Source organism: Micromys minutus, assembly GCF_963924665.1.
Source record: "Micromys minutus genome assembly, chromosome: 20".
In the NCBI taxonomy this organism is placed as follows: Eukaryota; Metazoa; Chordata; class Mammalia; order Rodentia; family Muridae; genus Micromys; species Micromys minutus.
Window position 1 is genome coordinate 48,675,390 of NC_137955.1, and position 71,932 is coordinate 48,747,321.

Sequence of the window (71,932 nt, forward strand, 5' to 3'; positions counted from 1 at the left end):
GAAGGGATGTCAGGGAGACAGGAATCTAAAACAGCTGCAGCCAAAAGCAGAGTCAAGGCATGAACATCTTACTTAGCTCAGCTACTCTGTTCTTACACACTCCAGGATACAAACCCAGGAAATGGTGTCACCCAGATGGTCAGGCCTTCCCACCCTAATTAATGCAATCCAGACAATCTCTCATAGACACACTCACAGGCCAAACAGATACAAACAATCCTCCAATGAGATGCTCTTCCTAGATAATTCTAGATAGTGTCAAGTTACCAAATAAAACCATCCAAGTCAGCAGAGATGCCTGTGAAGAGGAAGACAGTGGTAAAGATTGGACCAATGCGGTAGAGCTGGTGGGGGTGTCGGTTGGCAGAGAGCTAAGTCCTGTGCCTTATCCATAGACAATCACAAAGTTTTAGTTGGGATAAAGATATACTAACAAGCACAGCCTTACAAAGAAATCTGATACAGTCGTTTAAATGCAATCCAAGGATCATAGCAATTTGAATATCTACACACAGCTGAAAAGACCACCAATAGCATTCGGATGGGACTCTCTCACCAGACATTTGTAAGAGAAATGGCACAATGTTAATTTTTTACAATATGAAAGTTAAAAAAATCTAAAAATAAAAAAAGTCACCTAATGTTTTAAACGGGCAAAGATGGAGCTGTCAAAACAAAACCCAATTGGGCAAAGATTAGGTCTAAAAAGATGTCCTAATTCTACAACAAGGGAGATTTAAATGAGAATCCTGGGTGTGGGACAGCGGATCTTCCCCAGGACCAGCCTGTGCTGCTACATTGCCAAGGGAAACTATTTTTTTTTTTTTTTACCACTTTATTGACTACAAAGTGGAAAAATACTTGCAGACTTAAAATCTGGAGAGCCCTACTTGATGACCATCACACACTGAAACAACATAATCATTTAAAAGGAATCTCTGAACATCACTCTTAAAGCCTTGTAGTGACTATAGTCATAGGTCAAGTTAGAGCAGCTGGCTGGCGTTTGTTCAAGCCAAAGGTCTAAGCTTTAAACTATACAGAAGTCATTGTTTATATTATTATATATGTCATTATTTCTATCTCTGGGGGGGGTCTGAAAAAGTCCCACTGTTTGGTGACTGAGTTCCGTCAGGTGCAGAATTTGTAGCAGAGCCTGGAAGGTTCTGTGACCCTGACCTCATTTCTGCCCCACCTCTCACAGTCCTGCACTGCTTACAGTTGACAGATGGGCACTGTTCCTTCTAAACGTGGCAGCTCTAAAACCGATGCCATTGGGAGAAAGTGACAACCTCACCTCTCTCCTAGTGTGGCATGTGGGCATGTACACATGCCTGTGTGAACACACACGCATGTGCATGCAGTCATGCAAGCCTGCATCCCCAGAGAGTACACACACAGATATGCACACAGTGCCGCTTTGTGACTCTCTTCCAGCCTCTGCATCCCCTCCCACCTTCAAGGTCACCTCTGCAAAGCCCTCTCTGGCCTCCCTAGAAGGATAAGGTCTACTTCCTGATGGCACATGGTCCCTAGGTCATACCGCTGTCACATTACTTGCTCGAAGCACGGTAGGAGGACCTCTGCAGCAAGCCCTGTTACTTCTATACGGGGAGCCAGTCCAGCACTGTCTGTAGTGTGGTGTCTTAGTCAGGGTTTCTATTCCTGCACAAACATCATGAGCAAGAAGCAAGTTGGAGAAGAAAGGGTTTATTCAGCTTACACTTCCACATTGCTGTTCATCACCAGAGGAAGTCAGGACTGGAACACAAGCAGGTTAAGAAGCAGGAGCTGATGCAGAGGCCATGGAGGGATGTCACTTACTGGCTTGCTTCCCCTGGCTTGCTTATAGAGCCCAGGTTTACCAGCCCAGGGATGGCACCATCTACAATGGGCTGGGTCCTCCCCCTTTGATCACTAGTTGAGAAAATGCCTTACAGCTGGATCTCATGGAGGCATTTCCTCAACTGAGGCTCCTTTCTCTGTGATAACTCCAGCTTGTGTCAAGTTGACACAGAACCAGCCCGCACATGTGGGGTTAATGGCTAAAGCACTGAGGGGGAAATGTAGTGAAGGCATGAGCAGTTGCCCAGAGTCTCTCCGAAAGGCTGGGGTTGTTGTGAACAGAACCACGTCCTCCATTCCCTGGCTCGTGCTGGCCACCCCACCATGGCTACGTTTACTTTTGTCATGAGACAGGAAGAGAAGTAGTGCAGGCTCAGCCCTGACACACATCCAGATACAGACCCTCTCCAGAGACAAACAGGCCAGAGTCTGAGTTCAGCTGCTTAGGTGCCACATCCAGCAAACTCATCTGAAAAATGAAGTTGAAATAGAACCCACTAAATGCCAATGTCCTCCATGACTGTTAGATATCACCATCATCACCATCATCATCATCATCACCATCACCATCAACATCATCATCATCAACATCACCATCAACATCATCATCATCATCACCACCACCACCACAACTACCACCACCACAATCACCATCACCACCACCATCACCACCACCATCATCACCACCATCACCACCATCACCACCATCACAATCACCACCACCACAACCACCATCACCACCACCATCACCACAATCACCATCACCACCATCACCACCACCACAACCACCATCACCACCATCACCACCACCACAACCACCATCACCACCATCACCACCACCACAACCACCATCACCACCACCACAACCACCACCACCACAACCACCATCACCACCACCATCACCACCACCACCACCACAACCACCATCACCACCACCATGACCACCATGACCACCACCTCCATCATTATCATGGCAAACATCAACAGTAGCATTCTTGCCAAGTGAGGAATCCTTGATTCATGTCCCACCTTCATGGGGAGGTGGAGTGTGGTTAATCTTGTAACAGAACCCGTCTATGCCTGGGGCTCCCTGTTCCAGTGTGCTGTTGGCAGATCAGTGACCTTGAGTCCCGCTGTCTTTCAGGGCTTTCAGGAAACTTAGAGGGTCTTGTCCTGAAGGCCAGACACTGGGCATGAGGGCTCTGGGTAGGCTCAGGCCTCATCTTCCCACCCAGTGCCTCTGGGTCTCCACACATAGCACCTGACTCAGGAATATTTGTATAACAGATAAATGCCTTGCTTTTCCCCCTTGCCAGATAAGATCGATTGTTTAGGGAATGTGTTTCCTTCTGGGTGGGAAATGTAGGAAAGTGTGTGCATGCGCGCGCGCGCGCACACACACACACACACACACAGAGGCCAGGGGCTTGTGAGAGGCTGCATGGCAGGGTTGGTTGAGTTCCTGAACAGGAGCTGCCAGCAGAGAAGGTGGTGAGTCAGGGCCAAGCCGGTGGTGGCATGAGACAACCGGTGCAGAGTGGCCAGAGCAAGGCCAGCGTGTCAGGAGGAAGAGGCAGGCTGGCTTCTACTACACCAGACTGCAGCATGTCCGTTACTGCCTGGCTCCGGAGCTGGAGGATTTTGGGAGTTCTCAGTGTGAATTGGGTGATGTTGACGGGGACCGAAATGAAAGCTGGAACGGGCTCGTGGGTCTTTGAGAACAAACTTTGTATGCCTTCACTGATTTCACAAGAAAGAGGAAGGAGCCAGGCTAGTGGAGAGAGGGGGACATGTCCTGTCCAGAGAGAAAGAGACGATATAATCCATGGATAAGAGACTGGGAGGGGGAGGGGCTGTCAGGCTGGCAAGGAGTAACCAGCTGGGCTTCCGAGGACCCTCTGAAGAGGTGACCCTGGTGATAAGGACGATGGCCACCTGAAGCCCCAGAGAGCATGCTCAGGCAGAGCCCAGCCCATGCACAGGTGCTGATGTGGCACGTTAGTGACTCACCAGGAGGTGAGCTGCCTGAAACAAGGAGGTAGTTGAGACTTCCAGCTAGGTGAAAGCCAGGCCAGGGCTGGAGGCAGCATTGTCTTCTGAGGGGCCTGCAGGAGAGTGGGCCACGGGTGACCAGTGCAGTGACCGTGCCAAGTCTACGTGCAAGCAGATCTCAGCGCCCCGTGATGTGGGAAGGTAAAGACCCGTTTTTGCAACTGTCCCCACTCCAAGGCTTTAGACCAGCTTGCTAAGTTTCTGGGCTTGAGATGGAGTCTTCCCTGATGCCGGAGTGTGTCCCAGCCTGCAGATGGTCTGTGGTCCCTCATGGGAGGAGGGAAGTTTCCATTAGAGGCAGCTGTTTGCTTTTGAGATGTAGTCTCCTGTATCTCTGACTCATCTGGAACTTGCTATATAGAGGATGAGCTGAACTTCTCATCTTCCTGTTCTACCTTTCTAAGCTACTTTACAGGTGTGATGGTTTGTATATGCTCTGTCCAGGGAGTGGTAGTATTAGAATGCTGTTGGAGTAAGTGTGGCCTTGTTGGAGTGGGTGTGGCCTTGTTGGAGTAGGTGTAACAGTGTGTGTGTGAGCCTTAAGACCCTCATCTTAGTTGTCTGAAAGCCAGTCTTCTCCTAGCAGCCTTCAGATGAAGATGTAGAACCCTCAGTTCTTCCTGCACCATGCCTGCCTGGATGCTGCCATGTTCCTGTCATGCTGATACTGGACTGAACCTCTGAACCTGTAAGCCAGCCCCAATTAAATGTTGTCCTTATAAGAGTTGTCTTGGTCATGGTGCCTGTTCACAGCAGTAAAACCCTAAGACAAAAGGTGTCCACTCATGCCCGGTTTATGCAGTGCTGGAGACTGAACTTGCCACTTCCTGCATGATAGGAAAGCGCTCTGCTGACTGAGTTACATCTGCAGTAAGACATGGAATTTAACAGCATGGCATTTGTCATAGTGTAAAAGAGATCTCATGACCTTTGGGGGCACTATCTGCAGTCCTCACTTAAAAGCCACCAAGACAAGTGGGGAAATAGTCTTTGGAGTGGTTATGTGAAGCCTCATGGATGAGAGCTTGAGGACATAGAAGGAAACTACCTTTCTTAGGCAGAGACGGCATTTGTCCCCTGAGGCACTTTAGGGGCTTATCAGAGAAGAGAGCAAGTGATCCAAAGAGCTCACCTGTGTGTCATCCATCAGTACTGGGGTAGCACCAGAGAAGCCTAGTGCTTGCTCTGGGGAACAGTAATGTGGCAATGATGTTCAGCAGGAGCTATTTAGGTGCTGTTTTATCTGAGGACAGGGCAGGGGTCCAGGTGTTGGCTGGAGGTGAAAGGCATGCTGGGAAAGAAGGACATTAAGAAGGGGAGGTGTGGAGGCTCTTGCTGAGTCCTATTTGGGTCATGGTGGCTCATGATTGATAGGACATTATTCTGCCTTTTGGAGTTTCTGCAATGGCTGGGGAAGAGGGTGACAGAGTCCTTGATGTCAGAATGGCATGGGGTGTGTGATGGCTGTTCCTGATTGTCAACTTGACTGTATCTGGAATGAACTACAATTCAGAATTGGAGGGCTCACCTGTGATCCAGACCTTGAGGCTGGAAGATACAGTTTCTGACCTGGATTTTGTCGTGGAGATCTTGAGGCACAGTGGCCATGAAAAGCTTAGGCCCAGGCAAGGTAGTGCACGCCTTTAATCCAGGAGACTGAGGCAAGGAGATCTCTGAATTCAAGGTCAGCCTGGGACGAATCAAATCTCAGATTCAGGTGTGGTGGTGCACACCTTTAATCCAGGACACACCTTCTGCTGGAGACCTGCATAAGGACGTTGGATAGAGGAAGATTCGCTTTTCTTTGCCTGCTTGCACTTACTTGCCAGCACATCTGTTGGAATCAACTTCTACAGAAGACCAGCTGAAACAACTAGCCTCATGGGACTGAGCAGCTACTAGGTTCTTGGTCTTCCAATTCATAGCTGACCATTGTTGGGTTAGTTGGATTACAGACTGTAAGTGATCACAATGAATTCCCTCAATATAGAGAGAAATTCCGTGAGTCCTGTGATTCTATGGAGCCCTGACTAATCCAGGGTGGGACAGACTGTTGGGAAGTGATACAGTACTCGGGAAGCACAGCCTCCCAGAGCATATGACACTGGTTGACCTGGCCCTCACCACCGGCGATGGGAAAACTTATGTGGACAATCCAGACCCTCCCTGCTGGTGGGAATATAGCAGATGCCAACAACTTAGAACGTCGTTTCACAACTGCCCAGACAGCTCTTTACAAGCTCATCACCTCACCCCGCCATGCTGCTCCGAGATGCTGGCTCAGGAGAAATGGAAACTGTCCAGGAGTGTTCACAGAAGCATTCTTCACTGTCACCAAATGTGGGGACACTCCAGATGCCCATCCACTACTGGGTGATATATAAACCACCTGCTCCAGAAAGGGGGGACAGGGGTGGGAGGCTCCCTGGAAAACCATTCACAAAGGGGCAGGTGCTATAATTCATTTACAGAGAATGGATTCCCAAATAGGGCTCTCTGTAGGAATCAAAGTAGATTCTAGAACACCAGGGGGACACGGGGATGTTGTTCATGGACTGAGGGACGTGAGAGAAATGGCTGAAGGCACAGGGTTTCCTTTTGGATGCAGTGAAGTGTTCTGAAACTGTCTGCGGGAGCACATTATCTGAACACACAAAAACAACCCCGGAATTATACACTTCCAAAGGGCAGCGAGTTAACAGCTTAATGCAGTTTTCAAAAAGCCATTTCAAAAGCACAAGCCTGGGTGTGGGGGATGGAAAGGAAAGAGAAAGCCACTGGGGTGTTACTGCAGCATTGTGGGTGCAGGAGCCCACGGTTCTGCTCCTGGGTGGGGGTGGGGCACAGCAGGAGGGACACCCTGAGGGCACAGCCAAGGAGGGGGAGGGGCATCTGTGCTGCACTTAAAGACCAGAAGCAGGTTTCTTCTCACCCAGTGCCTTCTCCTGGGGTCTGGCGGATGCTGCTCTCTGAATCTGGGCAGGTTTGTGCTTTGAAAGCCTCAGCACCCTGAGGAACAGAAAGGAAACAGCTCAGCCCAGCCTGTCTGCCTCGGGACAGAAACTCCATCTTCCCCTCACTGCTCTCAACTGCACATCAGAGGTCACCAGCACCATGGGTTCCTTTAGAAAAGATTGTGCTTAGAAAGCAACAACAACAAGAAATGACAGTAAAAATGGTTATGCTTGTCAAGTGTTTGGCAAATGCTGAATGCTGATAAAATGGCCACGCCAAGGTCACAGAGGCTCCTGCCTCGTGAGACACTTTATAGGAGAAGAAAATGGTAACAGAAAACCAACCCCATAAAGAGAACACTTGAAGGAGCAGGTGGGGCCTCCCCTGGTGTTTCCTACATGTCAAGTGATCCTGTGGAGATGAGGTGCTGTCAGTCACATGAGATTTCCTCCTGGCCTAGCTGAGCTGGCTTCAGATCAGAACTGGGCTCTCTCACCCCTTTTATGTTGGGGTAATGATAGGTAGGTGTGTCGGATGCCAATGGTGCCCGGAGAATCTGGAAAACAGCAAAACTGACTTCCTAAGAGCAGAAAGGTGAGCTCTTTTGAGGTTGGGCAGGTGATGTTTGCCCCAGCCTTGCTGCGGGGCACCTTCTATATCCACTTCCAGTGTGACAAGTGACAATAAAGACAGAAACGAGGTATAAAATTCTCCAGTGTAAATTCGGCAAGGGCATCCGGGTTTGCTGGCTTGCTAACATCTGGATGCGCCTAGCTGCAGAGCACAGCACAAATACTGGATGAGTCAGCACTCTGCTGAGTGCTCTGTCATGCTTTCCCGCGGTCTCTGCGAGGCTCTTCTGCCTTCCCAGGGCACCTTGCCCCTTTCCTAGGATGTCTGCACAGGAAAGCAGAGCCCAGGAGTGGAAGCCACAGACCCTTCAGAATAAGAACATCAGACATACAAATGGGAATTTGTAGGGAGCCTGGGAATGAGATTGCGGAACGAAGGAAGCATCAGACATGCAGGTTGATGCCGCAGCAAGAGTGGGCTGAAGTAGCAAGGTTGGACGCACACAAGCTCCCATAGCAGAAACGGTCCTCCGCTTACCGCAGCAGCCATCTTGGCCATCTTCAGGGAGTGAGCGAGGGAAAAGGGCGGGCTCTGGGCTTGGTGGTGGCAGCACTGAGCGCCAGGGTCAGACTGGGTTTCTTTAGCTCCTCCCCTCACTCTTGAGTGGGCCAGCAGACAGAGCCTTGCCTTGGGTAGAGACTGGGCCAGAAAGCCCTGCTCTAGGTGGGCTCATAGCCCCATGAAGAAACAAACAAAAAACACAAATTTGGGCCCGGCTCTCAGTTATCTTCTTCTCGCCACGTGCTGTGCACTGACTCTCGGGAACCAAACCTCAGCCTACGTTTAACGGTGGTTCTTAAATGTTTTAACTTTCCTTCTAGCCCACCACCCACCAGAGGTAGTGGGAAAGAAAGGATACAGGGGAAATGGATCTGATTAGAAATGGTTCTTAGGAATAAATTCCATGTGTGTTGACAGGAAATCGGGAGTTCAGCTCACAGGTCGGCAGCAACAGCCCAATTATCTCGCAAACACATCACGGATACACCTGCAGCTCAGGTCGGTGGAGTCGGGAGAAGCAGTGACTCATCCCAGGGGGGACAGACAGGTCTCAGCCTTGGCACAAGTCAGCAGGAGGGACCAGGACTGACAGGAACACCAGGAGAAGTTCTTGACTGTCTCTCGACAAGGCAAAGATCAGCAAAAACCAAGAAGCTAGCTCTCCAAGCAAGCCCCTGACATTTCCCGTTGAGTCCTATATAAACTCGCTCCAAAAAAAAAAAAAAAAAAAAAAAAAAAAAAGAATCACGTGTCCTCAAAGGGCCCTGTCTACCATCAGCAGAATGACTACAGAAGGTCCACTCAGTATGGGCAGCACAATCTAGTCTTCCTAGTATTCTGGATAAACCAAGAAGGCAGTTACAAATGGCCCAGATACAGAGAGCCACATCTCCTTGACTGAGGAGGAGGCACTGGGTGACAAGGGATCTGTTCCCAGTCTTCAAGTGAAGCACAGATACTCCCTTCCCCCACCTTTTCCTGGCTCTTCCTCTGAGGTCCAGGGATGAAGAGAATCTTCAGCAGGTTGCAATAGCTCATCGACTCCCTGCTGGTTCCTTTCTGCTTGCTGACTGCAGGGCTGCTTCTGACTCTCTGTCTTCATATCTTCCTTGGTTCTGACTCTCACCCCCTCCAAAGCCTGAGAGGACAATAGAGCAGTTGAGAATAAGGCTCTGTCTCAAGGTCCTAGATCTCCACAAACCTGTAAATCTTCCCTTGCCAGCGAGGTGGGATGGCATCTACTAGACCAGCCTCAGGAACACCAGGAAGGTACATGCTGTCAGGTCTCCACATGTGATAGTCACAGTGTACAGGTCTGACCTGTTCATGGTCTCAAGTGGAGCTTGTAGCATACTTTTCCGATTGGTCTTCACCACTAAGTAGTCTGGTCCTTGGTCACCCGGAAATGATACCACTTCCTAGGATCTCTCATCAGTAAATAAATCCTGTGTTAGCTAGGATTTCATGCTTTGAAAAGACACCATGACCACAGCAACTCTTGGTATTGGAGAAAGAGCTGAAAATTCTACATCTTCATCCAAAGGAAACCAGGGACAGACTAAGAATCCTCAGGCAGCTAGGAGAAGTGTCTCCAAGCCCATCCTCAGAGTGACACACTTCCTCCAACAAGGCCACACCTTCTAATAGTGCTACTCCTTAGGCTAAGCATATGCAAACCATCACAGGTTGGCTTACAGTTTCAGAGGTTTAGTCCACTATCATCATGGTGGGAAGCGTCAAGCTACTGAAGAGGTAGCTGAGAGTTCTATATCTTGATCTGTAAGCAGAAGGGAGGAGTTAGTGTTTGGATTTAGCTTGAGCATAGGAGACCTCAAAGTGCACCCTCACAGTGACACACTTCCGACAAGGCCACACCTCCTAATAGTGCCACTATGGGCCAAGCACTCAAACATGTGGGAGTCTATGTGAGCCATACCTGTTCAAACCACCACAGAGCCCCAGCTTGACCCTGAGTCACTGATGTGAGATCTGAAGACTGCTACATACCTTACACCTCACACTTGCAGCCCCTTCAGCCCATCCCAAGAACGTCTGCTTCCTTCCTTTATCCTCAGACCAAGACCAGCCCCTGGAAAGCAGGTCACCCCACCCCTCCAGCTCTTTATTCTCCTGAAGCACCAGCTCTTTTGCTATTTTAAGCCTCCTATCCCCAGTCTCTTGACCACCTCTTTCCTTTTCTTTTCTGTTTTCTCTTTGTCCCCTTCACCTTTTTCTTTTTAAGTAAGTAAAAGAAAAAAATTACAGAAAATATACTGCTTTCCCCCCTACTGAAGTGGGAAGGAAAAAGAACCCACACAAATAAGATGTTAGGAAGCTCAAGTGGACAATTTGAGCTCATTTAGTGTGAACTCTCTTATTTTTGGACGCACACAGCCCACTCCCTGCAAGGGCTTCTTTATTTTAGAGGTCCCTGCTGGGCCCCATGTGAAATGCAGATGCAGGCTGAGCGACCCCAAAGTGGGATCAAAAATCTTTTATCATTCATGTCTTATTTCTGCCTGCTGCTCACAATAAAGAGAAAGAAAGGGAGCTTGGGAGAGACATAAAGAAATAAGAAAGAAAATAAATCACAGGGTGGGCACTAGATGGATATTTTTACTCAAGTCTTGTTTGTGTGGCTAGCCCGGGTTCTGCGTGTGGCTGAGGATTCTGGGTCTTCTATTTGGACCCAAGGCTGGAAGGTACCAGCAGTCTTACATGGTTGTGAAGCCTTGGCACCCAATGACAAATGTCACCTCATCTGGGTCCCCAAGAGGAGTTCCCCAGCAGAAACGTGGGGATAATCTCTCTCAGAAGACAATTGGCAAGCAGCGTTTGATTCTTTCATGTATGACTTGTGTCTCTTGCCTTCGCCCGAAAGAACTTGGGAAACATTGGTCCCTCAAGAGCCCCAAGCATGCTTAGGCAGCCAGAAGCCAATGGCCACAAGGGGGCGGTGTTTGGCTTAGATTCTCGCCCTTGGTGTCTCTCCCAGGTTTCCTTCAGGTTAATTGTCCTCTTGAATTCTGTCTAGCCCTTCAGCAAGCCTTACTGAATCCACCAGTCACGCTAAAGACCAGGCCGGGCTGTGTGCCCGCCAGATTCGAGCGGGCAGATGAGAGAGAAACAATGACCCTGGGGCTGCTCAGCCTCAGGCAAATCCTGTCTGTGCTGCAGACTTAGATGGTAGGTGTTGGGTGAAGTTTTAGCTCCTAGGGTTTGGAACACTTTGGGAGATGGGGATGTTTTCTTCCTGTACTTTCAGAATATCAGTGAGTTTGAGCCAGAGCCAGGGTGAGGCCTCAGGGAAGTGCCTCCCTCCAAGCACAGCAGCACCCCTCAGAGTTTGGGTACACATTCCCATGATCATTTTCGTCTTTGAGAACATTGATCCTTTTGCACCCAAACTAGTTATATTTTTCTTTCCTCTTCTCCTAATGCTATAATCACAACAAGATGCTGTTCCCAGCCAGGAGACTGGGAATGGCCAGATGCGTCAGGGCTCAGGAGCATCTTCAACACTCAGTAGCAGGTCTGGGACCATCAGCTGGTGACTTGGCAAACATTTCATTACTTAGAGCAAACAAGATGGAAGAAAAACCAATTATCAGAGAAAAATGCTCTTTAGTAGCTGGGAACTAGGTTCCCAAAGAGTCAACTAATTTCCTACTGAAATGCTGAGTGTGGGGGAATCCCAGACCAAGAGGCACCATAGTGGTCCCATTTGCTCTTCTTTCTCCCATTAACAAGTCACACTGTGCCTAGTACTCACAGGTTTGGGGACTGGTGGTGGATGCTGTCCCAGGTGTTGCCCAGTACCCCAGCTCTTCCAACACAGGCCTGCTTGTAGGATGGAGCCAGATAGGATCCTGGAGTGCAGGTGGGAGGCTGGTGGAGCACTAAGAATGGGCAGTGCTCCAATGAAAGGATGCTCTGCACATCTCAGAGCATGGGAAAAGGGAGGAGGAAGGGGAAAGGGGAGGAGGATGGGAAGGGGAGGAGGGAGGGGGAGGAGGGAGAGAAAGAGGGGAGGCCTTTGCTCTGCAGGTGAAGCCAGGATGTGGATGTGAGAGCAAATTTCCATGCTGGCAACGATGCCTAGAATGTGCTGGGACTGAGGAAGGTGGGATGGGAGGCTGGTGAGGACTAGGCAGGTGTGGAAGTGATGCAGCCAGAAGCTAGGTGTTCTAGTTTTACTTCTGTTGTTGTGACAAAAATCAGCACAGAGAGGAAAGTCTTTAATTCAAACTTACATCCATCATTGCAGGGAAGTCAAGGCAGGACTAGTCACAGCACACCCAAAGCTGAGAACAAATGAGACCCAAAGAGAGCAAATGCATCCTTACTTTGTGCTTAGCCTGCTCTATCTTCCCTTATATTGCTCAGGACTCTGCTTAGGGAAGGATGCTGCCCACAGTGAGATGAGCTGTCTACATCTGCTTAGGGAAGGATGCTGCCCACAGTGGGATGAGCTGTCTACATCTGCTTAGGGAATGATGCTGTCCACAGTGGGATGAGCTGTCTACATCTGCTTAGGGAAGGATGCTGCGCACAGTGGGATGAGCTGTCTACATCTGCTTAGGGAAGGATGCTGCGCACAGTGGGATGAGCTGTCTACATCTGCTTAGGGAAGGATGCTGCCCACAGTGGGATGAGCTGTCTACATCTGCTTAGGGAAGGATGCTGCCCACAGTGGGATGAGCTGTCTACATCAATTAACAACCAAGACAGTTTCCCACAGACTAACCTGATCTAGATTATTCCTCCCAACACTGAGAGGGGGAAGTCTACTTTATTAATTTCTACCTTATTTTCTGAGACTGGGTATCTTCTTAAACCTGGAGCTCACCCTTCTGATTGGACTGGCTGGCCAGCAAGCTTCAAGATCCTCTTCATCCCTCTACCCCAGTGCTGGGTTTTCAGGTGCCCTGGTATAGACAGCTTTCTACATGGAGAACTTTGTCTTCATGACACTGTAGGGGACACTCTACCTGCTAGGACATCCCCAAGTCCTTAAATGTCTGCCTTTTGGGGGAGGGGGAGAGATATGTTGAGGATTCAAATCAGGTCTTTTCTGTGCCAGGCAAAGCTTGTTTGAGCCACATATCAAGCCATTTCCCATTGTTTGACTTTAACCAGCGAGTGGTGTTTGTTAGAGCATCCCCAGGGAACTAGCACTACACCAAGGGCACGGTGGTAACAATGACTAAGGGACTGTAAGAAAGTCTGTATTTTCCCATTACTAAAATTCCTTTCTGGTAAGGTGGGTCCCTTGATACCCTCTGGCAGTTAGTGCCGAGGGCTGCTATGGGAATTGGCATTATCCGGCAGGATCCTGGTATGAATGACAGTTCTGTAGTGCTGTAGTAAGACACACAGGGAATTCCTCTGGGGCAGGTGAAATTTCTTCCCTTTCTTCCCTCTTCTCCCCCCCTGCCCATTTTAGTCAGGGTTTCTATTTCTGCAGAAAATACAACCAAGAAGCAGGCTGTGGAGGAAAGGGTTTGTTCAGCTTACACTTCCACATTGCTGTTCATCACCAAAGGAAGTCAGGACTAGAACCCAAGCAGATCAGGAAGCAGGAGCTGATGCAGAGGCCATGGAGGGATGTCACTTACTGGCTTGCTTCCCCTGGCTTGCTTAGCCTGCTTTCTTATAGAACCCAGGTCTACCAGCCCAGGGATGGCTCCACCCACAATGGGCTGGGCCAGGGATGGAACCACCCACAATGGGCTGGGCCCTTCCCCCTTGATCACTAGTTGAGAAAATGCCTTACAGCTGGATCTCATGGAGGCATTTTTTCAACTGAGGCTCCTTTCTCTGTGATAACTCCAGCTGTGTCAAGTTGACACAAAACCAGCCAGTATATCCCCTTCCTCTTCTCCCCTCTCCTTCCCCCTTCTTCCCTTCCCTCTCCTCTCCTTCCTCCCCCACTGAGGAAAGAGGCACTTTTCACTATATAAGCACTATGAGAACACATCAGCTTGGGCTTTGCAGGTTAAAATAATGGAGTTTGCTCTCTCAGTGGCAGAAGTCTGAGGTTGAGATGTCATCAGTCCTTCCTGGACACCCGAGGAAGCAGTCATGGCTGCCCCTCTACCAGCCTTTAGTGCTCAGTTACCCTTGCCAGCCTGGGCTTGTGGACTCACCTTTTCAGTGCCCGAATACTTCAAGGGAAGTTTGCTCTGTGTCCACTTTTCATACCTCACCTTGACTCTACCTCCGAAAGACACCGGCCGCTGGACTGTGGGTCCAGCCTGTACCAAGCTTTATCTCATCACGAATTACTTAATGTATCTGTAATGGTGAGTGGCATATTAATACACATGCTGTGAGGGTTAAGGATTGACTTGTCTTCTGTATAATCTATGTATTACCCATGTAATTATGCATGGCATACATATGGATTTTCTTCATGTTCTAAGATCACACCCGCCTTTAGCTGCATCTCCTGTACGTGTTAGCATGGACATTTTCATAATTTACCATGCTGTGACCAGAGTCAACAGGGCCCCATCTCTGCTCCCAGCTTTACAGAGAGGACCCCGGAGTCTGAACTTAACTTTCTGGGTTGTAATGCTCTTCTGATAGCGAGGCCTCGGTTCTGTTTTCCTTGTTGTAGAGTGCCCTTTCCTCAGTAGGAGATATCAGATTCAGTTTCTTTAAAATCTCCCCGAGCCAGGATGGAAATGTGAATAAGCTGGCTGGGAGCAGAGGCCTTAGCATAGAACAGACATAGTAATCAGTGGCCATTGACCAGGCCCATCCCAGTGACCTCTGAGGCTCTTTCTTGTGCTTTCACTTAACACACCACCAACAGGGAGATTAGAAGTCAGATGTTTGCTTTGCTTCCTATGACAGAATGCATTTTGACAAACTTGGTCTCCATTTCTGACATCTGGATATGGAGATGTCTGGCTCGTGGATGCCAAAATGTCCAGGGCTCTGGACACAGGTGGCAGAGGACATAAGATCACCCCCCAGCAGGTGAGTTCTAAGGTCCCCAGAAGGCTCTGTGTCACAGAGAAGGAGAAGGACCAGGAAGCAGGACAGGGAAGTTTGTGTTATGTTGGAAAGTAATATTTTGTGGAAAAGCAACACTATGTAATTCAGAAGCTAAATCCAGAAGGCAGACTATGGAATGGGGGTGGTCCAGACCCATCTAGTTGCTGATGCTATTTGTAAAGGTGTATAACCTTGGAAAGTTTTAGCTTGGCATGTCCCTGAATGTTAGAGTCAGATGTGGCTTCTGGATTGACACAATGTAACATTTTAGTGACAAGGGAAAGTAATTGACCACGTTTAAGTAGAATCGGATTAGAAAAATCAATTTCACTTAATACCTGTTCCTATCTCTAAGCCTGTGTGCTACTGTGACCACAACTCCCTCTCTGCACTTTCTGGGGGTGAGAAAAGATGGGTCTGAGGCAGTAGCAAATACAGGAAAGGAAAACAAAGAAATGCTCACTGGTGCTGCTTGGAATACTTGAGTTTGATGTTTAGAATTATAGGAAGTAATCTCTCCAAATAACTCAAAAAGGCCTTATGTAGTGACCAGAAACAGGTTTCAAAAGTTATTCTTTACCCAGGAGCCCCAGCAGGAGTGAAGACGAAGGGTAGTCGGGGCTACCGCCAGGCAGCCTCAGACAGACTGAGGCCTGTCTCAAAAGTAGACATTGTTTCAGAACTGTCTAGGCTGACACCCTGTGGCCTCTACCCAAACCATGGCTGTATGATACATATGTAACCTGTTCCCCGGAACAAAATAACAGCCACACAGTTCACCTCTACTTGGCAAACAGCTTGAGCTTAGATCTGCCTTGATCTTCCTTCCATTTTCTGTTATTAATATGATGTGATGTGTGCTCTGATGTGAGAACAGACTTCTTTTATATACTACACCAGGGGCAGTCAAGGAAGGCTCTAGAACATTTATATTATATCATTTCCCAGTACTGAAATGATACTAAACACACTTGAAATTGTTATTATGGTCTAGATTCCATACTCTTGCCTCACGAAAATGGTGTCTCTGGACACGGGGAATGCCAGCTGCCAGCAGCCAACTTTCAGATACAAGAATGGCTGGCTTGGCTCTGACCTGTGTGATATCGTGTGCTTACCCCCTGCCCATCCCTCTACCCACTAGGGATCGCGGCCAGCACTTGCTGATGTGAGTCTCTCACGCCTCAGATAAAGACTGGGACTAGCCTGGTTCCAACGGCCATCACGGGCACTTCCTTGGCTGTACCTAGTCCTTTCATGAGTTCCCCTCTTCCCACAGACTGCTGGCTTTGCCACAGCAGTCCTCGTGAAAAGACTGTCATGCCAAATTCCCAGTTTGGAAAGCATGAACCAGAGTGTCAGCGGCTGCGTTCCCCAACATCTGTGCGGGGGAAGGGGAATTCGGGTTGTGTGACTCCACGGCGCATGCCCAGCTGATCCCAAACCCATGCTTTCAGGCTTAAAAGCAAAAAGAGCTCATTATTAGGGGAAAAACAATCTACTATGGATATTGTTAAGGACTGAGAAACCCCCTCCGTTAAAGAGCTTAAAATAGAACCTGACTTTACTTACGTACCGACATTTAAAAAAAAAAAAGATCAAAAGTGCCTTTTAAATAAATTATGCTTAAGATATAATTTAAATTGGCACTTTTGGAATTGCTGTGTAATTCGGTGCTATTGTGGGCTATGTCTAGTGCTGAGCACAATATTTCAATTATGCTGAGAAACTGTATGAAGCTCTTCAGCAAAAATGTCTACACATCTTTACAGTGAGCGTGCAGAGGAAGGAAAAACCTCCATCTCACGTGGATGCAGAATTAGATTTTGTTCTGTTACATCTCATTGGTTTGTAAGGAGCAGACCCGTCCGTGCTTGAGAGTTTCCATTTAGCGAGTCAGAGCACAGAAAACCCAAGGGCATGACACAGCAGAAAGCTGCTTCAACACATCTCGGGAAACCCCGGAGATCCCAACTCTCACCAGGCAGAGAACACCAGGGGCGCAGCAGATGTTCCCGAAGAGGACATTTCGGTTATTGATTTCAAAAGCTCGCTTTCCAAAAATCATTGTTTTTCCCACAAGAGTTGGGTAGCTTTATAGACAAATACTTTCAGTGACAAATGCTTCCTTCCTCTGCATTGTGTGGGTGCACACATTCCCCCCCCCCCCGGAACTACTACAGAAGACATTTGAAAAGTGTAATCACTAAAATATCAGAGTGAATTATGGGGCTGGTTTAAAGGTTCACAGGAACCCATGACATTTAGCCAGCACCCCATCCCACCACTGTCCAAATGGCAACACTGTTTGCCAGGTAAAGTCATATAGTATCAAACTAAGCAGCAAGGTTACAGCAGCTCTGGTCTCAGCCAGGCTCACATCATTACCAGCCATTGCCTGGCTGCAGGTCTACCAAGTGTGGCCATCCCAACTCTTCAGGGCAACTGGCAAAAGGCCCTCCCTCTACTTGTGCATCCCTTGGAGATCCATTAGGCTTGACCCTTGTCCTACTTAGGGTTACTATGTGGTAAAACACCATGACCAAAAAGCAAGTTGGGGGAGGAAAGGGTTTATTCAGCTTATACTTTTACATTGCTGTTCATCACCAAAGGAAGTCAGGACAGGAACTCAGAAAGGGCAGGAGCTGATGCAGAGGCCATAGAAGGGTGCTGCTTACTGGCTTGCTCCTCATGACTTGTTCAGCCTGCTGTTTTTTTTTTTTTTTTTTTTTTTTTTTTTTTTTTTTTTTTTTTTATAGAGCCCAAGACCACCAACCCAGGGATGGCACCACCCACAATGGACCTGACCATCCTTATTAATCACTGATTAAGAAAATGTCTCACAGTCTGTGTACAGCCTGAACGTATGAAGATATTTTTTAAATTGAGGTTCTCCCCTCTTTGATGACTTTAGCTTGTATCAGGTTGACATAAAACTATCCAGAACAACCCCTCTCTTCATTCTACTTTCAAATAGATTGCTGAAATCCTGACTAAAATCTTGTCTCCTCCTGGATCTTTGATGGCTTCAATTTCATCTGTTTGATCAGCACATTTAGCTCCCATGTTTGCTCAAACAGCAAGCAAACCTTGCTCATTGCTTTCCCAAGTGTCAACACTTTTTGGCCTTCTTACTTCATCAACCACATGTTGGTGGTCAGATGGTTCCTTGGGCTTAATGATAGTTAATTGTGTGTAAACAAAAGGCTGTAAAAAATAGTGAGGCAGAACATAGTAAAAATAAGTAGGTAAATCTCTAGATAATAATGCATAATAATAGCTAATAGATAATAATAGTAGATGATAATAACAGATAAAAATAAATCTAGATATAACAAAATTCTAAATAATGTCTCTAGATCTTGGACAGTAAGTAAATAAACAAACAAACAACTGTGGTTCAAAGTCCCTCACAGAAGCTTTCCAAAGCTGCAGCGTGGAGGCTCCATCCATACCTGCTGCTTTCGAGTGGAGAGGAGCACCCTGGGTGTTTCCTGGACACCGTGAAGGACTGGCGCAGTACGGATGCAATGCTAGGAGAAAAGTGTGTGCCCGTGTGAGCTGCCTAGAGGTCTCACGAGAAGTGCCACAGAGCGGTGGAAAGTCACAGCAGGATGGCCTTGGAAGCCACTGATTCTCTGGCCTTGACTCCTCTGTTGAGTGCCATCAAGGGGATGCCCTGCGGTGACTGTGCTCCCACAGTTGGCACATGACTTCTGGATCCCCACAGAGCTAATCCCACTAAGACTCTTCACCTTTTTGGAAGGGCTGAAATGCTGACATGTAATTTCTGCCCACAGGGCGGCTTCCTGTGGGGTTGGGCTGTCTCCTACCTTTGAGATGAGGCTATAAACAAGTTGTTGAAGATGTGAAAAGCCAGGAACCATGAGCACCCGCGATGAGGGCAGTGAGGATATGAACCACAGTGTTGGTGGGAATAGACATAGCCTTCTTCTCTTCTTCACTCGCAGTGGACAAGCCTCACCTTCTCAGTCCAAGGCTCCTGTTGACTAACTGTCTGGCTTGGACAAATGACCAGAACTTGAGTGATGTGACCCATGACAGCCCTACCTCTTTTTTATGAGTTACCCTCATTGCTGGTTCTTAGACTCCCATTTGTCCCATGTGCGAGAGGCCCTGGGGATGACTTATTGCATGCAACTGGCTGTAAATGAAGGGAAAGGATCGCAGGATAGTTAGTTACCGAGCTTGCCTAGTCGTGCTCTGTTTACATAAGAACTTACCAAGTGCAGTGAGATGGATCTTCCAAGTTGACGTGCTAGGCTTTGGCCTCAAAAGTGCTGTCTTTCCAACCCCTGTGCCAACATGGGATGTGTCTAGTGAAGAGATTGCATCCAATGCAAGCCCAGGTTCAAGCCGGTGAACAGACCCGTCATAATTATATGAATATATGAGTTTTTCCCCCTCTTATGACCCAAGATATTTTTCACTGGTTTATAGATTTGATCTCCAAAATCAATGAGGTCCACCTTTAATAGATAGCCTGAGCTCGGAAACTGAAAATTTGAGACCTAAAGCTTAGATCATAAAATGATGGACGTTTATGAATGCAACTCTTACAGGACTATTACCTGTGTGGCTGGGTAGGTAGGTGTAGTCACAGAGCTCACTCTGGGCTTTCTAAGACGCCAGTGACCCTTCATCTTCTACAAAGTTACCTGATGGGTCATGTGAGGTCCCAGCAGGGTGTCTGCAGGCTGTGGTGGGTATTTCGGATGCTTTGCTGCAAGGGGCGGTTTGTCCCTGTGAGGAAGCTCATTGTCTGTGTGTTTTGTTCCTCAGGCTTTGCTCTGCCTACTGTGCGGTTGCCTCCTTTTGCCTGATGGGAGGTAGATTTCTCAGCTTTGTGGAAATGAGATTCGAGGAACACCGTAGGTCTAGAGTGAGATTTCTCCTCACGCTGGGCTCCGTAACAGACATGACCTTAGGAAGGGCCCCGTGAGGACCAGTCAGGACGCAACAGTGTGGCCAGCATGTAGTGGGCATGGTGCATTTACACTGGTCACCATGGCACAGACCATAGGAAAGCTGGCTTCTGGTTGACAGAATCATAGCAATGTTTGTGCTTTAAGGGATTCCCCTATCGCTTTTAAAGTTTAAGAATAAAACCACCCACTTCAGTCTTTTAAAAATTGTAATGAAAAACTTCTTTTGGTGTGTGTGGTATTGCGCTCTCGTGTGGAATCCAGAGCCTAGTGCTTGGTGTCTGCTCCTGGTTGATGTTCACCTTCCTATTTTGTGACAGGATCTCTTAGTGAACCCAAAGCTCAGTGATTAGTCAGCTACACTGACTGGCCAATAGGCTCTGGGGATCTTCCGTGTCACCTCTACTGCCTCCTAGGCTGTAGTTATAGGCAGACTGCACCACACATGGCTTTTCACATAGGCTCTGAAGATGGGGGGGGGGGGGTCTCCCTGCTTGCACGGCAGGTTGGAGAGTGAACCATCTCCCTAGCTGAAAAATTGCATTTCTTAGAGCAAATAACTGATTTGTTTCACAAATGTATGCGAAATTACAGAAACACCATGCAAAATAAACTAAACTCCAGGTACTAGAAAGAGTGAAATGGGGCGTAACTTCTTTTCTCTTGGTGGTTGTCACTCACTCACAGGGCCAGTGGAGTGATACCACGTCTTGTGGCTGTACTTCTGGTAAAGCCACCCTGGGATAACAAGAGAAAAGTTCTCAGCGAGCAGATAAAATACAGTGACCCAGGTCTGTACCGTATCATTTTTTTTTTCTCCTGAAGGCATTGCTTGGTATCGGACATTACCTAGAGATTGGCCCCCTAGATATCCAAGCAACAGTTTGTGTCCCGAGTTCTCAAGGTCCAAAACTGAAGGCACACCATAACAACTGACAGCCACAGGTACAAAGGCCAGTTAGCATTGGAGGATGGAGGATGGAGGGTCACACATGCTCACTGCCACCCACTTTCGGTGACTGATGACTGCTTTTGGGAAACTTGTCTTTTACTGTCTTGTCCTTTGAGCCCAGAATCTGCTTTGTGGATCTGGGGAGAAAACGAACGTAAGGAGGTGGAAGGCTGGAGCTGCAGCTGAGTTGGCAGAGTGCTTACCTAGCATCCGTGAACCTGTGTCTAAATGCACTGGGCACAGATTGATGTCTGCAGTCCTGGTACTTGGGGGTGGAGGCAAGGAGAGTAGGAGACCAAGACTAGTGTCCCCTGTGTAATGAGACTGAGGTCAGCGAAGAAGACACGAGACTGTCTCAAAAGAAACAGTGGTAAGAAGCAAAGTGATTGGGTGTATTTGGTTGGCCTCCAGACACATGGGAAAGAACCACTCTCTGTCCTTTGAGATGGATGTTTCTGGGTCCCTAAACATCTTTAAATAGGGAGAAGCCCGCACTGCCTGAGTATTTGCATGGAGTTAGCCAAGAAGCTGGTTCTCGCTTCATAGCAGAAAACCACAGTGGCAAAATTTTAAGCATGGGCAGCCATACAGCTGTGCTTTCTAGTCAGCTTCCTGGAACCCTTTCAGTCCGCCAGCTGTTTGTAAGAGTTACGGGCTTCTAGGACGATTCCTGCCTGTGAAACGCTGCTCACGACATGTGTGCGTTGGTGTCGACCCTGTCTGGATTATTAACACTTTAAGTGCAGATGAAATACTTCCAGTGGGGTTGGAGAGCTGGCTCTGTGGTTAATAGCACCAGATGCTCTTCCAGGGGATCTGGATTTAATTCGCAGCACCTACATGGTAGCTCATAACCACCTATGAGCCCAGTTCCAGATTTGATGTCCTCTAATGGTTTCTGAAGGCACCAAGCATGCACATGGTCCATAGACATACATGCAGGCAGAACACCTATATTTACTAAAAAAGAAAGGAAGAAAGATACGTAGACAGACAGGAAGGAAGGAAAGAAGGAAGAAAGAGAGATGGACAGACTTTCAGTGGAAACTTAGCCCACCACGATTGACTCTCAAGGCTGGGTTTTAGGTATGCATGGTTTTATTTAAAATGTGTCCAATAAGATTTTTCCACTTGGAATGAACATTTTACCTCTTTCTGCGTGTTGTCATAAACATTATCTCCTCATGTCATGGAGTTTCTTAGAAATTTCTAGGTGATTTAACAGAAGAGTAAAATGAAAGTGTGGGGAGCTGAAACAACAGGGAGTCACACCACAGCGAGGGTGCTCTTGCCTCAAGTCAGAGACACACAAGTGACTAGTGGGTGAAGTAACAGACCGGGTCATGCAAGTCCCCTTGTGTCACCTGGTGTCCTTTGGCAGTTCTGGCGTCTCCTGTCATTAGCACGGAAGACAATCGGCAAAGGGGAGCTTGTCTTCTGGTGGCTGAGAGGAGACGGACACAGAAGCATGGCTGCTGTCCCTAATGTCTGAAGAGACTGTTCCCTTTGGCCGTCTGCTGATCTGAGCACCCAGGGAGGGGCACCTCATGTCCTGAACCCACCCCCCGGTGGCGCAGCGCCCCCTGCCTCTCATCGAATGGCACTGGTTTATCTTCGAACAGCAGCACAGAACAGGATAAGCGCGGGAGCACATTTTAATCATGTGGGCAGTTGTAGTTGTAAGTCAGCGCTAAAACCTGGCAATGTTAGATTTGCGTTTTCATGAGGTCTAAATGTCATCACAGAGGACCACAGGCCACAGAAAGAATGATACGTCTTCAAGTTATGTTGACTTGCCAGGAAGAGACACGAATAGAGATCTCAGCAAACAGGGGCCGGTGGGTCCAGTGGTGTGCGACGCTCCTGACTTGGGAACAGTCCCTTGTAAGTGGAAATGAAGTGGGCGGGCCATTGAGTTCCCTCGGGCTGCTCACAGCTGCTGTCATGGAAAGAAGCTAAGGGTAGTTCGACTGGTGGACAGAGTGGGGGCAGGCTAGGAAACGTCATCACCTCGGCATTGGTTCTAAAGTGACTTAGAGACGGTCATTTATTATGGAAACATAATCCCAAATAGTTTGCTCTTTCTCTCCGTAAACACGTCAGTTCATAAATAACTTGAGAGTGTGTGTCCTTTGCATTCAGAACACAGTTCTGGCTGGATTAGAAAAGGGTGGAGGATGCAGAGCGGAGGAGGAGATGGCAGGGTGGAGTGTGGAGGGCGGCTCGAGCGTCTGGCGCATGCGCAGGCATCAGCCGTCAGACACGGGCGGGGTGACCCAGCCATACTTCTCATGTGTCTTCACCAAACTCTTAAAGGTTGCTTCCGCTTCCTTGCGGCTGAAGGACTTTTTTGACTTGCCGGCTTTTCTGCAGATCCGTCCCTGTGTGGGATGGAAAGAGACACCAGGTTAGAGGCTCAGCAGCAGATCTTTGTCTCCTAATAGAGCTGCCAAAGGGGGTAGGCCATTTCTGATGTTTGAATCAAGATGTGTTGACCACTAGCAAGGGTGGGCTCTCTCGTGGCTCAGACGAGGGGCGTTACGGCTTTGGTGGAGGGAACTCTGTGGAGCCAGGGACTGTAAACTATTTAGGGTGCAGGGCAGCCTCAGCTTTGCTCAGACTGGTTCTATTTGTGAGGCTGGAAGGCGGCCTCCCTGCATCCTTGAGATACAGTTGAAGGACCCTTAGGAGAAGAGCATCAGATCAGACAGAAGCAAACAGCGTTCTCACGGGAACTTCACACTTCAAGTATAACTTCTGGGTTTTCTGTGATCGTCACGGAAATAAACACATTTATATATAGATATGTATATGATGTGGTCGCAATGCAATTGAAAAGTAAAATTTAGAGTCTGCTTGGGAACAATTTCTGAACTTGCACCGTTTTGTGCCTGGGAGGCAGGTGTGTGTCAGAGGGCAGGGCCACCACCTCAAAAAGACAGTGTGTTCTAAAGAACAGCCCACGTCCTGCAACGGCCAGGTGGACCTGGCTCATCTTACGGTGGCTGAGGTAACTCTGAGAAGAAGCGAGATGCGTCCAACCATTTGCTATTGTGACAAGATTCTCTCATCTACAAAGTCCATTCTTGAAAACCACATAGCCAGGTGATGAAGAATGTAAGAACGAAAACAAACAACTCTACAATATTTTCTGGGATTTTATGCTTTCATGTTGGGCCAACCTCATAGCTATCCTCAGCCTGAAGGCTGAGCAGTCATGTCTGCTAGACCATGAGAAATGAGAAAAGGGGGAATCACAAACAAAATGAACATATATCTAAGAGCCCATGGATTGTCACCAGAAGTTAGGGTGACAGTGGGCTCTTACTGGACAGCATGCTGAGACTCATAGGCTTCCAGCTTTTTGAAAGGCAGCTCCTGAATTGTCCCTTTGGCCTTGAGGACATGCGTGATCACCTAACCAGACTCATGCGTTCCTGAGGCGCACGTCTCTCTTTGAGCAACTGTCTCCACCCCTGATATGGCTGCCTTTCACCAACCAGCCAGCACCTTTGTTTAGGTACCTGCTGCTTCCTGGGGTTTCATCATAACTGCACAGGCTGTGTGCCTTCCTGGGATGCTACACTCATGTCACCGTGTGCTTATACTGGGTCTTGAACTGTCACATGAGTGTGGTGAACGCCATACCACACCACAGGCCTGCTCCACCACATACACACCGAGGGTGGCATCCACCCAGGCTGTGGGACCAGAGGCTGGCAGCATGCAGCTTTCTCTGGTAAACCAAGTGGGAGGCTCTGGACTGGCTTCTTAGTCTATGGCCAATGGTGTCAGATCCCAGGAACCAGGGCTGGAAAGCACCTTGCAAGAATGAGTTCAGGATTTGCACTCCCTGTCCAGTGGGAGTCTTTTCAGTCACAAGGCAGCACTCAGGGAGGAATGCTCTGTATAATCAATGCTGCCCCTGGTCTACTTGTCTGTCTCCTCCCCAGACACTTGACTCCCTACGAAGGCTTCCAGTCAGACTCGATGAACTCTCAAAGGGAGAAATAACTTGAGAGATGGGAAGGAAGTAGCCGCTTAATTGCTGTAGAAATGTCCTCAAGTCTCCCCAGGGTGTGAGCCCCATGCTTAATTATATAGTTTTGTACTTTTATGAAGGGTGGTAGGGATCACCGAGACCTAAAATTCACACAGCTATGGCTGAGGTCCAAGCCCAAAGCTTTGGTGGCAGACACAGGTATTTGTTCAAGGAAGTTGATTTACATACACAGCGAGAGCAGATAGTTTTGGACAATGTGAATAATTTAGCCATCTCTCTAATTCCTCTGCACAGCATAGACAACTGATGTGCTTAACCGGAGAGTTCCGAATCAAAGGACCCAGACAAGCAGGCTTGTGGTAATTTTGGAATATTCTGCGGCTTTTCTCGTGAGCGTAAACTTTGCCTATTTGTGAAAGTCCCAACTGTTAGAAGACACAACCAACAAACCCTAGAGGAACAAGTGGCCCTTTGTTTCTTTTTTCTCCTTCCTGGGAGAACCATGAACACAGAGTCCAGTGCGAAGTCTATTTGATGGTAGGAGAGAGGCTGCCAGGAGCCAGCAGTTCAGTGCCTTCTCCCCTGTGAGGGCCCGTGAGAGGCTCCCAGTACCCAGCAGTCCCCAGGCACGGGTCCTGCAGTGAGCCACACTGTTGTCCTCTCCAGATTGGCCACTTTACTATTACACACATCAACGCTGGATGTCGGAACCAGCACTTATTCCAGTCCTGCCTAGTGTCTGACTTGTTTTCACTCATGTGTTCCGTAGCGCCAGGAGTCAGAGAGGAGACCCCTGCTCCCATTTGTCCTGTGGCCACTGCTGATTCTAGTTTCTAGACTGTGCTGAGACTCACCCTGAAAGGGGCTGGCAACATCCCAGGAACTGGGGTCTCAGACTGAGTAAGAACAGAAAGCAAGATGAGCACCCAGAACTTACCTGTCCCCGTTTCCCGACAGAGGATGGTAAGGCTGCAGCCCCTCATCCCTGCTGGCTTCCCTGTAGTTAAAGACCTTACCTCGGGTATGTGAGCTCAAATGAACCCACATTTTCCTAAAATTTCTTTTGTCAAGACCTTTGAAGCAGCAATAAGAATGCTAACGAAGCACTTGTTACAGATTCACTGGGCCAAGAGAAGGGATTTGAGAGGTTGAGAATAGTGAGACACACACACACACACACACACACACACACACACACACACACACACGTGTGTGTGTGTGTGTATACTTAGGTGTGTGGGCTCCTGTATGAAGAGCAGAGGTCAAACTCAGGTGTCACTTTTCTGGTGTGATTTTGATACACAATCTCTCACTTTATCTGAAACCCGATGGTTAGGCCAGGCTGCCTGACTACAGAGTCCCAGGGAGCCTCCTGCGGTGTCTCCCCAGCATGAGGGTTATACGCCGAACCACCATGCTTTCCTACATGGCTTCTGGGAGTCAAGCGAAGGGGCTTATGCTCGCCCTGATTAACACTTTACTGAAAGTCCTGGCTTTCTGCAGCAGGGGCGGGGGAAGGTCAAATGATTAAACATGAAGACACACCCCTGGTAGCCAACAGGCTCATAGGTGAATCCAAAGACTGGCCTTCTTTGATTTCGCACAGTCCCCCCTGTATCCTCCTGCATCAGAGTCACTGTCAATTTGCCCCATGGCCTCATTCATTCAGTGTCCCGGGCACGAGGCTGAAGAAGCGGCGCTGCCTTTGGGAGCCTTGGGACCATGGTGTGGACACTATAGGGTGCAGGTGTATTGTGGCTTTGCTGGTGTTCGTGACACCTGAGAGTGATACGTCTGCTGTAGGTTATTCTGTATAGAGTGGGTATAAACGCCACAGCGGCTCCATTTCAACAGGTACTAGGTATGACAGTGTACTGCCAAATGTCCTGAGGGGAACAGTCACTCCCAACTGATCTACGGCATGGGGCCAAGCAAAGGAGCCTCAGCCCATCCTCTCGACCCAGCATGTGGCTGTGTCCCAGGAGTGGGGACAATGCTGGCTGCTGGGCCACATCAGGTCCTGAACATCTTCCAGCCTCGCTTAGGCAAGGAAGAAGGGAAGGAAGGAGGAGCCTGGAGAAGGGGTGTGAAGCTGCCTGTGTCCCCAGAGACTTTTCTTGATAGTGCTGGGGTTAGCTTTGAAATGTAGCCCAAGCAAAGGCTGGAAATAGACTGTAGTCTGGGAGCCATGGCCAGATGCTCTGTGGGCTTATATATGGAATTTTTAGGCTGTGTGACGTGTGTGCGCATGTGCGTGCGCGTGCACACACACACACACACACACACACACACGCACATGTGTGTGTATGCTTATGCATGAGTGTATGCACTGGTGAGAGTTGCAGCGTTCACCTGACTCACCGTGAGACCCTCATTCTGGCACTGCCTCCATGTGTGACACTGGCAAGGTTCGCGCCCTCAGTGTCTGTAACGTAAGCATCATAGTCCCGTTGGAAAGCTCTGGGCTTCAGTAAGCAAAGCAGGGCCTGGGGTCTTATTGTCAAGTTATCCCGAGACCCTGTCCTGTAATGAAATGTCGGTTTTCCTTCTTTTAAAAAAGTCACAGCAATCCCGACTTTTAAAGTGGGTATCACCTCTCAGGTTTTGCTAGTTTGTTATAAAGCAGCCTTCAGGCAACCTGGGCACATTGAATTATTTAACTTCTCAGCCTTCTGCCCGACGAGTTTGACATTAGCACCTCAGTTCTGCGCTGCTTACATCCATAGGTTTTTACATATAAACAATCCTGTGTGGTATTTGTGTTCTATTTGTTTGTGAGCTGTGAGTGTATACTGTTTCTGGAGTCCTTTTAGAGAGTTTAAGGATCCTGAACATTTTTTTTTCTGAGCTTCAATTCTAGAGTTGATCCTTACTCTCAAAACCTTTGGAAGTGTACTTGCTGGTTTCGAGGAGCTAGGAAATTTGTTCTCCAGCACAGGTTCCAAACCCAGGTAGCCCTTGCTCAGCCTTCCTTTCTGCCATGCTGCTCGCTGGGGAGACACAGAAAGCTCACAGGCTCCTGTCTTGAAGAAAACAGACACCGGGCGCATGGGAACTTGGAAGGAGGTCCACTTGGGGTGGACCTTTTTTTAAGGCTGGACATTCAAAGCAAATCCCAAGCAAGATCTGTTTGTAAGTTTCCAGAGGGCTAGGTAAGACACAACACAGAAAAGATGGCTTCAAAGTCACAGCTGCCATGTCACAGGGAAGAACACCAGATCCACTGGAAGACCTTACTGGGTGGATAAGGTGAGGTATTGGAGCACATGTGGCTTTTAGCATAACCTGAGTATGTGTGTATGCAATTCCTATGACTATATATTGGTGAATGGGTAAATACACATGTGTGTAATGCACACATGCACATATCTTGTTATACGTGAGCCTGCTGTTAGTGTGTGTGCAAGTGTAACTCCATAGTGGTGGCTCTCACAATTTGGGGACAGGAATAAGTTCCCTGAAGGGATGTAACTACCGACTGGAGCCCAGCAGCTGCCTCAAGGTCAGTTTTAGTGGAACAGATGGAATTCCAGGCTGAGTGGACCAATCAGTTCTGTGCCTAGGCCCAGGCTTAGTCACTCTTTCCAATTGCAATCAACGCCTAGAGCCAGGAGGACAGATACCAAGGGGAGAGACGGTGGGAGCATTGCCCTTGGAGCAGATGGGTTGGTTTGAAATGTCGGGCGGGGGTTGTCTGAAGTGAACAGAGTGTTAACTTCCCGCTGCTCAGAGCCTCACACAGGCCATTTCAGGGACTTTCCATGATCTTCAGGACTTGTGTGGAACCAGATATTCTGTCCCATGACTGATCCATCCCCAAGGTTACTGAAGAGCAGAGGGTACTGAGACTGGAGGTCTGGTACCCTGCAAGACCTTGGCAAGAACCAGGAAGAAACATCATGGGCAGGCTCCTGGATGTACCAGACAGAGGGCTTCTTGGAAGGCTGGAGGAAGATTTATGTGGTGGGCCACCTTCAGAGATTCAGGCATTCCAGTGACCACTGATCCCAGTCAGCTAGCTGCTTGGTCCCAGCCACCAGCATCTGGGCTCCCTGTCTTCTCAGATGGAATTTCATCACACCTCCACCTAACAGATTCACTTAAACTCCTCTGGCTGGATGCTCTATACATTTTGACATTTGAAGCGGTCCACATCTTGAGCATTTTGGGTAAGAATGTGTTTTCGGAGGGTGCAGTTCTGAATACAGAGGCAGAGGGGAATAGAGCAGCATCGAATCCCACTGGGGTCCAGCGCATCGGGCCAGCATAAGCGTGAGGTTAGACAGAGAACTGGGGTCTGTGGGTCAGTGGTCAGCTCAGCTACTGTCACTGTGCAGAGAAGGCTGAAGCCCCGGCAGGGGCAACACTGTCAGTCCAACGGGGCACATGTAGAGAGGGCTTGGGGAGGGGTCACTGAGGACAAGGGACCAGAGAGGCTAAGGGAGAAAATGGATTTCCAGGCCTAGGTGCTAAGTCTATGTTGGCTGGGTTTGGAAGGTACATTAGAATTTCAGGCTGGAGCAGTAGGGGTAGTGAGTGAGTGAATGAGTGAGTGAGTGAATGAATGAATGCAGTAGACAGATTAATCCCCACCCCCATAGGAAGGATTATGGGACAATTTTGAAAGAATCTGGCTCTCTTTGGTGCAGGTGAGGGAACAACATTTTAAAATTTGTTTTATTATTAGTGTTTTTAACGTGCATTGGTGTTCTGCCTGCATTTGTGTCTGTGTGATGGTGTCAGATCCCCTGGCACTCGAGCTACAGACACTTGTGAGCTGCCATCCCGGTGCTGAGAACCACACCTGAGTCCTCTGGAAGAGGAAGCCAAAGCTCTCAACTGCTGAACCATCTCTCCAAGAGGACAATGTCTTACCTCAAAGTGGCTCTACTCAAAGGAAATGTTTCCTTATTAGAACCTCAAAGAGAAACCTTATAAGACCAAAGACTGTCTAACCTGGTCCCAAATATTCCCCCAATTCTTAAGCAGTTTGTGGATCCAGGTATACTCTTAACTTTGTGAAATCACCATAGTGTTATGTGCATTTTGATGGTATTAACTGAGAATCTTCCAAAGTGGAGGCACGTCATTTAACATTCCCATAAAAACCCCCAGCCACTGGCAATGCTAAAGGCACGGTTCACAGATTCTCACAAACACAGCACGTCAGTCCCCTCTCCATCCTGAAGAAAGTCCTAGCGATTGTTGAGTCTGCGTCGAAAACAGATGGTGTTTTGCTGGAGGAATCAAGCAACGAAAAAGCAACTTTTCTGCTAAAAATGTTCCTGATACCAGATGCTCATCCTAAAGTTGCTGTTGTGGGGTGTATCTCTACGTGGTGGAGAGACAGCAAGACTTCCCTGATGGTAGGCATGGCCTAGCGTGTGCTAGTCACTGTTCCCAGGCTGGGGTAGTCTTCTGGACATGCCAGGACACCTTAGCAGCTGGGCTCAGTGACCGTTCAACCATCTACACACGTGAAGTAGCTGAGACACAGATCAGTGAGCTGCAGGAACCTGCAAAGCTTGGGGCACACAGCCAGGTCCTAACGAAAGAATCTTTGGCTGTGAAACATTTTCAGCTGCAGGGAGAAGGGGACCCGGAAGACAGGCATGGCAGTAGCCTCCACCCCCCACATTTCCGCCTTGGCTTCTCAGTGACGTGGGGTGCTCTCTCCTGCCACTGGTAACCCCCTTTAACCTGGAGCTCTAAGCCTGATTCTCCTTATGACCACTACGCACAAACCTCAAGATTTCCGGCCTCTTCTCCTCTCCCCTAGGACTGGCTCTGTTTGTGTTACCTTCTGTCTCTGTGACAAAACGCTGTCCAGAAGCCACTTAAGGGAGGAAATGGCTTATGTGGGTTACACTTCCAGGTCACAGCGCATCACTGAGGGAAGTCAGGGTGGCCAAGCACCCAGATATCCTGAGGAAGGGTGCAAGGTCTCAGGTACATGCGTAGCCAGCTCTTTACACAGCCCAGGGCCACTTGCCCAGGGAATGATACTGTCACAGTGGGCTGGACCCTGCTACGTCAAGTCACAGTCAAGACTGGCCCCCACAGACATGCCCAGAGACCATCCTGGTGGAGACATTTACTCTGCTGAGATGTCAGGTGACTCTAGGCTGTGTCGAGTTGACAGTTGACACAGTATTAGGATAGTCTTATTCCAAGATGGGGAGCGATGGACACTGTTTGGAGTATTTGCGTGTGTGCTGTGTTAGGAATCGAGACTGGGGCCTCATACATGCTGGGAAAGCACTTTACATCTGGGCTATGTATGGATGGATTGATTGAGCCCCGTGTACCTCAGGCTAGCCTCAAACTCAGTACAAAGTAAAGGACGATCCTGGATCCTGACTGCTCTTCCTGCCTCCTCCTCCTACTTGCTGGGGCTACAAGCAGACATCACTATATCTGGTTTGTGCATAGACCCAGGGCCCTGTGCGTGACAGGCAAGCAATCTATCAACCAAGAAACATTCTCAAACCCTGTTTATTTTTATTTTTTTGATACTACTTCACACGGGCCAAGCGGAGACACAGCCACTCCTCTGTTTTCTCTTATACTAGATTGTATATGGGCGGTTCTCTTACTGTCCTTATATGGCCACCTCATTGTCCTGGGCAGACTGGCAGATTATGCTACATTTGCATCTCTGCATTTACTTAAACAGTTTAGGCAAAGTCCTCACTTCACGAGTGTACACGCCATTACTCTCAGCAATATTGTCTGTGAATGACTTTTAAGGAACAATGGTATTTTACCAGACAACTCGATCTTGGTTCAAATCTTCTCTCATGCTCTTCCCTATGTGTAGGTTCTCCCTAGGTCCTACCATTTTCCTTCTCCTTGGGACATTTGGAAAATGGAGTCAAACTTCCATCCCTCACCGGTGGTGGTGGCTTACGCTCACCTCTCACTTCTGCTCTCCGGTTGGGGCTGGGGACAACTTTGCTCACTCCAGTCTGTGGCTATCACTGGCTGCAAGCCTGTGACGTCATGGATGTCTCCAGCTGTTCGAGGACCTTAAAAATGGACGGACCCATGGGTAGCCCTCCTGTAGAGCAAGGCTACACCTTTTCCCCAGAAAGGACATACTGTTGAGTGATACACACAGCAGAACAGATGGTTTCCAGGGAGACAGGATGTGAGGAAAGTTACTCACCCTTCCCACCTCCTGCCTTCTGCCCTTTTCCTACAGAAGCAAAACATTGACAAGTCCCACCCTCCCCCCCAGTGACCATAGACTCCTCTCTGTCAGCTGCCACCTCCGCTGACTTCATCACTAGACCCTGCCTCACAGCTCTCATTACTCGGTTCCCCGGGCACAGATCATAGGAAGTGCCTTTGAAGAGAAACCACTCTTAAACGGGGTGTGGTGGGGGAAACCAAGTCAACACTAGATAATGTGAAAGCAGAGAGCGCCAAGGGACTGGGGTGTCAGAAGACAGGGCAGCCACACTCTGATGTCTGTCCCCCTAGCAGAACATCGCTATTTGGGGGCAGATTGTTCTGGAAAACCTGCTTTAAGGAAAGCAGAATTTCGCAGGCAGCCTGGGCAGCAGGCCTGGAGTCCCCTCTGCAGATGGTTTCTAACCCCGAGGCACAGGTCTGCCTTTGCACTTGCTGTGACATTTCACGGCTGGAGCCTGTTTCTTAAGCAACAGAACTCCTAACGACATAGAAAGTTCACATGCCCTATCACAGCGCTGGCGTTTGCAGACGGGGAGAGAACCACGGCGTCAAACAAATAGCACCAACTTGAGATATGTTTTCTGGAAAATTCAAGTGAGAAAATGTTATGATTTGGGCACACACTGCATAAAATACACATTACTCTTTAGGGTAGACTGTTCTCGGTACAAAAAATATACAGCAATGAGCTTACAGGGACATTTACTTGATCTCCTTTATCAAACATGTTCATGAGGACAGGAAGTTGAGTTAAACTTCTATACATATCCTTACCCTTGATGAACACAAATCTTAGTTTCCTTGACTGGAACACAGTGTGCAGGTGTGGCTGTTTCATGCAACATCAGGGCAACACTGAACTCAAGCTGTGGGGAAGGACCGAGCCTGCGTGGAGGAGGCTCTGTGGAGTTGTGCACAGTGCGCTTGGTCCTCAGTTTACCACTGTGTGCAGGGTTGGTATTTCTAGCTTCAGTTTTCACGACTCACCCAGATGCAGCTCCCACCAGACTCATGACAAGATCGCTTTTCCTGTCTCATCATGGACACCTCTGAGATCCAATGAGCCACTTTCTTCCCAGGCTCTCCGTTTCATACCATGTTTTAAAAAGCAACTTCCAGGAAGCTGTTTCTCTAAAGGTTGCAATGTCACCGAGAAGCTGGAGGATTAGTGAGTCTGAGGATGTGTATGAAAGTGGACGTTCAGCGTACACTATATAAAATCTCAGCGCAGGGTTCCTTCCTGCCTTAAACCATGTATGTTCCCGGATGAAAGGAGCACACACATAGCTTTTATATTTTAATAAGCAACACAGTAGCTGGGCAACTGTCTACCCTTCAACCTGTTAGAATCCACCTCCTATCCACAACCCAAGATATTATTTTATGATATTTCATCTGGGCTGGCCTTAGATCCAACCTGGCAGCCCTCTGGGCCACGTTCTCTTGACCTCTAGCCATGAGAACCCATGGCAGCTCTCTTTTCTCCTCTCTTGCATGTCCTTTCTATCCCATGGTGCCTCTTCCTCCTCCTTCCCCTTCTTCTTTCTCTTTCTTTTTCCTTCTTCTTCTTCCTTCTTCTTCACCCTCCTCTTCCTTGTTTCCTCTTCCCTCTTCCTTGTGGTCAGGAAGGCTAAATCCCACCTATGTCTGTTCTTCCTTGCTATTGGCTGATGACAGGAAACCTAAACCCCGCCTATGTCTCTTCTTCCCTGCTATTGGCTGATGGCAGGAAACCTAAACCCCGCCTATGTCTCTTCTTCCCTGCTATTGGCTGATGGCAGGAAACCTAAACCCCACCTATGTATCTTCTTCCCTGTTATTGGCTGATGACAGGAAACCTAAATCCCGGCTATGTCTCTTATTCCCTGCTATTGGCTGATGGCATCTTTATTTAACAATCAGAATTAACAGGGGAAAGGGTCCCTCAATATCTTTGGGACCGTTATGAAGGATCCAAATTAACATTATAGTACAAACAACATTAGGTCAATCCACTATATGGACAGACACCCGATTAGTCAGAGGGCACACAGTGGTTATTACCACTTTTATTGATGGGTGTCGATGGTCGGGTGGGTGTGGACATGTGACGTGGGTACTTCTTGATGTTCTTGGTGCCCTAGATAAGCCTAGATTTTCAAGGACCTAGAAACTTTAATGTCAATGCTAGACACTAATTTAAGGGCTTAGATGTGAGGCCACCTTAGGGAAACTCTGGGGACAGTCGTGGCAGTTTGTAATCCTTGGAGTTAGGAGGTAGGTCACTGGGCTATTTATTGATGACAGGGAGTGTCTAACAAGGACACTGAGGTGACTATTGAGAAGCTCAACAATGTTTTCCTGCTGAGAAAACAATGCCATTAGCTGCTGGACTGGAGACTACACCATGCTCTAAAGGTCGCACAAATATGCCGTGTGTTCACAGGTACCGGCTTCTTGCAGCCCTTTCTTCAGAAGTAACTGAGCTAAGGAGCTCACTTGTCCAGGCCTCTGCCTTGAACCTCTCTGTTCATCTGCCCATTTCCCTAATGAGCAAGCACAGCAAAGATTCAGCAACTCTGTGACCCAGAGGGCAGGCCCTAAACACCATCTTAAAACGTGATGTCCCCCAAGGCCCCCAGAGAAAGTTGGACCTTTAGGCTCTGAAAAAACTTTTAATGACCAAACTTTCTATAAGATGCTGTAACCACTGGCTACATTTGCCCCAAGAACACCCTTTGGATTGTTTTGTGCAGTGTCTGCTAATGAGGCGCTAATGAGGTGGCAGGCTGTAGGTGCAGAAACAAGCATCCACTCAGCAGGAATGAAGACTCCTCCCTCCCTGCCAGGACTCCAGGCTGTGAGGAGGAGGGGGAGCCCACGGTCTCAGATCCCTAGGGTTCCAGATGACTCAGCAGATTACCACTCTGATTTCAAAAGCCCCAAAGTGCTGGTTTTGAGTCATTTCAACGGGTGTGATGCCCTTCACACGAGTCATCTTAACACACTTTAGGGAAACAGTCTCTCCACAAGCCTGCTCCACGGCAGATCTGTGAGAGCCAGCAGCCAGCAGCAGAGGCTAACTGGAGCTTGTACACCTCCGCGCTGGAACCTCAGTGGTTCTAGATTATTCTGCCTGCTCAGCCTGCACCTTCAAGGCACTCAGCTCAGCCCTGTAAGGCTGGGGATTCCAAGTCCTAACCAGCAATGACCAGAACATTATATTTATGGCCAGAGAGTGATGCTCCCTCCAGCCCACCCAAATTGTTTCTTCACTTCTACACCCTACGCCCACACTGCCTTCCTACTCCCCGCTACTAACATGACATCTTGTGCAATTCAGTGTCCCAAGGAAACGCCAACCACACAGGGTGCTGCCACCAGCTGGAGGAGGAGAGGCTCCACATGACTTCAGGGCTGCGCTGACTTTCAAACCTGCTGGTGTCAAGCTGGAGCACCTGGGGCTGGCTTCAGAGTAGACAAGACCCAACACACACGTTTTTATGTTGCCAACGAAACCGGCAGCTTAGCGAGTGTTGCCTAAACAAGTTGGGGATCTCAGCGTAAAACACAGTGTTCATGAAATAGACTTATGATTGCAGCCAAGCAAGGATGCTGATTCTAAATTCTAGTTTCCAGTCTCTTTTCAGAAGCTTAGAAAATGGAGGAACTGGCCATTTTTTTTTTTTAAGTCTGACCTAATACTATTAAAAAGACATTCTCCATAAGGAACTGGGGTGGCTGTTAGTCCTTCCACGTCATTTCTGGGGATATATTGTAAAAGTTCCTTAATTTGTGTGAGTAACACAGCTTTGCTTTTTTTTTGGGGGGGGGGAGTAAGAATTACATAAGTAGAGAATGAATTTCATCTGATTTTATAAGCACCCAAGGAAACCTTCAAACAATGCCACTGTATACTCCGGCATAGGTGAAGCTTGTGCCAGTCCCTGCTCTGGGGACTCATATAAAAGGGTTATAATCTCTCCCGGTGAGGAGGAAACTGAGGCAAGGCCTAAGGGGAACCAGGACACAGCCAGCTGTAGACTGTGCAGTGCTGGGTTCATGGCCGCGCTCGCTTTTCACTCTGTCTTGGAGTGCGACCTCTGAGCGGAGCTCTGCACCGTACGCCATGCGCAGTTCTATTCCCAGCCTCCAGTGTGCTCTCGGGCAAGTTCATGGAGCAGTGCACAATGGCTGTCACTCAGTTATCGCCCCGTGACCGGAAGTGTAGTCCATAGAGGCCTGCAGTGAAACCCTCAGAGACCGGAAGTATAGCCCTTAGAGACTGAAAGTATAGCCCTCAGAGGCCGGAAGTGTAGCCCTTAGGGAGCGGAAGTGTGGCCCCTAGACCACGGCTAGAAGGATGATGCCCACATTAGCATTTCTCAATGTGTCCCGTGTGGTGGTTCCCATATGATAGTTGGGGTAATTTTCAGTACGGTTATACTTTTACAAATTACTGATTAAGGAATTGGGGGCAGATCATTTTTCTTGTGAAGGCCGAGCAGCACCCTAAACCTTTGTCCAGTTCTAGAATCAGGGCTGGACCCCACAATGCATGAACATTCGCCGGAAATGTCAGCCCTTCTTGGACTCCTGGAATCCTTCAATACCTAAGTGAGCCAGGACATGTCAGCCTCAGTGAGCTACAGAAGAGCCAGCTCTCACCACACCACACATGCTGTTGCTATCATCACTGTTAGTATCCTGGGAGCTCAGGCTCTGAGCTGGACAGGTAATCCACATGAGCTCATATGCTGTGGACCTGATGCCCACGTGTTTCAGGTTGGGGCGGGAACCTGACATAAAAGCCACACCTGCGTTAGATTTGGCTCTGTTTACCTGTTGGGACCAGAGTTTTCTGCTATGAGTAAAATCCTTGCCAATAATTGAAATATTTTATTAGCCTTAAAAGAAAAAAAAAAAAACTTGGATAAGAAAGCATTTACTGTTGCAGAGAGGTGGAGCTGATCTTAGCTCACAAGTACAGAGAGAGACTCCAAGTGGAGGGAAATCAAAGACTATCGGTGCAGACAAGGCCGTTCAGTGAGCAGGGGAGGTCTAGGCGCAGTATCTCCCAACCTACGGTTTGTTTTCCCATTAAAATGCCAGAGGAGGAGAACAGAGAAAACGTGGGAAACACTGATAACCTCTAAAAACTCAGGGAAATGATGAAGGAATTCTAAGACACCGGTAAAAGCCATACAGCCACTTAACGCACAGATGCAGTCTCAATAGTACAAGAAAATATGCTACAAAATGAGCCACGTTTCACCGGGAAGAGTAGGTGGGCCCTAAGTTGGGGGTGGAGAGGCTCATGGTAACTTCTCATGAGGGTAGTTGGCTGTTGTGCATCCAATCGGTGTGCACCATGGCCCCACCCTTGATCCAGCACCGCACCTTTGAGGCTTTATAGTAATGAAAGCACGGGAGGAAACCTGATGTGTAGGATAGTGTGTGCACCGTGCACACTAGAACAGTGTGTGCACTGTGGACAGTCCATGCTCTATGCACACTAGGACAGTCTGTGTTCTGTGCACACCAGGACAGTGTGTGCACTATGCACACTAGGACAGTCTGTGTTCTTTGCACACTGTTGATGGCAGGGAAGGACTAGAGGATCCTGTCTGTCTGGTCAGTCATCCACAGTACTACTGTTTTCTTCAGGTGGGGTTGGGGTGGAAGCTAACCATCTTTAAAGAGTTAACTGACTGGAAAGAAGGCTGGTGGATATGTGCAGAAAGATGTGTGAGCATAACTGGACAGGGGTGTCCCTGTGTTCCTGGGTGTGTGGCTTGCATGAGAATGCAGAGAAAATCCACACTGTGCTGCTACAGAGACATTGAACAATAACCTAGGATCTTCTCTACCAAGAGAAACCTCTTAAGCGCTACAGATATTAGACAACCAACCACCATCCTAATCTCACACACTGTTACCCTACACACTGTCCAGGGACTTTCTGACCCTTTTGGGAAGAAACAAACCTCTAACAGTCACAGAAAGAGCTATGGAGTAATACTGATCCCTGTAACAAACTAGTGCTGGCTTGTTGGTGCCCAGATAGCTCTGGACCAAAGGAGGGGGACAGAGGCACCTTCTTAGAGATGACCCCTAGGAGGCTTTTTGAGAGGCTAGTGATGAGATGCTATGTCTTCTGGGTAATTCTGAGTCTCTGGAGAAATCCCATAGTCATTGCTGGTCCACACACTGAATGGGAATGGCAGGGTGGCCCCTTAGCACCTGCTCCCTCAAATCTGCACTCTTTTTAATTAATTAAATTAATTAATTAATTAATTTAAAAATACAATATCTTGGTATGTATCTCTGGCTGGCTGAAACAGAAATCTGCCTGACTCTGCCTCCCAGACATGAAGATTCGAAGCCTGTGCTACCATGGCCATGGCTATAGACCAAGATGGGTTCACTCCAGCTTTATCATAAAGCACCATGGAGGAATGGAAGTGGGAGGTTGTCTGTCTCTTTGTTAAACCATTACCACCATGTGGGTTCATGGCCAAAGTTAGTAGCAACAGATAAAATCCATTTATCCCATTTGTGCTTTAATTGCCTTTTAGGGTTAGCTGCATTTAGAGGAAGAAAGAAAATCTAAAGATCATTTTAATCATCATACTGCGAATATTGGGGATAACACCCTGAAGTTAAGATATAAATATTTACCTCATTCACTCTGAATAAAAATTTATATATCTTAAACATTCATTTTAACTTTACAAATGCCTTACATACATACATACACACATTTATATAATATATATACACACGTATATTTACACACATCTGCATACATGCAAATATGTATGTCTGCACACAGAGAGAGAACCAAGCCTTACCTATCTTGACAGATTATCACTTGTGAGGTACATGGAGAATCTCCTAAATGTCTGGGGCTGGCCAGCCTTGGCAGCCAAGCGTGGGAACATGCTCAGGGCCATTCGAGCAGCAGAGCATCTGGATCATCTGTGAGATGCAGCCAGGCCCCTGGCAGCTTTGCTATATCCTCTGTGGACCTAAATGGATGAAACCAAGCCTGCCTCATTCTTGCAGAGTTCAAAGTTGCAAGGAGTCAAGAGCTAGGAGGTTTGTCGAATGAGAAGAATGCAGTGGACTGTGTGGGGCACTGGAAGCAGGGACCCTGTATAGAGGACAGTGTGGGGCACTGGAGAGAGGGACCCTGTATAGAGGACAGTGTGGGGCACTGGAGAGAGGGACCCTGTATAGAGGACAGTGTGGGGCACTGGAGAGAGGGACCCTGTGTAGAGGACAGTGTGGGGCACTGGAGAGAGGGACCCTGTATAGAGGAGAGTGCGGGGCACTGGAGAGAGGGACCCTGTGTAGAGGACAGTGTGGGGCACTGGAGAGAGGGACCCTGTATAGAGGAGAGTGCGGGGCACTGGAGAGAGGGACCCTGTGTAGAGGACAGTGTGGGGCACTGGAGAGAGGGACCCTGTGTAGAGGACAGTGTGGGGCATTGGAGAGAGGGACCCTGTATAGAGGAGAGTGTGGGGCATTGGAGAGAGGGACCCTGTATAGAGGAGAGTGTGGGGCATTGGAGAGAGGGACCCTGTATAGAGGAGAGTGTGGGGCATTGGAGAGAGGGACCCTGTGTAGAGGACAGTGTGGGGCACTAGAGAGGGACCCTGTGTAGAGGACAGTGTGGGGCACTGGAGAGAGGGACCCTGTGTAGAGGACAGTGTGGGGCACTGGAGAGAGGGACCCTGTGTAGAGGACAGTGTGGGGCACTGGAGAGAGGGACCCTGTGTAGAGGACTGTGTGGGGCACTGGAGAGAGGGACCCTGTGTAGAGGACAGTGTGGGGCACTGGAGAGAGGGACCCTGTGTAGAGGACTGTGTGGGGCACTGGAGAGAGGGACCCTGTATAGAGGACAGTGTGGGGCACTGGAGAGAGGGACCCTGTGTAGAGGACTGTGTGGGGCACTGGAAGCACGAACCCTGTATAGAGGACAGTGTGGGGCACTGGAGAGAGGGACCCTGTATAGAGGAGAGTGCGGGGCACTGGAGAGAGGGACCCTGTGTAGAGGACAGTGTGGGGCACTGGAGAGAGGGACCCTGTGTAGAGGACAGTGTGGGGCACTGGAAGCACGAACCCTGTATAGAGGACAGTGTGGGGCACTGGAGAGAGGGACCCTGTATAGAGGAGAGTGCAGGGCACTGGAGAGAGGGACCCTGTGTAGAGGAGAGTGTGGGGCATTGGAGAGAGGGACCCTGTATAGAGGAGAGTGTGGGGCATTGGAGAGAGGGACCCTGTATAGAGGAGAGTGTGGGGCATTGGAGAGAGGGACCCTGTATAGAGGAGAGTGTGGGGCATTGGAGAGAGGGACCCTGTGTAGAGGACAGTGTGGGGCACTAGAGAGGGACCCTGTGTAGAGGACAGTGTGGGGCACTGGAGAGAGGGACCCTGTGTAGAGGACAGTGTGGGGCACTGGAGAGAGGGACCCTGTGTAGAGGACTGTGTGGGGCACTGGAGAGAGGGACCCTGTGTAGAGGACAGTGTGGGGCACTGGAGAGAGGGACCCTGTGTAGAGGACAGTGTGGGGCACTAGAGAGGGACCCTGTGTAGAGGACAGTGTGGGGCACTGGAGAGAGGGACCCTGTATAGAGGAGAGTGCGGGGCACTGGAAGCAGAGACTCTGTCAGTCTCTGCTGAGAGCCAGAAGGAAGGACGATTCTAGCCTGCTCCTGGACCTTGGAGGCAGACTGTTGGTGATATGTGGGAATACTCTAAATGTCTCTACCTCTGGTTATGGTGGGGACAGACACACATGCAGACCAGTAAGCAGAGACGCTTTCCTTGGCTCTCACCACCGTGGTCTGGGGTTTCACTCACGGTTGTTCAGCGTTTGCCAAGGTTTGATAAAGCTACCAACCGCTAATTGTTCTCAGATCGGCTATAACTAGGCAAGTGACATATAATTCGAAGAACAGAAAAGGACAGGAGCAGAGATCCTCAAGCATTACTAAATTCCACACTGAATTTCTCCATAAATAAAAACCATACTGTGTGCTGCTGCCCGGCAGACGCAGGGCAGAGAAGTCTTTTGCGCCTCTCATGTCTGTCCGGGCACACCACAAAACAGCACTTCAAAGACTCCAGTCACAAACAAACCCCACAGAGCCCATCTACAGCCACCAAAGCACTGTGGTCGGCACATGTGACACTGAGCCAGTGGAAGACAGAGACTTCCAGCCGCATGGAACGCTCATGGTTTTATGCTCCGTCCTTAGTGTGAGCCACAGAATGTCCTTGCACGGAGTTTGGCTTTGATGCTAAAAATGTCCACTCTCCCGACCCTGCAATTACCAGGCACTCAGCACTCTTCTGCTTTCTGTAATGAATCATCATCTCGCTTGTACCCCAGTGGCACCAGCTTTGCTTCACTTGGTGACAGCAACTGAGTGTCCTCTAGGTGCAAGGAGTCCCATGACCCTGCCAGCCTTTCTTCTGGGGGACATTTTCAGGAACTCTTCTACATTTGAGGAATAAGAATGAGACCCGAGCACAGATGGCTGGGCAGCGTTGCCTCCACACACGCCATTTGCGATGGCTTGTGGGTACCAACACACAGACCTACTAAGGGCTCGTTTCACCCAGGGTGCAGGGACGCAAGGGAAACCATAAGAGGATATTCTGGGGGTGGAAGTAAAGAAGGGAAGAGGACAGGTTTTGTGGAGAGAGAAACAATGAAGTAGCCTGGGTGGATAGTGGGACACAAAAGAGGGGCTTTGATGTTAGGGTTCTGAAAGAGATCCGTGACCTGTTCATATCCATTTAGTAACAAGCAAAACGCTTCCCACAGTCTCCTGGGCCCTGATGAAGGCTGTAGGCACATCCTCGCTCCCATGTTTGGAAGTAGAAACAGGAAGGTGAAAGTTCACCAACACTATGAGATGTGCCTCCCTGTGTTGTCCACATTTGGGCCACAGAAACATTCTCAGGGTAAGCAAGCAGAAAGGGGCATGCTGGCAAAGAGTCTGTTTTAACTCGGTATGGGGATTCCTAGTGACCAGAAGGTGCTAACCAAACTCGAGAAACACGGGAACCTGGCACAAATGACTCGGTGACAACTGCCTTTACCTCCCCTTCTGATTTCCTGCTATGAAAGTAAACGGTTTTCTCTCGTGAAGACACCAGTTCATCTTTACTGGACATTCCCCCTCAGCTCTGAAATTTGGAGACTCTAAAATAAAAATTGGTAGTTACATTAAAAAAAAAAGTGTCCTGATTCTTGAGATGAGGCTTCACAGGTCTTATGAAAGGGCAATCATCTTTATCCCTTCACACTGTCACTTTTCTCTGGGCAGCAGGACCGTTGGTCCTTAAGGGTTCTGAAAGCCCTTCTATGAAAGGTTAAAAGCACCTGGAGGGACAAAGGTCTGCCCCTCCCCTAATCAGAATGAATCTACCATCAAAAGGTCATTAATGTGTTCAGCTTTGCACTTGGGTTTCCTGGGACAGTTGTGGTCCAGCTGGTGAAGTCTCCAGGGCTGAGGTAGCCTCTCCTGCCATGCCTTCCAGACTCTGTCAGCTGTCAGCAGCTCTTGAGATCCAGGTGGGGAATTGCAACACAACTTGCAATTGTCCTCTTGGTGACTCCATAAGCTGTCCAAGGCCTTCTCTAGCTGGGGAACAAAGCAGGAATGCGAGAGCACTCTCCACCACACCAGTAAAGCAGCCATGTCTAATGAGGCCTTAGAGCATTCAACAGACATGTGGAGAAGCACCCAGGAGGTGTGTGAGGTGTCAGAGGGAAGCAGCATCCGTCGTTGCTGCTCAGCTCTCCCTTGTCTGGACACTGCATCTCATCACCTTGTGTTTGGAATTTTGTCTAAGGTGGAATTCATTGTTCATATGCAAAACTCAGTACTGTACATGGAAAAGAACCTTCATAGGCCAGGGAGATGGTGCTAAGCCCTTCTGAACTTAGAACAAGTCACTGAGTTCTTGGCTTGAGTGTGCCCTTGGTTACTAGGCCTATTTTCTTAACTTTGCTTAGTGTGTGACTCAAGGCATCTGTTTGTAAAAGTCTTAAGAATATTCTAGAATGGAACTCTAGTATGCAACTCCATCATAAATCTGCACAACCATACCATGAGCCAATGAGGAGTGTGTCACGTGGCACAGGACCTGCCCCCCCCCCATGTCTGTTCTGAGCACACAGCACCTCTATATCTACTCGTGTGGATCATTTTCTTCCAGTAATTGCTGTTACCCAAACTCATAATCTTCCCCTATGTATATCCTATATTTAAAATGTAGATTGCTAAAGTATAAACGGTTTACTCACCCAATTTCAAAGTAAGACCCTCTTGAATATTCTGCAGTTTTCCCAAAACATTATCCATCTCTGAATTCTATGACTTACTCATTTAAAAGAACAGCAGGAGACAGAAAAATAAAAGGACCTGAAGGGAGGTGAAGAAAATTAGGATTGGGTACAAAATTAGGATTGCACCAATTATAATTATAATTATGTAGAAAGAACAGCATGTGAAGGAAAAGTTAAGTACAGACACATGCTTCTGGAAGACAAGATGACCATGTGTCCTCTTTTGCTCTGTTCCACTGGGCTTGACTTACAGGACCAGTTGATAGCAGTGTGTTATCCTTACTGAGACCCAACTTTTACAAAATCATTTTTCACAGTGTATTTCATAATTGGACATTTTTCATTTCTCCACAGCAATGACTTTATCTCTCAGTCTTGATGAGAGTCTTAATTTTATGGTGGTTGGGCATTCACATTAGATTCAGACCCACTGCCCCATAATTGTAGAGGGGCTTGTTCTGCCCCTGGTGTAGCTGGATGAGGTTGGGTGGTCTTAGACTTTCTGAATCCTTGGATGGACTCACTTATTCTGTCTGCAGGCTGGGTATGTTTTTCTCTAACTAGAGGTTTTCCAGTCTTGAATTTGTGGTAAACAGAAAGACAAGTGATCCAGGGTCTCAGGGTGTCCCCTAAGAGCCTGGTATATCATCGGTCAGTCATGTTACTATTAGGACCATGACCTTGTCTTGGTTCACATGACTGCTGACCTCTTATACCAAAACTTCTTCCTCCCACATTTGAGTTAGAGGACACCAGGCTCTAGGTGTGTTTGCAGTTGGATAATAATGGTCTTAGTAACTTTTATGTTGCTGTGAAGAGACACCATGAACAAGGTAACTTACAAAAGAAAGCGTTTAATTGGAGACATGGTTACAGTTTCAAAGAGTAAGTCCATGTTCATTATGAAGAACATGGTCCTAGGCAGGCATGGGACTGGAGCATTAGCTGAAGGCTTACATCTTACCCACAAGTTAGAGAGAGAGAGAGAGAGGGAGAGAGAGAGAGAGAGAGAGAGAGAGAGAGAGAGAGAGAGAGACAGAGACAGAGACAGAGACAGAGAGACAGACAGAGGGAGAGGCAGACAGAGTCAGAGAGACAGAGACAGAGAGACACTAGAGATAGAGACACAGAGAAAGAAGACGTGCCCTAACTAGAATGGCTTGCTTGGGCTTTTGGAATCCCCAAGTCTACACCTCCTCTCACAAAGCCACACCTCTTAGTTCTTCCCAAAATAGTTCTACAAACTAAGGAACAAACATTCAATTACATGAATCACATGAGCCTATGGGAGCCATTCTCATTCAAACCACACTAATAAACAGCTGATTCTGAAGACTTCATATTTCTTCTGATCACAGAGATGGCAGGGGATCATTCAACAGTCCCGAGGAGGACAACACAGAGTCACCTTACTTATATTCATCAAGCCAGTGGCTTCCATCAGGTACCACAACATTATCACTGACTAAAAGTTACTGTAGAACCTGCCAGCTTTGCATCCAAGTGTGGATCCCTTAGGCTAAGTGGGGCTCTGGGGGGGGGCAGTTCTCTGGGGTACTGGGGGCAGTTCTCTGGGATACTGGGGGCAGTTCTCTGGGATGCCTAATGACATCCCCAAGATGTCATCATCCAGTCTGAGTACCCTGCACAAAGTCAAGACTTGTGAGTGTTCTTGGAGTAAAGGTGGATGATATAAAGGTGAGACTCAAGATCTCAGGTAGGATAGGACAACTGAAAAGCTCTCACGTGAGATTAGATCCAGCGAAAGAAATGTTAAACAGGAACTAAAAATGAAATTAAGTACGAGGAAGCAGTCTGAGCTGCTGGGTAGAACGGTTTCTATTTGCCAGCCACAATGCTCACAACCGCATCGTGCCTACAGTGGTAGCTATGGCAACACACCCAGGCCCCATTCTCAGTTATCTCTGTAGGCTCTACTACCATGGAAAGATGAAATCCTGTCCTAGAGTTAGTCTGTCAGTCATCAGACCCCAGTGATCCTTCTGTCTCTACATCGTGAAGCTCCCCTGACTCCCCTCAAGGCATTTGCAATGCAGCATGAGTGACATGCTTGGCTTTATACATGGGTGCACCGATCTGAATTCAGGTCCTCATGCTTGTTCGGCAAGTGTTCTCAGCCACTGGGCCATCTCCCAGCCACGGAATGGGGCTTCTTAGTATATCAGAGATGAGTAGAGTTATAAAGGTTCGAACTCCCAACTTCCAACAGAGAACACAGTTTAATTAGTACAGTGCAAGGGAGGCTGGGCAATGACCCACCTGCCTCAGCTGTCAGTGTCTCCTCATGCACAATGCTTTGATGAGGTGGAGTCACCCACAAAGACAAGGACCTATTCTGGGAGTCGTTCCAGAACAAAAGGATGCTCCTTAGAACTGAGTAGCGGAAACCTGAGTCAACTCGATGCCAGTGTGACCAGGAGACACTGATAACAGCAGCAGGTCGCTTTGCACAGTGAGTGTATCTTAGCAAATTCTAGTCCATCTACTTGGCTTTCCCACTTACTCATTACCATGCCCACCACTGGCATTGAGTACAGGATTCCCTGTGCAGTGGGGTGAGTGGTTTTCATCTTTAGAGGAGGCACCTTAAGCCAGTGCTAATGTGTGTTCAGGAGGAGTCATATGACCGGAGCCTGTGTCTGCCACCAGGTCCAGGGGTTTAGCTTAACCCCCACCAAACAGTGACACAACAGAAACAAAATAAAGCAGGCATAGTTCTTAAGTCTCTCTCCCAAAGGTTCTGGTTATGAGCTGTATAGTGGGCTTTAAGAGCATCCCCAAGGCCACCACCATCTCGTAGCAATGCCCCTGAAGCATCTTGTCTGAACCAGGAGCTCACAGGGGCTGTCATTCTGGATGGGGAAAGCTCCGTTACCTTCACTTGCTTGAATTGAGCCACAATAACAACAGCATGACTTTGACATCCATAGAAAACCCAGCCCTTAGCAAGCTGAGACAGGAGGATTGCTACGAGCTTCATGCTAGCGTGGGTTTCATGATGAGTTACAGGCTAGCCTGCACTAAGAGTGAGATCCAGATGCAAACAACAGAACAAGGAAAAAAGGGACTCTACTGAAGTGAAGAATTCTGATTTTTTTTTTTTTTTTTTTGCAAAGTCAGTTATGTCAAATGATGGTTTGCCTGAGAATACAGGTGAAAGGATGTTTTTCTGAAGCAGACACGTGAAAGGATGCATACAAAGAATATAAATATGACTCCACAGGGAGCTAAATATTGGTTCGCTTTGCTCTGCCTTGTTCTAGTCTTCGCTGATGACGTGCATTGGTTCACCTTACATTGCACTGTTGAGTTTTGCTTGTGGTGACTTCATAGAACTCCTTGCCTCTTCTGCTGACTCAGGCTATTTGGAGAGCCTTGTGGTTTCTTCTGGACTGAACTACCCTTGCTGATTCACGTATGGCGTCTGCTAAGTGGACTGGATTGCAGCTGCTGATTCGTGTGTGGTGTTTGCTAGTGGAGACTGGGCTGAGAACAATAAAAATTGGAATGAACCCAAAGAACTATTTCTAAACAGGTCCACTTCCTTGGTATTTTAACAACCCTTCTTTTCCACCATCTCTGGTGGGTGGTGAGCTAGAGGGGAGGTTGAACCCTTATTAAAGTAGGTTGAGCAAGATATATGCCTACACTTCACATTTTAAAAAAGTCACAAGGTAGTCCGTATTTGTAAACATGGCAGAGGCTCATGACATGAGACCTGGGGACTGATGACCATGCCTCTCAGCTCTGAGAGTGTGCTAGTGGAGTGTTGTCTAACCTCACGGCTCAGCTCATCATGATACAAATGTCTGGATCATATCTAACCATGACAGTTTGCTCATGCATTCGATTCTGTGCTTCTAAAGCAGTCGTCCACGTAGGTGACCTTGCAGGAGCCATGTGCTGTGGGGACAGGTTCCAGGGATCTCGGCCTCTCCTTGCGTCATCCTCAGGAATGAGCAGGAGACCTCAATCTCTCTTGTTAATGAAAAGGCCGATGGCAGGTTCCTCTTAAAGGGAAATTACTAATAAAATCACAACCCTAATTCGATTCAGCAGAACGCAAGCTTGTTTGTTGTCAGGTTATTTTTATTTATTAATGTCCTTAAAGTCTTATGTGGTTTTATGGGTTGATACAGTTAGAAACATTTTAGCTGACTGTCATACTACATAACATAAAAATGGCCAGAGGGCACCGAGCACAGGGCTCCGTTCAGAAGCCCTTAGTGTCCCATTTATGCGCAGGACCCTTGTTCTGTATGTGGAATGCCTGTGCTGTCCCTGGGGAACACAAACTTGGTACCGCACGCCAGAAACATCCATGTTGCCCATTCCCTCATCCAGGCCAACCTCAGGGGAAAGGAAGAAGACTGGGGGGGGGGGTAGGAAGGGGTATGGGGCACTTGCTCCAAGTCAGGTCCTCAGACACCGGCAGCCCTGAGCTGAAGGGAGGAGGGAGAGCAGCTGCTACCATGCTCGCCTTCTGATATGGAGGACCTGAGTCAGAGCCCTAGACCCTAGCACTGGGGAGCAAAAGACAGGCAGCTCCCCACGGTTCCTTTGCCAGCCAGTCTAGCCTAGCTGGTGAGATCTAAGCTGGTGAAGAAAGACTGGTTTTGTTTTTTATTTGTCTTGAGCGTTTTTGTTTCTGTTAGGATGCCTGAGGTCGTCTGCCCCTCCCTGTAACACACACACCCTTTCCCCAACCACACCCCTCTAAAAACAAAAACAAAAACAAAAACAAAAAAAAAACCCCAAACAAAAAAAGGAAACCAACAAAGCAAAACAACCAACAAAACGGTATTGTTCTGTGTATCTTCCAAGATAGAAAATAGTTTTTTAAAGAGATACTCTGATGTTTCTTAAAATGTGATGTTTCCTAGGCTTATAATGTCTGGTCTCCTGCAGTTCATGTAAACTTGTAACACACTGCATTCTCGATAGGTTTCTCCTGCTATTTCCCCTCTGCCAGGGTGGCATGTTAACAAGGTATGCCATTAACCTCCCTGGACCCCAAACAAATGAGTTCTTGCAGCAATCAATATGTATTTGATACAATTACACCTAATTTCCAGTTACCTTCTCCCCGGAAGTCACATCGCATGGTGCCTGACTCTCAGAAGTCACCCTGGGTGTTAGAAGGGCAGAGTCAGGGTTCTAACAGCTGTGTTCCCAGAAGCTTAAGATACCTCCCACACAAAAGCCGTTATTTACCAAGGCCATGATAAAGAAAAATTCATCACTGCGTATTTTGAAGTTTGGAAAGTCTGATTTTCAAGATTAAAATCAGAATGCACCCCTAATGGCATTTATCTGGAGTTTTTTTTCCTCCTATTCTCAAAGGGCCGGGCACATTTTAACTTGAAGTGTGATCTTATCAGTATAATAATAGAATTTTCTTATCTCCCTCATCAAAAATCTAACATTTTTTTCCCCCTGGGGGTAAGGGGAAATGCTTGCCAAATATTGTGACGGGGAATTGGTATTTATTTTACAGAAAATTATATTTAAAGTAGTAATTTTTCCAATCTTACTGATTTTTCCAATGTGGTAATTATCTTTAAAAAGCTCTCCATTCTTGCGTTATTTTCAGAACCTTTAAAATGCCGTTCTCCTTTGTACAGAGAAGAAATAAAATGGTGATAATTATCTTTCTCTTACAGTTTCAAAGAATTAAGGCGATGTTTACCGATCTCACAGCAGCTGCAACAAGTTCTGTGGAGTGTGGGCTTTGCTTTTACTTCAGAGACGAGGCTCTGGTTTGACGGACACACTGCCTGTCCCCTTATGATTCAGACCCAAGAGTGGAAGCAACATGGGCGGCCTGTGTAGGTCACTGTACCACCCACAGTCACCTATGATGAACAAACCAGCTTTGTACATTTGGTTAGGTGCCTCTTGCTGCCAACTAGAAGGGATGGCTGTGGCCCCAGAGCATTTGATGGTGTGGCTCAGCCCTGGCCCTTTCTCCCCTTTGCCTCTGGCACATGTAAACTCACCAGAGAAGCCCTGTTTCCTCCTCTGCGAAATAAGAACAAAACCAGTGCCCACCTCAGAGGCTGTTGGCAGGATTTAATGAAATGACCCATGGGAAACACCTCCCTTATAGGAAGTGGGACCAATTAGAGGGCCCCATGCTCCCTGGGGGTAACTGTGTGGGCATTAGGTAGTCAGAGCACAGCTGAATACTCCCAGAACACTGTTAATGCTAATGAGGAGTCTTTAGTGTAAGCATTCCCCCTAATGTTTATTTTTCCTTTAAATAAACTAAAGTGCCCAGACAGTTTATCTCTGATTGACAGCTGCTAGATACTTAGTATCCCCTGCCCCAGATGCAGATGCCTTAAGCCAAGGATGATCAGCCAAGCAGCCAGCTGGACCATCCGCGTGCTAGCACTGGCTGCTTTGAACACTCCATGATGCCTTGAGGAAGCTACATGGTAACCACAGCTGCTTTCTGCCAGAGATTGTTTCAAAAACAGCTCGCACCATGCCTTTTGCTATCACAAGCTGTGGGGAGCTCTTAAACTCTGCAGACTGTTTTTGCTTAAGTTACAGGTCAAGTTCGTCCTCCAGTGGCCCAGGAGGAGACCGGTAGCTGATAGTCACTGATTTGCATGAGGGACCACAGTGACTGGTGCAAATGAGACCTTTCATTTGCATCCAGCACTATGATTGGCAGGTGGCCTTACCAAATTTCCTTTCTGGCTATCAGTGCAGGCTGCTTCCCCTGGAGTCAGCTAGGAGAAGCCTCCTGTGCTGTCCAACATCCAGACAATCAACATCTGGACAATGGAAGGCATTTCTCAGCAGCCTTCCCTTGCCTACCTTTGATCTTTATCACTAGTCCAGTGGGCTGAGCTGGTAACTGGAAGAAAGGAAGATGTAGCAGTTTGGGCCAGAGCAGTAATAGCACCGGGAGAACAGCTGATGCATCTGAGTGATTTTCTGGGGGCAGAAATGAAAGAGGGCTGAAGATGAGAAACTGCAGGACTTGGCTTCTGGAAGATATCAAAGGGCTAGAAGTCTCAGGTATCCTGGGTCTGAAAGCTGCAATACTAGTCGCTGTCAAGGGCTGAGCATCCCAGCGCTGTAGACCACAGAGCTGCCACACTTCCACCATACATACCACTGAGGGCCCAGCATCTGAGGCCCAAACTGTAAGACCAGAAAGCATCCCTTGCTGCGGTTTGTCATTGTCTGCTGCAACTGCTCACTGCTGACAGAGGCTGAGGTTCACGAGAGCTGCCAGTAACAGGGAGCTGGGAGTGAACGTCCATAGAGAGCCTCCAATTAGAGAGGTCAGAGCCATTAAGTCTCTGGCTTCTAAAGCTTGGAGTAAAGTCATGTCTCAGGGACTGACTCTCAAAGCAACAAAGGCCCAGGATAGCCACCGCTGAATTTGCCTAAGCACAATCCTCCTCCACTGACAACAGAGGCACCCAATGCACATTACGATTATGATGCACATCACGATTAGGCTATTCTGCAGTTGGGGAACTGAAGGCTGTGGGGGCGTCTGCTTAGACAGACAGACACCATGAAGACAAGGAAAACGTAACTGTCAGCATGTAGTATCTAGCGGGACAGGCAGGAAGGGAGTGCTTCCCAGTCCATTGTAGATGGTTTCACAGAGGAAGCCACTGCTGCGGCTGGAGGAACTCTGGAATGTTGGCAGTGTTCTGAAGGGTGCTCTTCTGGTGAACAAAACCAGAAGGCAATCCAGGAGAGAGGGCTGGTGGGACCCCAGAGGGGGCCATGGAAAATGGCTGCCACTTTGGTGAGTAGTCCTAGGGTAGACTCTGGAAAATTCATTGTGCACAGTCTGAACAAAAGAGATACTGTCATGCAAAGGGTGTGTGTGTGGAAGGGAAGGACGTGGGGAGATTGACTCCCACCATATATGTGTCCCTTGAATACAGATACTTTGCTGCCTGAGGAAGGGCACACCTCACTAACCTCTTCCTTGTCACTGACCCCTCACCTGTGAGCCTTTCCTTCTGGATATCCCTACATCTTCTTCCTCCTCGGCTTCTCCAAGTGTCTCTGGTGTCCCTGCTCACAGGATTCCTTCAAGATTCACAGGATTAGCAGGTTATGAAAAGAACCAGGGACAACTCATAGTGTAGAGAAAAGACACACAGGAAAGACGGAGCTGGAGAGATGGCTCAGTGGATAAGAGCACTTCCAGAGGTCCTGAGTTCAAATCCCAGCAACTACACGGTGGCTCACAACCATCTGTAGTGGGATCTGATGCCCTCTTCTGGTGTGTCTGAAGAAAGCGACAATGCACTTACATATAATAAATAGATAAATCTTTAAAGATACACAAGAAAGGTAATAGTGATGTTACAAATTATGGCAGAGCCTTGGCAAGTGGGTGCTGATGGACTGGTGTAGGGATAAGGAGTAAATAGCGAATCCATCAAACCACAGCCCATCACTGGATGGCAATGAGGAAGCAGGTCACCTGAGCCACTCACCAGGAAAAGGGGGCCCCTGTGGAAGCACAGCTGCCATTACAGTTCTTGGTGGCCTGTTGGAAATTTCCATCTTTCAGCTTCTTAGCCACAAAATACATCAGAGGAATAAGCAGGCTTCCCGTCACGGCTCGGCTACCTTAAGTTGAACATTATCTTTGAAGATGTCACTTACAGCAGTAGGAGGCTCCCCGTGCACATCCAGGGAGTTGTTCATTGCCAGGCCTGGGCATACTCTGAGTATGCACTTCCTCAAGCAATTACAGACAACCACAAACACCAAGGTAGGTGACAGCCACTAGCTAGGGTACTGGGGTGCTTCTATCTCTAAACTTGGGTCCAGGAGAATCCTTCCTGGGGATAAAAGAGGGGATGTGGAGGAGATGCTGGAGCCTTAGGCCGTGTTACTGTCACATTCCAACTTGGTACCCCATTACACAATGGTACCTACACGCTGTCTCTTCAAACAGAAAATCCCTGCTTTCAATCAAATCAGAAAGATAAGCAAGTACTCACTGGCATCGGCTGTAGCAAACTCCAGTTCTCTGGACTCCCAAGGCAAGGGAGGCGGTAGTTGCTATTATTAACTGTGCTAGGTGCTGGGGGCGGAGCACTGGAGTTGGTATGGGACTATTTTTAGGCTGCAAAGTCCCATCAGTGTCCTCCTGCCTGCCCTACTTGATAGGAGAACAAGTAACTATTTTTTTTTTTCTTTCTCCAAACCGTCGGGCATATCGATACCTCAAGCTGCAGAGTCATCGTTGGTAATTATTTCTGTTCCCTCCATGGAGCACAGGATAAAACAACACAGTGGCTCATAAGCTCAAAAGACTCTTGTCTGTTGGGGTGGACCAGACACTCACTACTCTGACTCTACCCGACATTATTCAGGTAGTAGGCTCCCTGCCTCCCCTCGGAGTGCGCTGCCATTTCTCTCCTTGGCACTGCAGGCGAGGTCTACCATCCCATGCCTCTAGATCCAGGCATGTGATGCCTGACAAACCGGCAGCAAGCTCTGTGGAACTAAGACGTTGAACTAGTAACACACTGCCATATGGGTTGGCTATGGGTGTGTCCCTTCATCTCAGTTTAAATGTGGAGCCCATGCCCTCTGAACCTGGAAACTTCACCTTATCTGCAGGCAGGGTCCTTAAGAGGTTATCAGGTTAAAATGGGGTCCTCAGGATAGGGCTTAATGCAAGAGGCCTAATATCATCACAAGAAACCTCACAGAACAGAAAGGCACACATGGAGGAGAAACGGTGCGAGAGCCAAGAGGGGAGATGTCATGTACAAGCCAAGTACACAGGCCTCGGGGGAAACAGGTTTTATCTCATTTTTGGTCTTTGTTGCCTACCTTTCAGAGCTGAGAGAGAATGAAGGTCTGTCACAGGAGTCACCAGCACCTCCAGATGACAGCTCTTGCAAATTAGCAGCGCTTTGGACATCCAGTGTTATAGAAGCCATGGGTTTGAGGAGCCCAGTGGCTGATGGCCTGGGTCGTTCTTTACGGTGGGGTGTATTTGCACAGCCATAAGCAAATGCTGTTGCTTGGCTCACCACGCTGGAGGGAGGGCTAAGGAAGGTAATATTTGTGATTCTGTGTGCAGGACTCAGACACTCTGCAGTGCTGCCGCTGTGTGATGATTTCAACCTGAAGTCTACAGGTTATACATGCTCCAGGGTGGTTACGAATATGACCCAAAACGCCACACTTAGTTTTTAAAGATATATATATATATATATATATATATATATATATGTATATTTTCATATATATATATCTCTATATATCTTATATCTTCATAAATACACATATATCTTTATTCTTTATATATATGTATAAGTGTGTGTGTATATACATATATATATATATATATATATATATATATACATATACATATATATTGCTATTCTTGAGTGAGTATTGTAGGTACAAAGAAACATGGTATTAAAATGTCAAAAGGTTGGCCAGAGGGCATTTAGGATGAAAACTGATGACTGGTCAATGTGCAGAATAAGTGATATCTGTGTTCCTCCTCTGACCCCCAAGGCTCAGTGACCACCCAAGAAGGAGGAAAAGAAAGCTCGACAGAGGTCAGGGAGGACTGGGTGAAAATAGTGTCTTTTGGACAGGACAGGATTCCTGCACCCATAAAGTCATAGCAGCCATAGTTGCCTTTGCAAGACCAGATCAAACCAGTAAACACTCCAGCAATGGAGAAGGGGGTTGTCGTGAGCTCCCACACCTAGCTGAGAAGATGCCGGTAGTTTATAGCTTCTGCAGTTAGGGACAGGTCATTTCCCCTGGTAAGTCACTCAGGAATGAGTTGATGGACTCAGACCCCTGAGTATGTTTGCAGCATATGGGACAGTAGGTTATTAGACATGGCGTGGGGAGAGATGGGGGTGTGGGGTGTGGTTCTGGGAAGAGTGAGGGAGATGAGAGGTGATCAAAATTCACCATGGGCATGTATAAATTCTCTAAGAGCTGATGGAGCATCAGGATGATTAAGATGGCTACCCAGGCCTGTCTGTGCACTGTAAGCTCTAGTGTGACTCCTGGGCTATGCCATCTTACTGGCCCCAGCTGAGCCGCACAGCACCACTTGGGCATCACGTGCACACAAGCAGAGAGTCCTGCCAGCGCACCTCACCAATAACATCTTAGAAACCTAGCACTTTTGAAGTTGCTGACCAACTGTTATCCAAACACTAAGACTCAAGGATGGTTTGGTCCCCAGGGCCTGCAAACCTTTGGCAGGAAGCTGGTTGCTGCTGCTTCTCTGTGAGTGATGATCTTGTAGGTGACAACTAAAATCTGACCACCTGCAAGCAGCAACCTCCCCGAGGCTGCCTTTTCACACCTTTGGCTCATGAGTCTGACCTCTTAAGAGATTTGGAAATGGAGATCCCAAGGAGTGGTTGTTTCCACACCTGGATGGTGGCCATAGAAAGAATCCACCCCAGGAGGGTTTGGTGCCTTCTATGCTTGTCTGGACCAGACAGTCACAATGAAAACAGAAAATGTTAGCTGTTACTGTCACTCCTGTTCTGAGGAAACAAGGAAGGGAGAGGAACTGTCATTTATGGGCCGTCTGGCTCTCTGATGACGATCGTGGCTAATTAATTAAATGGGGACACTCAGGAGGTGTGTCAGTATTTGAGGAGAACTCTGAGTTAGAGCATAATCAAGTACCTTTTATCTGCAGCAGTAGGTGGGCTGTCTGTCCCCACTTGGGGACACTAGTGAGCCAGCAGGACTCTGACAGTTCTCCCCTTCACTCTTGGAGTCAGGCTTGCAGGGTCTGTTCTCAGTGTGACGCTGCCTCTGCAGTTCCTCCAGCTCAAAGACCAAACTCTGAACCTTCTTTTAATGGCAACATTGTCACACTGCAGTTCTGAATTGTGTTGTGTTCTTAAGACTCGGTGTGTGTCAGAACTTCTCTAAAAGCTCCTAAAATTTGCTCTGGACTATTTCAAAGGTCCAGAAACTGTTCATCCAACAGTAGAGAGTCCTGTGTTACCTAAACCCTCTCTTCCTGAGTGTGGGGGATCACACCTATGACCCCGACACTCAGGAGGCTGATGCAAGAGGATCACCTTCAGCTCCACGTCCACACAGTCTTGGCAGGGTGGGGGAAGAATGTCGCTATTTAGAATCTTTTGATTTAGTCATGAAGAGGTTAAGAGGCTTTTGTCTCTTTATATCCAGAATGTAGCATATAAGAGACAAACATATCCATTCAACTTAGAATAATCCACAAGGCAACATGAAAGCCACTCTGGTAACAGGAGGGCACACATTTAGCCCAGTGAAATCCTCATGAAATCCCTGAATTCTTCAGCCAGAGGACAAACCTGAGCTTTTGATTTTGTAACACCACAGTTAATCAGGTATTTTGGGGATGTTATATGTTAAACCCTTAAAGCCGTCATGAAAATTTTCTGCAGACATTGAAAGGCTGTTCCCTCAATTCAGGAAGCTAACGGAGTGTTTTCTCCTATAAAAGAGACAAACAGGCCTTTTCTAGCTGCAGCCTAAGAAGATGACTCCAGAAATGAAACGCAAACCAATAGGACAGTCACGGAGTTTGACAGCCCTTTAAAGTAACCACAGGGTGAGTGGCGGCCCTGCTCCCTTTGAATAGCTAAGTAGGTATTTGGGTGGTTCCAAAGCACATTACTTCTGACTATGAAAATAACTCAGTCATAGTCCTCTGGTTACCAGAGATGCTGCCCTTCTGTCATACCCAGGTCCCTAAAACTTTAATGACTATTCACCTCTTCTGCTCTTCCGCTGCCTGTGAATATTTCATGTGGAGAACTGCACACTGAGACCAGGGGAAAGTAAACTGCTGTTCTAAAGAGTACCAAGTCTTGGCCATCATTTTTTAAAGTACCACATCTGTAAGACAGTACAATGCAGCCGGTGGGGTGGAAGGAATGCGTTATCAAATTAATGGGGAACATGTTGTAGCTGTTTTCAGGGAACAGTTCTATCCTCTGCAATGACTCTCATTTCCGGCTACAGAGAGAGAACGTGTGCACACAGCGAGACCTAGAAGTACCAGGGCACCAAGGGAGGCTGTCATTTATGGCATTAAGTAAAAAACGGTATAAAAACCATTTGTCAAGATATTTCCCCTTACAAATTCCCCTTCCTCATTTAGAGCCATTATTTCCCCGGAGCTCAGAACGCATACTGGAAGCTAAAATATCACCCAAGTCTACAATGCCATCGACTTGAGTGTATGGGGTAAATGACAGTCCCTCCTCCCACCCTCCAAATCATCTCTGTGAAGAACTGACTGAAAACCAAATGAGCATGGCCTTTCTGAGGACCAGCCTCCCACTGCATTCACATAAGCCCTATTGGAAAAGAAGCCTAGGCCCCCCTCTCAGTGGCACACGCTCCACCACACACACACACACACACACACACACACACACACACACACACACTTTGAGCTCCGGCCAGTGTTTCTTTGTAGGACGGAGGAAACTGGCTGTCACAGCGTAAGCCTACTCTGTGGCAGCACCCGCTCTAGAGCCCTTGTGCTCCTCCTTCTGGGATCCTGACTCCTGATGGCTCAGGATGCAGTGACCTTTTTGCTGGAGTTGGGATCTCTCTTTTTTTTTTTTTAATTTCAGGGTTCAGCCTTGAAAGAAAGGGCAGAGTGAGCTGCATCTGATGAGTGTGATGTACCCCGCTGTGAAAGGGGCAGAGGCAGGCACAGGGAAGAATTGATTGCTTATGATAAGCTGGTGTAGAAAGCACCCGCGGAGGTCACTGGGGGTCTTTTAAAGGAAATGAGAATTCTTTGTAAATACTGAAGATGCCCTTGCCAGATAGAAATGGGATTTGATAAAACGATGTAAGGATCAACTTTAGGAAATGCCCATCACAGATATGAATGTGGCCAAGACATGAGAGAACAAACCCATCTTGCTCTTCCTTTCCTGTGGCCCGGTGAGAGGCATATTTCACAAAATCTGTTTTCCCCCTGTAAGTTTGGGGGTTGTTTTTCTGTGAAGGAGCCCTGTGGTGCAATAGGCGAGAAGGCTCAGGTGACCTGTTCAGCTTGGTCAAGTCTTTAGCTTTGAAACTCCCTCCCCCCACTTCCACCACCCCTATGGGGGGAACACAGGAAGCAAAGAAAAGCAGCAAAGTCTCAAAGAGACAGCAGCTCACCATCTGCCCCAGGAATGTTCCTTGAAGGGACAGGTACTGGGGGGTTGGCCAGAACAGCTTTCCCTGGATGTAGTCTAGCCTGATGTAACCACTAGGAAGGATTAAAACACACTTCTGCCTGGACAGAGCCTTCTGGGAGAACTTTCACCTTTACAAGGGTGGCTGCTGGAAGAGGGAAACAGGGGAGAGGGTTTAGCTTGGTTTAGACAGAGCCTGCCTGAGAGGTTTGACGACACCCCTCCTCCCACACACACTTTCCCTCTGTGCATGGGTGCTTAAGAGTGTGTGCCTCAGTGTGATGTGCTGGGCTGGACTTCAGGAAAAGTTCACACCTTCGTGATCATTACAGGGACTAGAGACCACCGCAGCATGCTGGAGAGGTGGGGTAGGGCAGGAAAAGTATGGGAGACTTAGGAGGGTGGAAAAGGGGAAAAGGAGGGGTGGAAGAGGGATAGGAGGGAAGGACCATCACAGGGGAAGGAGGAGGGTGAAGGTTAGCCTGCAGGGAAGAAGAAAGGGAGGGAGGACCTGGGAGCAGAAAGCAAGAGAATGGACAAACCAGAGACTTTTGCGGGTTTAGTAGGATCAGGGTCGGAGACCAGATACAGAAGCAGACAGGAAGAAATCCTTTAGGAAAAGAAGCGGAGGAGGAGGGGCGAACAGGCTTTTCTCAGAAGAGCTGGACCAGCTCTCACCGGAGCCTAGAGGGATCAAGCATCGCTTTCCATCTCAGGCCTAGCCTCGAACCCCCGACCCAACCCAGCCCCTTGCTTCTGGCCCCGCCGTCTTACCTGGCCCTTGACCAGGCTGGCAGCAAACTGGCGCATGACGGCTTCCACCGTGTAGGCGCTGGACCAGCCGCGCGGCGTGAGCAGCTCCATGCAGATGGCGCCTCCGTCCAGCACGTAGCCGTTCTCCAGTCGCGGGCTGAGCACCCGCATGAAGGGCGGCGAGAAGGGGAAGTTATCGGGGAAGGTGAGGTTGAGCAGGATGAACTCCGTGTTGGTCTCCTTCATGTCCTGCCACAGCACCGAGTCCTTGTCCACCTGGTGCAGCTTCACGTTCCAGTCGAAGAGGTTCTCGTTTACCAGCTCCACCGAGATGAAGCGGTCGCTGAGGCGCGCGATGTCCTGGAGCTCCTTCATGAGCCGCCGGCTGCGCACCTGTGTGCAGTGCTGCTGGCGCGCCGCGGGCACCAGGCTGCCGCCCGTCGCCGCCGCGGCCACCGCGGGGCCCGGCCCCGCCCTGGCGCCCGCCGCCCGCTCTCGGGGGCCCCCGGCTCCCGCCGCCCCCGCCGCCCCCGCGGCTGGCTGCGGCTGCTTGTCGCGCGCGGCCAGCTCCGCCGCGCGCTTACTCTTGCCCTTGCCGGGCCCCGGGCTGGCGTCGCCCGAGCCCCCGGGGTGCTGCTGTTGCTGCTGCTGCTTGTGGCCACCGCTCTTACCACCACCTTTGCCGCGCAGCGATGCGCTCTGCTGGCCGCCGCCTCCGCCGCGGTGGTTGTGGTGGTGCTTGGGGTCCTCGGTGTCCCGGTTGTGCAGGCGAATGAGCCCGATTTTACGGAGCAGCGTGGCCATCTTAGGCTCCGCTCGGACGGGGGGCTCCCCCGGGCTCCCGATCCCCGAGCCGGATAGCTGGGACGCACGGGGCTTGAGGGGGGGAGGCAGGCGACCGCTCAGTGGGGCGCGGCGAGGGCCACCCTAGGAGCCGGCGGCCGTGGCGTAGCGGAGCGGGTAGCACCAGCGCTCGCTGGCCGCCGAGTCGCCGCTGTCATATGACGGGTCTTCTCCGGCAAGGGCTCGGGTAGCCCAAGAAGGGGAGGTGTGGAGACGCGGCGCAGCTGCTGTCTCTGGCCGGTCCCTGGGCGCAGTCCCCGGACGCCGGGTGTCCGTGGTCCTTTGTGCGCGGCCGCAGACCGGTTGGCCCGGAGTCTAAGAGCTGCACCGCGGCGCGCACTGACGCCCGCGGCGTCCCGGAGGCAGTGAGGTGGCCGTGGAGTCGCGCTGTGAGCCTGCCGGGCCGTGCTGCGCTGGCGGCTACCGCGGGGCCCGGGCCACTGCCGCTCTCGTCGCCGCCGCCGCTGCGGCTGCTGACATTGCAGAGGCGGCTGCTCCGTCTGAGCCGAGCCCGGCGCGGAGGGGGCGGCACTGCCGGCCGGGAGGGGGAGCGCGGGGCGGAGCCGCGGGCTTGACTGCACCGTGCCACCCCCGCCTCCAGGTTCCTGCGGCGACCCGCGCACGGCCGCTGGGGGGAGACAGCGGTGCGCGCCCGCACCGTTTTCTCAGGGCTGCGTGCTAGCTGCGTGCGCTGGGGAGCCAGAGAAGGGCTGGCCTGAGCACCCTAATAGGGTCTCTCAGAATCACTGCATTCTTTGGTTCCCAAACCTAGATGCTGTGGCTGGGGTCCGGGCCCCATATCCCATTTAACCTCCTTAGGACAACGTGGGAAGGTGGAAATCAACCTCTTTATTAATCCTTCCAACCAGACGGTTGAGCCCAATGTTTCTACGCAACAGTTCTGGGCGGTGGGAGCCGAGGATGACCAGAGGGACACTTTCTTAAGGACTGATTAAAAAGTCAGGCCGGAGAGCGGGATGAAAGGGCGGGTCTGCCGCAAACTTAACGAACAGCCCCTTCGAAGTCACGACTTGAGTGAAAGCAAACCTTTAGCCAGCCCACCCAACCCTCACTGGCTTGCCTCCCTATCCCATCCCCTGCCTGCTGGCAGTCTCCGCTTTCCACAGCCACTGTGCGGAAATGCAGCGGAGAAGGCGCTGACCGGTGCTGAGAGAGGGAAAGGTTCAGAGCAGCAACCCGGTCATCCCCCAGGGCTGCTCCTCTGAGTGAGGGACCTCCGCAATGCTCGAATGAGGGAGGGATCCGCCTTCCACCTGCAGATTCCCAGTCCTCCCTGACTTTTTCTTCCTTCAGCTCGTGGGAATTCACTTAAAACCCGGTGAAAATCCCAGCTAAAGTCTATTTCAGATTAGCTCTGTGAAGGTTCCGGCGTGCTGCGTGTGGCCCAATGGCGTAGGCGGAAACCAGTCCCCCAAGAACAGCGAATCTCCCGCTGCCACCCTAACTGGCACCAGAGTCTACTGCCTCTGCTGGTGTGTGGATGCTGAGGAGGAGCGGCTCAGCTCTTCAGGACAGGCGTTCCTTCTGGATGGCGGCGTTTGCCTGTCTGCCCCTAACGTCTTTTTACTAGATTTTCAGTTTTCACTGTGGAAAATAACTGGTGAGGTCATTGTGAAGACACAGACCTGGGTTTGGGGGTTCAGATTTGGGGATAGATGTGTAATGGGGGCGGGGAAGACAAGCTAGCTGGTAAAGAGGAGCACCCACCCAGCATGGCACCTGGGAGAGGGTGGCTCTCCAGAGGGCCTGGCGGTCCTACGGCTTTCAACCGGACCCACACGGTGATTTGACTAAGAACAACCCAGACCATTGCTAGAATCTGAGGGAAGCTGAATCAAGGGTCTGTTTGTCCTGGGCTCCTGATTGCTTTGTTTAACACTTCCTTCTACAGCAGTCTCCTCCTCCTCCTCTCCCTCCTCTTCCTCCTTCTCCTTTTCCTCCTCCTCATTTCCTTCTCTTTCTTCTCTCCGTTTACTTCCTCCTCTTCTTCCTTCTCTGCTTCTTCTTCCTCTGCCTCTTCCTTCTTCACCATCACCATCACCACCACCACCACTATCATCATCATCCCAACTATCATCATCACCCCCTCTAGGGAAGGGCAGAAGGGTAGGTCTGCCTGCAGTGTCCTTTAAGCATGCTGACTGCATAAAAAAGGTAAAAGGGAGACACAGAGGTGACTAGGCAGGTGTCTGTATCAACTACTTTTCTCATATTTCTGACAAAGTCTGGCAAAGGCAACATAAGGAAGGTGTACTGGCTAATTTATGTCAACTGTCACAAGCTAGAGTTTTCAGAAAGGAGAGAGCTTCAACTGAGAAAAATGCCTCAGTAAAATAGGGCTGTAGGCAAGCCCTGGGGCATTTTCTTATTGAATGAGGGGAGAGAGCCTAACCCATGGCGGATGGAGCCATCCTGGGGCTGGTGGCCATGCCTTCTATAAGAAAACAGGTTAAGCAAGCCATGATGAGCAAGCCGGTAAGCAGCATTCCTCCATGGTTTCTGCATTGGCTCCTGCCTCTGGGTTTCTGCCTCCCATGAGTTCTTGCCTTCGATGATTTTGATGAAGAACTATTACTTGGAAGCTACACAGAAACAAACCATTTCCACTACAGCTTGCTTTTGGTTATAGTGGTTTCGTTGCAGCAACAGTAACCCTAAGTAAGACTGAAGGAAGAGCTTGTCTTAGCCACAGTTTGAATCAGTCATGGTGAGGAAGGCATGGTGGTAGGGCTTGAGAAAGGTGGTCACACTGCAGTCAAGGTCAGAAAGTAGGTTCTGCTGTTTAGATTTCCAACACGCACAATGATGTGCAAGCCAACCTCTTCTCTTTACAGAATGCGCCACTGTAGCAGCAGAAGACAGAGGGACACAGCATTTATAGAACTTGTCTGTTTGCATGAACTGTTAGAGAGTGGAATGTTAAAGACTCATGCTGATGCTGGGACGAGTGGCCCAGACAAGACTGTGTAACCTACAAACACCAGGGTTAACTCTCGTGTCATCTGCCTCACTTACAGAATCTAGAACCTACTCTAAACAAGGCTAAAGCTGGGGGCTAGAGAGAAAGCTCAGTAGTTAAAGACACATACTGCTCTCCTAGAGGACCTGTGTTTGATTCCCAGCACCCAGGTTTGGTGGCTCGCAACCACTAGTAACTTTAGCTCTAGAGTACCTAACACAGTCTTCTGGCTTCCACAGGCCCTTGCACTGATACCACTGATAGGCACATATGAGCACATACATAGAATTCAAAGGAAAACAAAATCTTAAAAAAATGGCTAAAACAACATGTCATTTAAAATTTTAGTTAAACAAAATAAAAGAAAACAGAACCAAAATTTGTGTACTGTTTTGGGTGTCAGGTTGATACAAACTAGAGTCATCGAAGAGAAAGGACCTAATGCCTCCATGAGATCCAGCTGTAAGGCATTTTGTTTTTCAATTAGTGATCAGTGGTGGGAGGGCCCATTGTGTGTGGTGCCATCACAGGCTGGTAACTATGGGTACTATAAGATAGCAGGCTGAGAAAGCCAGGGGAAACAAGGCAGTAAGCAGGGACCCTCCATGGCCTCTGCATCAATTCCTGTCTTCAAATTCCTGCCCTGTGTGAGTTCCTGTCTGGACTTCCTCCAATGATGTACTATGATCTGTAAGTGTAAGCCACATAAACCCTTTCCTCCAGCCCTGCATATTGGTCATGGCATTTTCACTGGAGCAATAGAAACCCTAACTAGGACAATTTGTAAGTGGGAAGGTTTAAGAGAGTCACATACTGTCACATACTTACCATGTCGTAGAGGCATGATAGTTAAACAGATTATGTACAGGGTGGGGGTGTTTAAAAGTTGAAAGTGAGCAGGCAGAGTGAGGAGTTGGGTCCACATTGTTACACAGTAGCTATGACAAAGCACTGAGAGAAAAGGACCAGAAAGGGTGTTTTGAGCCATAGTTACTGGGTTAGAGCAGGTGGATGTTGTCAGCTGTCTGCTCTCTCTAGGACATGATTACAAGCTTCAGGGTGCTGGTTGAGGTAGGCAAAAGGGAATGCTGGAATTTATCACTGCCTCACCATTAATCCGGAAGATTTCAGCAAGTTTTCCCTAGAGGAGGAATGAAGAAGACATTGAACTCCACCCAAATGTGGAAGGAGACACCTTGTTACAATTGTTCCCCTTGGGAGGAGTCATACATTGTTACAGTTACTCCTGGTTTACTTGGTTTTCGGACCTTCAGGATGTTTGAAAGGATGTTCCATACTTACAATGAAAATCAATTAGTATAGAATTTTTAAAATAAATTGTCTTAGTTATGTTTTTTTCTTTTTTAATGGAATATTTCATGCGTTTACATTTTAAATGTTATTTCCTTCTCCCCTCCCCCATCTTCTATGAAGATGCTCCTACCTCCACTCACCCACTCCCACCTCATCGCCCTAGCATTCCCCTACACTGGGGAATTGAGCCTTCACAGGACCATGGGCCTCTCCTCCTACTGATGCCAGGCAATGCCATGCTCTGCTGCATATGCAGCTGGAGCCACAGATCCCTCCATGTGTGCTCATTGGTTGGTGGTTTAGTCCCTGGGAGCTCTGGGGTGTTTGATTGGTTGATAATGTTCTTCTTATGGGGTTGCAGACACCTCCAGCTCCTTCAGTTTTGTCTTTAGCTCCTCCATTGGCACTATGGCCAGGACAACTCTTACAAAGGCAAACGTTTAGTTGGGACTGGCTTACAGTTCAGAGGTTTAGTGCATTATATCTAATGGTGGGTGCATGTTGGCATCAGGCAGACGTGCTGCAGAAGGAGCTGAAAGTTCTATATCTGGATCTGTAGGCAGCAGGAAGGGATAGACAGCCATAGGACTGGTCTGAGCTGAGACCTCAAAGCTTATCCCCAATGACACACTTCCTTCAACAAAACAACACCCACTTAAGCAAAGCCCCACCTCCTAATAGTACATCTCCCTGTGGGCCGCACGGGGGCCATTCTTGTTCAGAGTACCACAGCATTCAATTAGTGATTAAATTTATGACTTTGGCTCACCTGAATGGAATGCATCTCGTTGAGCATGACAGCATCAAAGGACAACTATGGGTCTCATTAGGAACAGCTAGAGAAACGATGAGTAGAGAGTGAGGACAGGGACAGGAAGGAACCGAGACGGTCACCACATAAGAACTGAGCTGTACCTGCCAATGACTTCTCTCACGAGCATTTAATCAATGTTCTCACAGGTTGTCCCCCTAGCTGAGGCTCCCCCGCCCCCTGAGGAATGGCTAGGATTATTATTGATGTACCATCAATAGACGTAAAGTTCTAACAGTGCCCTGCCCCAACAAGAAAATTGAAAAAAACATTAACTCAAAGAGGAGTCAGAAGTCACATGACTCCAGCTCTGCTTTGGTACCTATGGGAGGGTGTGAGCCTCTTCAAGGCTTCCAAAGCTTCGGGGAGTCCAGGGTCATTTTGGGAGGACACTCCAGGGTTCTGCTTGGCAGTTGCTATGGGTGTGGAGTACCTTTCCCATTTTTTTTTAAAGATTTATTTATTTTATGTATCTGAGTACACTGTAGCTGTCCTCAGACACACCAGAAGAGGGCATCAGATCCCATTACAGACAGTTGTGAGCCACCATGTGGTTGCTGGGAACTGAACTCAGGACCTCTGGAAGAGCAGTCAGTGCTCTTAACCACTGAGCCGTCTCTCCATCCCTTTTTCCCTATTCTTGTACCAGAGGTGTATTAAACCAACTCTTGGGTCAGACTTCAACCTATAGCTTCCCACACAGTGTGATCCAAAAGTATGGCCCCTTGACTTGCACACAGATGTGTGGGCCTCAGACAACTGCTTGAACTTTGTCTCATTTCTTCGAGAAAGGAACCAAATCCTAATGTCTCCTTAGTTTGAGTGTAGTATCCCAGGCCTCTAGAGTCTCCTCTTTAGGGTTGGGGTCTGTCTCAAAGTGGTTTTTTTTTTAGCTCCCGGAACTGCTCACAGACAAACCCAGAGCGTCTATCTGTGCAGGACAAAATCAGAGTTGTCTCCATCTCAGTTACCTCCATCTTGGCTGCAGCTCACTTGACTTTAGTTCTTCAGTTTTAGCTGAGGCTTTTTGTAAAGAGAAGGAATGAGGGTGTGATGGTTTGCATATGCTTGGCCCAGGGAGTGGCCCTATTAGAAGGTGTGGCCTTGTTGGAGGAAGTGTGTCACTCTGGGAGTGGGCTTGGAGACAGTCCTCCTATCTGCTTAGTCTGTTCCTGGCTTCCTTTAAATGAAGATGTAGAACTCTCAGCTCCTCCTGCACCATGCCTGCCTGGATGCTGCCATGCTCTTGTCTTGATGATAATAGACTAAACCTCTGAACCTGTAAGCCAGCCCCAATTAAATGTTATTTACAAGACTTGCCTTGGTCATGGTGTGTTTTCACAGCCATAAAACCCTAACTAATACAGAGGATTTGTGCATTTATTCTTTGTCCCTAAGAATGGTCTCCAAGAGGTAGGTGTGGTGGCACATGTCTGTAATGCTAGCGTGTGAGAGGCTGAGGCTGGTGGCTTGTGAACTCCTTATTAGCCTGAGGTACAGAGTAAGACTGCCTCAGTGAGCAATCAGATAAATAAATAAGGAGAAGGACTGACTCCCAGTGCTTTTGGTTATTTCTTCAACCTCTAGGATAGTAAGACGGCAACAAGAATCATGTCAAGAAACACATGCCCTAAATTTGCAATACCATTTATTTGCATGGAAATGGATCAACACCACTATGAACTTTGGCATGAATGCTTCTATGTATGAATATGTGACTATGAGGTCACAGGACCAGCTCTTCCATCACATCTTTAGCAGAAATGTCTACGTTTAGTTGGCACTCACAATATCTGAAGCGCCACCAAAAGCACTTTGTGGACAGAGCCCACTCAATTCCCACAACAATGCTACTGGGTGGGTACTGTATCCACCCAAGCTCTAGAGCCAGATGAGATAAATACAAAGAGGCCAAGCTGTTCCAGCAGAGCCAGCAGTTAAGGCCTCAGCTTTGCTTCTGGCTGGCCCTTGCATGCACAGCTCCATGAGCCCCCTGCAAGCCATCACTGTGGAGATGCAGGGAAGGAAGCCCTTCTTTCCTGGTGGTTGCTTTCCACAGAGGACATCACTATTGTCCTCTAGCTACACTGAAGGTCCTGGAGACGCAAAGGAATGTGATATGACCACTCTGCGCTTCCTCAGAACCGGGCAGATACATGCTCATTTCTGCTGACATGGCTGAATTAAAATAACAGGCCTTTCGTCCCCAGCACGGATGTCTGAGATCAGAGAGATCTGTGTCATGCCTGGAATACATGCAGGTCACAGGAAAGGGAGTCGTGTCCCCGGATCTGACAGCTCCTCCGAACCTGTCTCGTGGCACCATATTCTACAGGCTTCTGCATCTCTATCACGATAACGGGAAAGAAGAAAGGAAGAGGAGAAGGCAGGCACGAGAGGAGGTGCCGCAACCTGAAGGAGGCAGGAAGAGTCATTTACAGTTGTGCTCCAGGGACACTATCAGGAGTCTCTGCCTCCCACTCTCGGGGCTTTGAGAATCCATATCCCCACAAAGCTGACTTGGGCCTCATTAACGATAAGGAATCCAGAGGAAAATTTGGTTAAGGAAAGTAATACGGGGTTTAAATAACACATCGCTCCCTGGCAGAATTTATACTTTGGAGTGGTGGGACTCATACTCACTAGAGCATCTTGCTGTAACAAGGGTCAGTCAAACAAGTTTCTTTCTCTCCCACACAAGAGAAGGAACTTAACACATTCCCCAGAGTGGCTCCGCACTGCCTTTCTATGGCACCTGTGGTGGACCCCATTTCCATGTAGCTACGGTGTGTCCTGGGGAGAAGCATGAGTCCAGATGGCTCCTCACCAGAAATAAGATGGGGCCAATGAATAGGGGTGCCCGTGAGAGTCTGCCTTGTGACTGTCCTGAGTTCACTTTAACTTTTTAAATTGCAGTTACATCATTTCCCCCTTTTCGTTCATGCCCCAGACCCTTCCAAATACTTCTCTTTGCTCTCTCAAATCCATGACTTCCTTATCGCTAATTGTTATATACAAATATGTATACGAATGTATGTCCTTAAACACATAAACACAAGCCGTTCAGACAGTATATGGCTATTGTACATGTGCTTTCAGGGCGGGTTATGTGGAATTAGATAACCAGCTGAGATGCTCTTCTCTTTTCATAGCTCAGTTCCAGAGAGAAAAGCGAAGCCGGCGGTTTCCAACTACACACAGCCATTCTCTCTGTCGGCCTTTTCTCCCTCCTGGGCTGGAGCAATTCTCCCCACAGCCCTCGGCTACCTGTTCCTCAGGCATACACAGCACTGGCGGTCCAGTGGCTTGCTAGGCTCTGGTTTGACAATGGACAGCAGGTAATGCTTTGCAGGGGTATGGTCAACAGTGGGTGTTGTATTTCTCTGAAGGGGACATCTATCCCTATTCACATCGGGTAGAGAGGGCACTGCGAGGCCAAAGAAACCATTCTAACTCTGGCTTGATGAGTCAATACGGTTAATTGAATTATTTATGAGTGCTTGGATAAACTGAGCAGTAATACCACCCAAAGGCTGGTCCCAGCATGGGTGGCCGTTCATGAGCACCGTGTCACTGGAACCTTGTAAAACCCACAGGCAGCACCCACTTCTGTGACTCCAAGAGGGGGTTGGTTGGTCTTGTGAGCTTTATTTTACCTTTTTTTTTTTTTAAACAATTTTATTTTACTTTCTTTACGTATTCACTTTGTATCCCAGTCACTGCACCCCTCCCTGTCACCCCTCCCTGTCACCCCTCCTACGAGCCCTCCCCCATTTTCTCTTTCTCCTCTGAGCTGGTGGGGACCCCCTAGGAATTCCCCTGGCAATTCAAATCTCTGTGAGGATAGTGCTTTCTCTCCCACTGAAGCCAGACAAGGCAGCCCAGCAAGAAGAACACATCTCATGTACAGGCAACAGTTTTTGGGACAGCCCCCATTCCAGGTTTTGGGACCCATATGAGGACCAAACTGCACATCTGCCACATGTGTGCAGGGAGGTTTGGGTCCAGATTGTTCTTTGGTTGGTGGTTCAGTCTCTGAGAGCCCCCAAGGGTCCAAGTTAATTGACTCGGTTGGTCTTCCTGTGGAGTTCTTATCCCCTTAGAGACCCCAATCCTTCCTCCTGTTCTTCCATAAAAATACCCAAGTTCCAACCACTGTTTGACTGTAAGCTTTATAAACCACCTTGTGCCCTCCAGGAGGGTATGTTCCAGTCCGGAGGAAACAGCTATCCAGACAGGAGGCCTTTTCAGCCACGTCAGAAGGAGTGTCTTATGTGCCAATGGAGGCAAAGACCGTGAGGCTGTAGGTTCTCAAAGGCCAAGCCATTCCAGGTGTCGCCTCATCCCCATGTCATGGGGTAATTCTTAAAGGATGGGCTTGGCAAGGTTGCAGCTTCAAGGTGTTTTATACATTTTGAAACCTCAGGAACCTTTGAGCTGGTTTTCAGCCAGGTTGGTGTTATAGCTCTTGCCGTTAAGGTCACCTCTTAGGGATATTCCAGGATGTCCCTCAGTTTCTCTCTCTGTCTCTCTGTCTCCCTGTCTCTGTCCCTTTTCTGTCCCTGTGTCTATGGTCTATGTCATCCCTGTTCCTGTCCCTGTCTCTGTTTCTGTGTCTCTATCTCTGTGCCTCTGCCTGTCTGTCTCTTGTCTGCCATGTCTCTGTCCCTGTGTCTATGTCTCTGTCCCTGTCACTGTGTCTCTCCCTGTCTCTGTCCTGTCCTCTTTCCATCCCTGTCTGTTTCACAAGTTGAACATCCTCTACTTTGTCAATGTCCTCCCTTCCGCTGCGGGTGAGGGCAGTGGCTCCTTGCTCTCAGAGCTCCCCTTGGTTTGCCTTCATTGGCCATAGTCAGCGAGGATTTTTGAGAGAGCCGCTTTTCTGTAGCCACTGTGCTTTCCTACAGATACTGACACAGTGACCAGGCTTGAGTTTAAAGTCAATTAGATGGCTGTACTGGCTGGTTTTGTGCCAACTTGACACAAGCTAGAGTTACCATGGAGAAAAGAGCCTCCCTTAAGGAAAAGCCTCCATGAGATCCAGCTGTAAGGCATTTTCTCAAATAGTGATGGGGGGGGGTGTTGTGGGTGGTGCCCATGCCTGGGCTGGTAAACCTGGGTTCTATAAGAAAGAAAGCTGAGCAAGGCAGGGGAAGCAAGCCAGTAAGTAGCATCCCTCCATGGCCTCTGCATCTGCTCCTGTCTCCTGACCTGCTTGAGTTTCAGTCCTGACTTCCTTTGGTGACGAACATTGATATGGAAGTGTAAGCTGAATAAACCCTTTCCTCCCCAACTTGCTCTTTGGTCATGATGTTTGTGCAGGAATAGAAACCCTGACTAAGACAACAGATCTCTGTGTTCGGATACACTCCTTGTGGTGAGCCTGGAATTACAGGTTAAACTCTAATTGGGAGCACAGGGTATATTGGATTTTCCAATAGAAGAATTTAGTCCAGATAACCAGTCACAAAATACTGGGGTATTTAAGGAGCAAAGAAAGAAGCAGAATATTGAAAAAATAAGGAGAAGGGGCTAGCATCCTGAGAATTCTGCTGACCACCTTCCACAGCACAAGTCCATGCATACCTAGGCTCTGGAATTGGCACGGAGCGGTGTGTGCATGGTTAACGTGTTCCTTTCATGGCTCCTGTGGCACCTTAGAAGCATCACAGCCCTGTTGTTCATCTGTGACCTCCAGGTGCCCCACGATCAGGTGCTGGCACAGGTGGTTTTGCATGCCCCCAGAGGACCCGGTATCTGTCCTGTGTGCTGTGCTCAGCCTGTGAGGAGGAAAGAAGGGACCGAGGAATTTTAATTTGTCACTTATGTTTTTCTAAGGCAGTTGAGTGACAAGATGAATCATACATTCTTTTCTGAGGAAGACATGGTTTCCTCCTAAAGAGACTTCCAGAAGAGGAATTGCATCCCTCCTGTCCCTTTCATCTTTGCTTCAGGCAAAGACAGTTGCTCTCTGGCTGTGTCAGTGCTGGATGACAGCTGATGTGGTGTCAAGATAGTGTCTCTATCCCATGTCACCTTCAGTGCTAGGTCTAAATATAGACCCTACCGTAGTATTCTGAGAAAAGAAAGTTGATTCCGCTTCCTGGTTGCTGAGGGTGGTGAGTGAAATCCCATAATTAGCTGAAACAAAGATTGTCCATCACAGTTGTATTAGAGATGCCCGGGGACGTCAGAGCAGGGGAAAAATTTTTGCTGTTGATGATGCTGTCACTATGTCTACAGCTGCAATGTCAGCTCCGAAGAACACAATGAAGAATTATCTCTGTAACTCAGCCAGGAGTTTGGTACTAGAAGCTGATTTTTAAAACTGTTAAAGATAGAACAGTCATTTACTTGCACTGGAAGACACGGAGTTTAACTGCATAACTCTGGGTTTTAAAAGAAAAAAAGGGGGGCACATATGCAATTTAGGATTGATTGATCCCCAATCAATACATGGAGGATTTCCATCATTTTAGAAGGTTTTCCCAATTCATTTTCTAGTCAACCCCATCCCACCCCTTCTCCAGAGGCACCATGTTTTGGTTCCTACCACCATAGTTTTGTTTTACATTCTCTGCCTGCCTGCTGCCTGCCTGCTGCCTGCCTGCCTGCTACCTGCCTGCTGCCTGCTACCTGCCTGCCTGCCTGCTGCCTGCCTGCTGCCTGCCTGCTGCCTGCCTGCTGCCTGCCTGCCTGCCTGCTGCCTGCCTGCCTGCCTGCCTGCCTGCTGCCTGCTGCCTGCTGCCTGCCTGCTGCCTGCTGCCTGCCTGCCTGCCTGCCTGCTGCCTGCTGCCAGCTTGCCTGCCTGCTGCCTGCTGCCTGCCTGCCTGTCTGTCTGTCTGTTTCTCTCTGTCTCTGTCTCTCTTTGTGCAAGTGACATATGAATGAACAGAAGAATACAAGATGCATTCTCACACATCTAGTGGCTGTCAATCAATTTATAGTCTCATCCCGAGACTGGCCCATCTTGTGTGTGGGGTAGTTTGCTTTTTTTATGGCTAGAAGTGTTTATTTTATTTTTTTATTCAGACACCAGAGACTGTTTACATATCTTGCTATTGGAGGACATTTGGCTTGTGTCTGGCTTGGGCTGCGGTGCACATGGCTTCAGGAATGATCCTGTTCAAGTCTTTTAGGATACATTTCTACTTCTCTTCATAGACAGCAAGCAAAGCATGGCCCAGCTATGCCAAGAGGTAAGCATGTATTTAATTTCACATGATAATGCCAGACTCTCCCAAGGTGACTGTAGTGTTTTATATTCCCATCAACATAAGTGCTGGAGAACAAGAAAGACACTCCCCTGTGGGCATGGATCTGGGAGGAACCTCTGGAAAAGCATAGCTATAGCCCAATATACCCACAGTAGGAGTTCTCTGCCACAGATGCTGAGGCGGTTTGGATGAGAATATTCCTCATAGGCTTATATGCAGATACTTAGTCCCCATCTGGCAAAACTATTTGGGAAGGATTAAGAGGTGTGGCTTGTTGGAGGAAGTATCTCTGGGGATGGGTGTTGAGGTTTCTAACGACTCTACCATTCCTGGTGTGCTGTCTGCCTTCAGCTTGGGGTTTGAGA

At 48.6% G+C, this 71,932-nt stretch overlaps 1 protein-coding gene across 1 annotated transcript; it reads right to left on the reverse strand.

Annotated features, from left to right (window-relative positions):
* Nucleotides 1-22,006: 22,006 nt before the first annotated feature.
* On the reverse strand, nt 22,007-59,213 carry UBE2QL1 (ubiquitin conjugating enzyme E2 QL1). Its single transcript, XM_080933664.1, has 2 exons — nt 58,424-59,213; nt 22,007-23,270 (listed from the first exon to the last, which is right to left on the reverse strand). The coding sequence occupies exons 1-2, from the start codon at nt 59,204-59,206 to the stop codon at nt 23,139-23,141; spliced, it is 915 nt and encodes a 304-aa protein (XP_080789790.1). The 5' UTR covers nt 59,207-59,213; the 3' UTR covers nt 22,007-23,138.
* Nucleotides 59,214-71,932: the final 12,719 nt, after the last annotated feature.

Excerpts from the sequence above, each read along its gene's own strand:
- UBE2QL1 (XM_080933664.1), bottom strand. The coding sequence starts at position 59,206 with ATGGCCACGCTGCTCCGTAAAATCGGGCTCATTCGCCTGCACAACCGG. Across the intron at positions 23,271-58,423 it reads CCAGCCTGGTCAAGGGCCAG|GGACGGATCTGCAGAAAAGC; the intron begins GTAAGACGGCGG and ends CATCCCACACAG.